The sequence below is a fragment of the Macaca nemestrina genome, chromosome 2 (assembly GCF_043159975.1).
Source record: "Macaca nemestrina isolate mMacNem1 chromosome 2, mMacNem.hap1, whole genome shotgun sequence".
NCBI lineage: Eukaryota > Metazoa > Chordata > Mammalia > Primates > Cercopithecidae > Macaca > Macaca nemestrina.
Window position 1 is genome coordinate 189,659,810 of NC_092126.1, and position 72,089 is coordinate 189,731,898.

The window sequence follows — 72,089 nt, forward strand, 5'->3', positions numbered from 1 at the left end:
CTCCTCCCTCGCCCCTCCCCACAATAGGACCCGGTGTGTGATGTTCCCCTTCCTGTGTCCAAGTGATCTCATTGTTCAGTTCCCATCTATGAGTGAGAACATGCGGTATTTGGTTTTCTGTTCTTGCGATAGTTTGCTGAGAATGATGGTTTCCAGCTGCATTCATGTCCCTACAAAGGACACAAACTCATCCTTTTTTTATGGCTGCATAGTATTCCATGGTGTATATGTGCCACATTTTCTTAATCCAGTCTATCATTGATTGACATTTGGGTTGGTTTCAAGTCTTTGCTATTGTGAATAGTGCTGCAATAAACATATGTGTACATGTGTCTTGATAGCAGCATGATATATAATCCTTTGGGTATATCCCCAGTAATAGGATGGCTGGGTCAAATGGTACTTCTAGTTCCAGATCCTTGAGGCATTGCGACAATGTCTTCCACAATGGTTGAACTAGTTCACAGTCCCACCAACAGTGTAAAAGTGTTCCTATTTCTCCACATCCTCTCCAGCACCTGTTGTTTGCTAATTTTTTTTTTTTTTTTTTTTTTTTTTGAGACGGAGTCTGGCTCTGTTGCTGGGGCTGGAGTGCAGTGGCGCGATCTCAGCTCACTGCAAGCTCCGCCTGCCGGGTTCTCGCCATTCTCCTGCCTCAGCCTCCCAAGTAGCTAGGACTACAGGCGCCGCCACCTCGCAGGGCTAGTTTTTTTTGTATTTTTTTTAGTAGAGACAGTATTTTAAAGAAAGCCTAGGTAATACCATTCAGAACCTATTATTTTTAAAGGTTCTACTAAAAGTAGACATAAAAGTAGCACAACCTTAGAAGTTTCCATAAATATTGTAATTTATTTCAATGTTAGCCAGGATGGTCTCAATCTCCCGACCTCGTGATCTGCCCGTCTCGGTCTCCCAAAGTGCTGGGATTACTGGCTTGAGCCACCGTGCCCGGCCTGTTTCCTGATTTTTTAATGATTGCCATTCTAACTGGTGTGAGATGGTATCTCATTGTGGTTTTGATTTGCATTTCTCTGATGACCAGTGATGATGAGCATTTTTTCATGTGTCTGTTGGCCGTATGAATGTCTTCTTTTGAGAACTGTCTGTTCATATCCTTTGCCCACTTTTTGATAGGGTCGTTTCTTTTTTTCTTGTAAATTTGATTGAGTTTTTTATAGGTTCTGGATGTTAGCCCTTTGTCAGATGAGTAGATTTTAAAAATTTTCTCCCATTCTGTAGGTTGCCTGTTCACTCTGATGGTAGTTTCTTTTGCTGTGCAGAAGCTCTTGAGTTTAATTAGATCCCATTTGTCAATTTTGGCTTTTGTTGCCATTGCTTTTGGTGTTTTAGACATGAAGTCCTTGCCCATGCCTGTGTCCTGAATGGTATAGACTTAAATATTAGACCTAAAACCATAAAAACTCTAGAAGAAAGCCTAGGTAATACCATTCAGAACCTATTATTCTTAAAGGCTTTGTTTGCAAAATACATGATGGGTAAAAGCAAAGTACGCTGTCAAAATATACTGTGTGTTTATACAGAGCTCAGTAAACTATTTTATATAGTAGTAAAAAGTAAAACCAGTTATGTCTCATCTTCCTTTGTAATGTAAGGCACTGCAAATTTCTAAGACTCAAAAGACTATAATAAATGTGCTCCAAGGAAAAAATATCTCTAAAAATTTACATATGTATTTTCACCAGAAACATTTACATTAGATTCATTGTATTGGAGCAACCATTCTAAGTTTTCTTGCAAAATAAATGTTCTATAATGTACCTAGAAGGTTCAAGAATTAAATGTGATTTGTAAATTCAGTGTATTTTACAAGGCCAAAGACTTCTCATTTGAGTTAGAAATATTATTTTCACTTGAAGGTTTTAATACAGATTAAACTAAAGACAGAAATTATAAAAAAACTTAAGAAATTTTATTCAGTTAAAATAATGCAAAAAACTAATTTGCTGAAGCCTTTCTACCATCCAATAAATAAATTGCTACGAGAGAGCTTTTGCTTAGAACACAATGTAGACTTCCATATCTAACAGTCCTTATTAGTTAGAATGAAATAAAGCATTGTTTTTAGGACATTGTTCCAGTGTAATCATCATTTAAGGAACTTACTGGAGTTTGGAACGAGGAAATATTTGAACAAAGCCTCAAATTTCTTACCTAACATAAAAGTTACAAGACATAAAAGTAGCACAACCTTAGAAGTTTCCATAAATATTGTAATTTATTTCAAACACCAAATTTTGTGCCTGCAAGATAAATTTTGTCTAAATGTAAGACTCAGGAGGAATAATATTTTATAACAAATGATATGGGTGTTAATTAGCAAAATTCTCTAAATATTGAAATGAATTTCTCTAATATCCCAGAAAGTCCGAATACATTTATTTACATTTTGCTGTTTCTAAATGCTTCATTTTAAATTATTCTTTGACTCTCCACTACTAGACATCACAGTGGAAGAAATAATAAACTTTGAAATCGTAGGTTTTGTTTATAAGTGACCACAAGAAAGAGTAGAAAGAACGTAAAACCAGGAGTAAGCAGATCTAAGTTCTACTCCCAGTTTTTCTCCTGTTCATTGCATAATTTGGAACAATTCATGTCACCCTTTTGGGTCTCAATTTCCTTTTCACAAAATGAAGGATTGAGAACAGTAACCTCTAATACCCTTTCTTGCTGTAAAATTGGTTAAAGCTTGTAGTATAGTTTGAAATCAGGTAGCACGATGCCTCCAGCTTTGTTCTTTTTGCTTAGGATTGTCTTGGCAATGTGGGCTCTTTTTTGGTTCCATATGAACTTTAAAGTAGTTTTTTTCTAATTCTGTGAAGAAAGTCATAGGTAGCTTGATGGGGATGGCATTGAATCTATAAATTACCTTGGGCAGTATGGCCATTTTCACGATATTGATTCTTCCTATCCATGAGCATGGAATGTTCTTCCATTTGTTTGTGTCCTCTTTTAGTTTGTTGAGCAGTGGTTTGTAGTTCTCCTTGAAGAGGTCCTTCACATCCCTTGTAAGTTGGATTCCTAGGTATTTTATTCTCTTTGTAGCAATTGTGAATGGGAGTTCATTCATGAACTCTCTCTCTGTTTATCTGTTATTGGTGTATAGGAATGTTTGTGATTTTTGCACATTGATTTTGTATCCTGAGATTTTGCTGAAGTTGCTTACAAGTTTAAGGACATTCTGGGCTGAGATGATGGGGTTTTCTGAATATACAATCATGTCATCTGCAAACAGGGACAATCTGACTTCCTCTTTTCCTAATTGAATACCATTTATTTCTTTCTCCTTCCTGATTGCCCTGGCCAGAATTTCCAACACTATGTTGAATAGGAGTGGTGAGAGAGGGCATCCCTGTCTTGTGCCAGTTTTCAAAGGGAATGCTTCCAGTTTTTGCCCATTCAGTATGATATTGACTACAAGTTTCCAGTAACCAAAACAGCACGGTACTGTTATCAAAACAGAGATATAGACCAATGGAACAAAACAGAAGCCTCACAAATAACACCACACATCTGCAACCATCTGATATTTGACAAACCTGACAAAAACAAGAAATGGGGAAAGGATTCCCTATTTAACAAATTGTGCTGGAAAACTGGCTAGACATATGTAGAAAGATGAAACTGGATCCCTTCCTTACACTTTATACAAAATTAGTGCAAGATGGATTAAAGAGTTAAACATTAGACCTAAAACCATAAAAAACCTAGAAGAAAACCTAGGCAATACTATTCAGGTCATAGGCGTGGACAAGGACTTCATGACTAAAACACCAAAAGCAATGGCAACAAAAGCCAAAATTGACGAATGGGATCTAATTAAACTAAAGAGCTTTTGCACAGCAAAAGAAACTACCATCAGAGTGAACAGGCAACCTACAGAATGGGAAAAAATTTTTGCAATCTATCCATCTGGCAAAGGGCTAATATCCAGAATCTACAAAGAACTCAAACAAATTTACACACAAAAAATCAAACAACCCCATCAAAAAGTGGGCAAAGGATATGAACAGACACTTCTCAAAAGAAGACATTTATGCAGCCAATAGAAACATGAAAAAATGCTCATCATCACTGGTCATCAGAGAAATACAAATCAAAACCACAATGAGATACCATCTCACACCAGTTAGAATTGCGAACATTGAAAAGTCAGGAAACAACAGATGCTGGAGAGGATGTGGAGAAATAGGAACACTTTAACACTGTTGATGGGACTGTAAACTAGTTCAACCATTGTGGAAGACATTGTCGCAATGCCTCAAGGATCTGGAACTAGAAGTACCATTTGACCCAGTGATCCCATTACTGGGTATATACCCAAAGGATTATAAATCATGCTGCTATAAAGACACATGCACACATATGTTTATCACTGCACTATTCACAATAGCAAAGACTTGAAACCAACCCAAATGTCAATCAATGATAGACTGGATTAAGAATACGTGGCACATATACACCATGGAATAATTATGCAGCCATAAAAAAGGATGAGTTCATTTCCTTTGCCGGGACATGGATGAAGCTGGAAACCATCATTCTCAGCAAACTATCACAAGGACAGAAAACCAAACACCGCATGATCTCACTCATAGGTGGGAATTGAACAATGAGAACACTTGGACACAGGGTGGGGAACATCACACACCGGGCCTGTCATAGGATGGGGAGCTGGGGGAGGGATAGCATTGGGAGAAATACCTAATTTAAATGATGAATTAATGGGTGCAGCAGACCAACATGGCACATGGATACATATGTAACAAACCTGCACGTTGTGCACATGTACCCTAGAACATAAAGTATAATAATTTAAAAAATTGGTTAAACCATACTCATCACTATTACCTTTGTCTCCAAGGATCACTGATGAATTCCATATGAAATTAAAGCATAGATTTATTAAGTAGTTTAAAAACGTATTGTGCTGAGTATTGGTGAAGAGAAAATAAAGGATGGAAGTAAACTGATTGATTCTTTTCATGACCCAAAACTTGAAGTTCTATGGAGATCACCAGAAAAATTCCTCGGGCACACCCAATTTTCCCATTTTCAGTGGAAAAGCAGGTGTGACAGTCTTATGTCAACCCAATTCACCTACGCAAGTTTGCTGGCTCTTCCTGAATCCTCTCTTCTTTTTTGTTTAGTATGTCCCCTTAACTTTCTCATTCCATTAGGTGGTGGTACGGGATTCATTACTGCCTCGCTCTGTCATCTTGGTTGTCACCTGATTTCGAAGTGCTTTCTCCTAAATGTATAGAATGTTAACTCTGTGTATGTCCTAACTATGATGTGAGTGGCAGAGAGTAGATAAAACATACCAAATTCTTGGAGACTAGGTTTTAGTATCATTATTGAGGTAGCATTATTTGGTAGGTCATCCAGCTTAAACAGAGAGTTGACTACTGCAGATTTTTCCATGTGTTAGCAACCTACTTAGAATGATTGAGATGACACTTATGTTTGACTGACTCTTAGAGTCTGACCTTAGGGACTGTTTGGAAAAGAGTTTGTTTAATTGAAATTTCTGTGTTATGATTTCCCATGTCAAAGCAACTAAGTTTACATTCATTGGTAGTTGTTGAGTTTATAAAAAACAAAATGTTTGAGTCCTTAAGAATACATGTGACTGTGAACATCAGTCTGCCAAAAAAACTCTGAGCAGCATGAAACACAGACCTTGACTTGTGCAGGAAAAACTGCCAGACAGAAAGAGAAATATTTAAAATATCAGGGTTTTATGCATTGGTTCTTTTTGCCTTAAGGGAAAGAAGCGGATGTAAAGACATCTGGAAAGCTTTCATAAAGTGAGATTTTACTTATCTACCTCTGGGTAGATAGTTTTAATTTCCAAACTCTTTAACCGTAAGGGGAATACATTTGCTCATCACTCTGTGGAGTATTGTGGGAAAGAGAGAGGGCAAGACCTATTACAAATAACAGACCAATGTGACTGTGTCTTCCACATGCTGAAATTAAAGACTTTTTTTTTAACTGGAGAATGTAAGGGTACCTAAGAGACTTATTTATGTAGTAGTACTTAAGCCCTTTGTCCATTCTGTAGTGTGAATTGGAGAACATTTTCTGTTTTTCCATCTGCATCTGTTTGCTGTGATAGATCATTGACATTACTTCAATACAAATAAATAATATATGTTTTAAAAATACAACAGGGAAAATAAAGGATTGCAGTGGGACTTGCAATTAGGACATGTGGTATAAGAGTTCCTCTTCCTTTTAACTCTTCCCTGTTTTTTTTTTTTTTTTGTATCTGAGTATTTCACTTTTGTGCTGATTTGAGAATTTGTGCTTGTTTTTGTGTGTGTGTGTATGACTCTTGTTTGATTGATAATACTAAGCTTTACAATTTGTGCAACTGAATTACAGATTCATTTGTAGAAATGTGTGTGCTGAGAACTACTGGACTAGACCACAGGTTTTCAAAACACTGGTATAAGAAATAAAGATCAGAAAGTGTGAGAAAAAAATTTCTTTGATGAATAGACATTGTAAGAAAGAAGCTTCATTTGTTGAGTCCACACCTTGCATGCTGGCTCCTATGTTCATGGGGAGAATTCCTGACAAAACTGGAAAAAATCAGAAAATATGTTTATGGAATTTTAGTAAGATAGACTTTGGAGTGCTTTTGAAGATAAGAGTTATTTAGGAATAATATAGACTGCAAAAAAAAAAAAAATCTGAAGGTGAACTTTAACTTAGTACGAGTGGCCTGGAAATGATAGTGTATTATAAACCGTATTCTGGAAATATGTATCTGAAGCAAATTTCCTACTTTCCAAGCCCTTACAAATTTCAGTCATTCTACCTAGAATTATGACTAGTTGTTCCCTAATTATATGCAAAAAATAAAATAGAATTCAGAACTGCTAAGCCTTATAACTTGAGTTTCTAAAATGATCTGGGCTGTTTTAATAGAATGTTAGAATATTTATTGCCATGAATAAGCATCTGTTGGTTTGACCTCTCTACTGTTGATCAAATTCCTTATTTTCTTTGGGAAAACCTTCTCTCTCTCTTCTTGGCTATTAGTTTTCTTAAGTTATTGAGCATTTTAGTTGTAGAGGAGGAGGAGAAACTTCAAAGATATTTCTCTGCCAGGATATCAACAACTTAAAAGAATCTACATTGTTTAGAAATTTCTTGATAGATTGGTCTCAAGAAATCCTGAGTTTACAGAATTGTTTCAAGTTGAAACTGCTATTGTGAAAATGGTTTGCATATCTTAATTAATTTCTTTTGATTTTAATTTTCAGTAGAATGAACTTTATACAATTAAGTTATGACTCGTTTACTATGAACTGCAGTGCTTTGTAGTATCTATTCCTCATGGAGGAACAATTTACAGAAGGCCTATATGTTGTGATTTGCTGTAATGGTATCTTTTTCTCTAATATGGGACTAGCAATAACAGTTTTAAGAAGTAGATAGGAATATGCAACAGGAAAGTCTTTAGGTACCACACCTGCTTTGGCTGATTATCTGCTCCCGCCTCCTTACAGGTAACTTAGACTTACTTTGTGTGGATGGCAGAAAAGCAGAAGATAGAAATAGTTCTCTCTGAGAATCAAAAAGGAAAACAGTGTCTGACATATAGGAGCTCTTTCAGTTTCTCCTTTGGAGGCCAAGAGAGAAAAGGAAGAAAGAACATAGGAGGAAAGAGAAAATACACGAGATCTCTTATTTTACCAACATAGGTGACTTTTGTTTCCATACTCCTTAATTGTAATAAGAATTATCTTAGTTAATTATGTTCTCTATTGTTGGAGAAGAAAAGGTCATTCACGTCTAGTTTTATATGTATAAGACAATTTACATATTCTTTTCTCTTCTGTCCCTAAACTTAAGCATAATTTTGAATTTTATATGTAATTTTTGCTTTATCTTAAAAAGAAGCAAATAATACATATGAAATAAATTGCTCTTTATTTTAACTGGCATTCTCAATTTTGTTCTAAATTAGCCAACACATTAATGATATATTTTTTAATATCTTATTCCTTGGAAACTTACAAATTACTTGTGGAAAGGTTTTCAGAATTATAGACAAAGTTATTTCGTGGCATACTGAAATAAATTTTGAAAATAGAAAAAATCTTTGTTATAAGTCATTTGCAACTCTATATAAAGATTGAAAAATACTGTCTTATAGATAGATGTGGTGACAATAGAAGAGATGACATAGAATAGCATAAATCTATCTAGTCATTTAAAGGAGATAGTTTCATTGATTCTAGGTAGATCTGTTCTGTTAAATTGTTTTTTCTTTCCTTATAAATGTTGTAGATTATGTTTGCTTAGTTTCTAGAAAGGACAATAATGGCTGCATATCTTACTTAGATTGTTTATGCTTTGGAAGCCACATTTTGAAGAGGGGTGATTATCTCTTTCGTAAAAACAGTCTTGTTTGTTCTCCCTGCAGCAATCAGTTGATATCACTAGGGGTCAGTCTACATGAACAGATGTCCATATATATGATGGTTTTAAGACAGTGTTATCTCATTTCATGCAGTGTTTTTTTCATTTGGGGATATGGACACTTACATAGTAATATACAGCTTCTTGCAGCTTGAATTTTCTAACTATACACTTGACAGGACATTTCTATGTCGTCAAGGATTTCTGTATGTCGCTCAACTGTTCTTTTCCCTTAGCTGCCTGGTTCCTTTCTGTCTGATGTCAACTCAGAGCCTTCATCTAATTTAATATGCAGGAACAAAAGAATGGCTGACAACAACGACAGGATCGTGGTCAGGGTATTCTCAAAGCCTTTGTGAATGGACTGAAGGTGACAACTGCTCCCAGGATGACTGGATTTGGGGTATGTCTGACACGTGGGAGTTATAGAGGAGGGTGACATTGCAACTATGATGCCTTATCTAACTGCCGGTTTCTATTATTTTCTTTCATGTTCCCTCTGCCTCCTGGAAGACCCGGAAGTCTGTCTTCACCACTGCACCGTAAGTTTTTCTTGGGTAGGTATGGCGTCTTAACCGTCCTTATTTGTCCAGTACTTAGCACAACGTTTGGCATATAGTCGGCAGTGATCATATTTTCTTAACTGAACTGAACTTGGTAAATGCTAATATGCCAGAATGACCTACTACATAGTTACTTTTATCGGCAGAGAAATGTTACACATTAATGGATATGCCCATGTAACAATGGCCAAAAATAGAATGACCCACTCTACTTTTCCTTTTTAAGGATAGAAAAGAATGTACATAGTTTATGAGTAATTAGAATAATTTGGAGCTCATATGTAGCAAATAATTGTTCTAAGAAGAATGCCTTCTAATCATTATTAGTATTTTTTGGCTTATAAGCAACAGAAATTTATTTCTTACAGTTCTAGAGGCTGGAAATTCCAAGATCAGTTTGCCAGCATCTCTGGGTTCTGGTGAGGGCCTTCCTTCTTCATAGACAGAAGTGTATCACTGCAGCCTCACATGAATGCCTTCTAATTTTTAGGCAAAACATAGAGAAATATTCTCATGTCTTAAACTAGAAAAGACATTCTTGTTAGTTTAGAAACAATATGTAGTTTTCTGAATAAAATCTTTTCTGTTTGTTCTGATTAATGTTATGTTTAACACTACGTTGGCCATATTAGAAAACTAGTTTAAAATCATAGAATCTAGCTTGAGGAATTGGAAGAACTTATTATTTATTTAGCTCACATCATTGTGTTTGTAGAAAACCTTTTCGCTTTTCAACAGAATGAGCACAGGAGTTTTTTGAAGGCTCATGGCTTTAGTAATTATACTAAATTATATCTTACATGCATAAATTATTATATATATAAAATATACTGCACTAAATCATACACTGTATTAGACTATGATCAAAGATGAGGTTCAATTTGTGACCACTGGGAGTCACTGTGTAGCTGTCACAGCTAGGAAGGCCCCCACACCATCCACACAAGCTTGCTGGGCTACTGGGGAGATAACACGCTCATCTCTCTCTTCCAACCTCTGGCATTTATCCATTTGCCAACTGGTAGTTATTAAATGCCCACAGAGAGCTGGGTGCTGTGTTAAATGAGGAAACACAGTGAGAACAAGCTGCCTATGTAGCCAGCCACACCCCCCAGCAAAGCTCTTTCAAAGTCCTTTATGATTTAGTTTTGATATTTTGGTACATTTATTTATGAAAAATTGTCTTTCCTACTAGACATCTTTAAGAGATACATATGTGTTTTTATTTTATCTTGTAATTGTTTATCATATTGGCCGGTATATAATAAATCCTTAAGACACATTTGTTGAGTGACTAGACGCTATGCCAGTTATTTTCTCTAGTCCTTGCATTTGGTTGCTATTTCTTCTTAATTGCATTACTGCTTAGTTATAGCAACTTACCCTGCATCCTCATCCTCTAATGTTGTTGTAATATGAAATAGAAATAGGTGAACAATTTTCTTTCATGTCAGTTATTTTTTCTCCTTTGTTCTGCCATAACAATTTAGCGGTCTTGTTTATATCACATCAAAAACGAATGACATCAGTTATCAATGACAACAATAACAGCCTCACGTCTGTAAGTGGGGACTAGAATTGAACCATATAGACAAACATGTGTGTGGTATTTGAAAACAGCATTAGTTATTAGAAAGAGAAATAAGTTCTTAAGAGCGAAATTTGCATTTTAGTTTCATATCTTTCACCAGTGAATTACTTCAATATAAAGGATTGTGTTACTTCTCACTGCTTCCCTTTCTCCATTTATAAAATTCATTTAATGCCTATTAAATGCCAGTTAGGGATCAGCCTATGACCTAGGTGTTGCGGAGAGTACAGAGATAATTTAGCAGAGCATAATGCCTTATGGGGCTAACTGTACAGTTGGAAAAGAAATATATAAAACAAACTGAACTTTTAAGGCAGCATTTAAGTGCCATATAAGTGGAAGAGACCGTAGAAATTTAGATATGTGGGTGATTCCATTTAGCTTAGATCTCATGATTGCCTTCAGAAGAAATCGATTTTTCTTTTGGCTTTAAAGTATCAAGACACTCCGTTCGCTGGAATGGAGAGCAGGGGGCATTTTGGGGAGAAGTGTTCAGGGATGCTTGGCAATAATGAGTACACCTTATGTCTGAAGAGAAGAACATGTATAGGAGAGAGTAGAGAAAACTCTTAAAGAAGTGATGAGTTTATTTAATAAAAATCTTGAATATATTTTTAATCATGAGTTTAGGGACCATAATGAATTACGCTTGAAATTGGGTTTTGAAGGTCACTCTTCATTTGCTATCCTACTCCTCTTGCTGGAACAATTGGATGTTCTTAGTAGGAACCACATCCAGAGTTACTGTGTCCCGTAGCTTTTTCCTGACATTTGTTACTGCTAATGATCCAAATCTAAACATTGCCAGAGGTCTCGATTTTCTTGCAAAAGGGTTGCATTTCATCCAAAGAGCTGCTGCCTTTCAGTGGGCAGCTCTGGAACCTTTGAGGCCTGAAAATAACCCACTGTTTGGGCACCTAACTTGTTACAAAGAGAGTGAAGAGCTCCAAGTCTTATCCTGGATTTTCAGCTTCCCCTTTGGCTTCTATTAAAAAAATACTCTCCAGGAAAACTTTTTGCCAGACTAAGCACCACAGATGCTGAGCTTGTATGATAAAACACTGGGGTGCTTGAGAATAAACTGATGGCAGGAAAAGTTGCTTGTTGAATTAGTTAATTTAGATTTACATCTCTATTTTAACTATTAACTAGCAATGTGCACTGTAGGTAAAAATACAATTCTACTCCTTTTCTATTTACATTCTTCTTGCCTTCCCTCCTTCATACTATGTTTAAGGACTTCCAATTCTGGGGAACAACACTTAATTCCCGTAACTGAGAATCAACATTTGTTCCCATAACTGCAGAAAGACTTCTGTTCCTGTTAATGCCAATGGATTTTCAGTCCCATTAAGGGAAATAGCTCTTTATTTTCATTAATGTAGAATGAGAAGGCTGGAAGCTCACAGGTAATAAAGACCAGACAAACAGATTCAAAGAAAAAAACCATAAAGAAAACAATTGATTCATGGTAATGATTTTTTGCTTGTCCAAAAAGTCTCTATAATTATTTTTTTCTCCCATGGAAATGATACTGAAGAAACTTATAGAAAGTGTGTGTGTGTGTGTGTGTGTGTGTGTGTGTGTGTGTGTCTGATTTTAGGCTATTTATTTTATGGATTACTTTACATACTCTGTTCGCTTGTTTAAAAAGCACATTGTTAAGGCTACAAAAGGAGATCAATCACAATTTTTAATGAACAGCTGTAAGGTAAATAGAGTGTACAAAAACATATTACTTTTTTCATTCAAAGGACTGATAAGAAACTGCTAATCTTATGTGTATCTCAGGCTTGTGGTATAATTGGGGAAAAAAATCTCGACAGGTATATATTATTTAATTCAATAGGTATTTGTATAGATGTTGTTTCTATTTATTTTGGAAAAATAATATCAGTAAGTAAATTGTAATAAATTGGTCCCTAAGTAATTTCATGTGAATGTATTTAAAAAATTATTATGTAATTGTACCAAAATAGTTTCTTATAAAAGAGATAGCAGGATTTTTTTTTGATTAATTAACTTTTTAAATATTACAAATAACCTTTACATGTATAAAACACAAATGATATTTAGTAAGTCTGGATTTTTCATGTATCAGATTCTCTTAAAATTGGTCAAATAGGCAAATTTCTTCTATTTGGTATGAGGAATCTCTTCTATTTGTTTTGAGGCGCCTATAGCTTTTCTTTAAAATGATGCCCAAATCATACTTTTTGTTGAGCTTTGCGTATTGAACTACAAGAACAGAGTAGATACACAAGTCATTAAAACAAATTAAAATTAAACAGTTTGGTCAGTCATGAGCTGAATATTTTTTTAAAACACAATTATTTGCAAGAATCTTCACTTCAAATATAAGTTGTGGATGGTGTGAGGCGGAAACTCTGTAAAATATAGCAACGATACACAATACAAAAAACAAACCGGCCGGGCGCGGTGACTCACGCCTGTAATCCCAGCACTTTCGGAGGCCGAGGCGGGCGGATCACGAGGTCAGGAGTTTGAGAGCAGCCTGGCCAACATGGAGAAACCCGTCTCTACCAAAAATACAAAAATTAGCTGGGTGTGGTGGCGCGCGCCTGTAATCCCAGTTACTCGGGAGACTGAGGCAGGAGAATCGTTCCAACCCGAGAAGTTGAGGTTGCAGTGAGCTGATTGCACTCCAGGCTGGGCAACACGGTGAGACTCCGTCTCAAAAAATAATAAAATAAAATAAAATAAAATAAAATAAAAATCAAATGACCAAATGTGACAAATCTGTGAAGTTATTGAACTAAAGTATAAAAAAAGGATGAAGAAAATACCTAAGGTATTTTACTTTCTATTCTCCAAAATCCCTCACTGGTTGGGCGCAGTGGCTCACGCCTGTAATCCCGCACTTTGGGAGGTCGAGGAGGGTGGATCACCTGAAGTCAGGAGACCAGCCTGGCCAACATGGTGAAACTCCATCTCTACTGAAAATACAAAAGTTAGCTAGGCGTGGTGGCACGTGCCTGGAATCCCAGCTACTATCCCAGCTACTTAGGAGGCTGAGACAGGAGAATCCCTTAAACTAAGGAGGTGGAGGTTGCAGTGAGCCGAGATCGCACCAGTGCATTCTAGCCTGGGTGACAGAGCGAGACTCTGTTAAAAAAAAAAAAAAAAAAAAAAAAAAAAAGAATCCCTTACTGAACATGCATTATACTTTATCTTTGTATTTCAAATCTACCTCTGCCTGCACACCCATCTCTCATCAGGGTCTAGCACTGGCTAGGCAATAAATCTTATTGTGTGAAAGAAAGGAATAATTCAATGAGCAAAACAGTGGTATAAGCGTAAACTGAGCTCATATATTGCCATTTGGTCTGGAGCAGAAGAAAAATCATTTTACAAATAAACAGTCATTTGTCTCCAAATATTCCTTAGATAAATAGAGAGTGATAATTTTCAGGTTATATCCCACTGAGAGCATAAATAAATTTCTCTTTAAAAAATACATTTTTTTTCTCCCAAGTAGTGAATAACATATACCTTAGGAAAAAAACAAAACAAAACTAGAAAATAAAGTTAAAAAGAGCTTTAGAAATTATTGTACTGGTCAATTATAATAATGATAAATAATAAGAAACAGAGTTAAAAGAAGCTTATAAATTATTGTACTGGTCATTAATAATAATAATTAATAATAATAATGACCAGTACATTTTCTTCAACATATAGATGCGGAAACTGAGCTACACAGAGAAGTAAACACATCTGTCAACTTTTTTCTTTTATTCTGGAAAACATTTTCCACATGCACAAAAGTAGTGTGTAGCATAGAACTCTGCTGTTCAATGTGGTAATCATGAGCCATGTGCGACTACAAACCACTTCAAATTTGGCTATTGACGCATGTCAAAATGATAATATTTTGGATATATTGAGTTAAATAAAAATAATTTAAAAATGGATTTTGCTTATTTATTTTTACCTTTTAAAACTGCTTGCTAAGAGATTTGAAATTACACATATGGCTCACCTTATATATTTTTGGACAGTGCTGGCAGTCCATAAACCCTGTGGAATAGTAGGTACCAATGCCCACTTCAGCAGTCATCATTCGTGGGTCACCTTGTTTCATTTATACTCTGTGTGCTTTAGCACTGCCCATAGTCACGCAGATAATTAGTCCCAGATTTGGCATGAACACCTGGTTCTTGGCTGTTCTTCTTTTTACTATTATTAATTGAAGCATTGTGTGTGTGTGTGTGTGTGTGTGCGCGCCAGTTTTACGTCTTCTAATTATTTAACCCTATATTTCTTAGTTTTACTGATTTTAACAGTTTAATAATGTATTTATTTATGTTTAATATATTCATTTTCTATGCTGATGTTTATTTTAATTTTATTGATAAAAATTTTTAGATCAAATTCTCCAATTTACTTTACTAAGTACCGTGGATTCATTTGTAGGTAGTTGCTCATACTTGCAAAATCCTGATCATCTGAAGATACCAAGGGGTTAGTGCCTTCTTGGCTGTATTTTTATTTATAGTTTTCATGAAAAGTTCCATTATCCTCTTAAAGTAGATGTTAAAAAAGGATGTGTCCAATAATCAATAAACATATCTATTGAATATTTACCATGTAAGACACACATGCATGTGCGCGCGCGCGCGCACACACACACACACACACACACTACATCATACATCATTTCGGGAGTTAGTAATCTTGGAGTGGGAAGAGCGAGGAGGAAGCACAGTTTTGTAGACATGCTGGACCTGAAGTGTCAGGGAGATACCCAAGTAGAAATGTCTGGAGATTAGCAGGAGCTGAGCTGCTGGGGAAAACATTTCCTGTCTGCACGTTCTCTTCAGTGATGACTTCTTGAATAGAAGAGGAGGAAATTTTGTTGAAACTATTAATTATGGTATTTCAGAGAAAACTTACAATTACATCTCTGCACATATTTTTATGTACCTTTGTTATAGTTATTTCAAAGCAAACATACTTGTGTATTATGAGGGGATATAAATCATTAGTAGAATCAATTTAATTCATTTTTAACTTAATTACAAATTCGATTTAGCACATTTGCATCTTAGGAACGGAAAAGGGCTTTATCACAGATAATCCAGGAGTTCTGAGTTTTTCTGTGTACCTAGGTCAAGACTTAGAAAAGTTATGTGATGTTTTGCTGGTACTCCTAACAAATGTACCTACCCTTAGGAGTGATGTGGGTGGAAGAAATGCTGCCTGTGTGTTGGCTGTCTTCTGGGTGCCCTACAGATCCACATCTACCATTCTCTGGTCCTGGGAAGCTGATCTGTAGAAACCATGCCACCTGGTTCCTTTGCCCTCTTTCTGCCCTCTGATTTGGTAGAATAGTGGGAAGTATTAGCAGGAGCTGGGAAGTAGGGAGTGAATTCAGGGTGTCTATTCCCTTGTTCTTTTCCTGTAAGATTTGCTGAGGGTGACTGCTGTTTACCCAGCCCCTCTGTCTCTGGCTTTTGGCCATCAGTCACTCCTCTGCAGACCTAGGGCTGCTAACTAACACCTTCCCCCTTAAATGGCCAGAGGTACTACCTTATCCCTAGTGGGTTTTCCATTCTTGCCCATATATTTGTAAAACCCTTTTATTAAACTCCCCTCAAGCTATCCCAATTTGAATGTGCCATTTGCTTCCTGGGGAATCCTCAAAGTGTATGAGGATTTCCAAACTTGACTTTATATGTTAGAAATCCACTTTGACCCTGCACACCTCAGTGTGCTTTCTTCGAAAGTTGAGTTTCTACTTGGAAAATTAATTGGCAGGTGGCTGGAGATTCTGGGACACTGAGCAAAGGCTAATTAGAACAAGGATTTTCTCACATTTCTTTCCACTTAAAGAATAAAATGTTATGTTTCACTGAATAAAATATACAAGTGATATTCCAGAATATACTTGAAGACTAAACAGTTTTTCAAGGTATACTTGCGATTAAACAAAGGAATGAGGTGGCAGCTGCAGCCCTGAAGTCCATACATTTGGACCTGACTTTAAATCGACGCCACAGACGCATTTGGCCTCACATTGCTAGCAACACACTAAGTCCTAGTGCACTTAAGAGCTTCAGGTTTTTAATAAGCGTTTTCTTCAAAGCGGTGGCTTGATTTGCTCTGTGATTTTTGTCAAGTGCATATCATATCAAAGGATAAGTGTTTGCCAAAGCCTTTCTTCAGCCACAAAAAGGGAAGTTTTGTTTGAAGAAAGTCAAGCTGGCTGCAGTGACCAGCTCCCACTGGGAAGATGAAAGGAATGATTGGATTTCCTGTTACTCTTTTGTTGTTGTTTGTATCCCTCACATATTTTAATCAACATGAAAGAACATGTTGCACCGTGAGAGCAGTGCAATTTGAGAAAGCCATTTAGAGGCCGCCAAATACATTTGCAACTAATAAAGTTGTATTTGTCTATGGTGTCAAAGACCAGATTTATAAGAGATGATTAATAAGGGCCGGAATGCCAGACATGGAGAGATAATCAGGAGATTATTCTGAAGATGGATTTCTCCACTGCAGATTTTTGATATGCATTATGTACATTTCAAGAAACAAGATAGACTGTAAAGGGTAATTTTGGTCCAATGACAATGAAGGATTGAGACATAATTATGGTGTAAACTGCATACATTTTCTATATACAAGTACACATGGTCTAATAAATCAAGAATAGTAATTTCAAATTGAGAATTAAGATTTTTTTATTAATGATCTGTATTTAATATATGAAAATATTCATCTTAATTTATTGTTGTACATTATTTTCTTATTAAATTTCATATATCTATACATAATAGGCCCTCAATATGTGTTTGTTCAAGGAATGAATGACTAGATAGTTCAAGAATATGCATTTTAAAATTTTTAAATCATTAAAAATTCTGTTACATAATGATGCTTGTGCCCTGAAGAAAGGAAAAAATAAAAAAAGAAAACATACCATTATCATTGTATTTATTATAATCTACAATTTCCATTAAGGAAATTAACACCATTGGATATTCTTATTCGAATGAAGTAAGTCTCAATTTTCTCAGGGCAAGTGCTTGAGACAAGAAAGAAGTAGAGCATCGCACCTGCTCTCTCAAAAGGCTGAGCTCTGCATTTCTTCATGAGGGCAGAAAGGTGGAGAACACTACCCCTACTCTGCATTATTTTTGTTTGAGTTTCATATCTTTATAGTATTGTAAGTCTCTTTTTGTCTTACATTTTTTCTTCTTCCTATTTTTAAAAGTTATTCAAGAAGGTTAAGTTCACCATATTCTTCAGTGTATAGGATATTCTAGGCACTGGTCTGAACAAAGTCCTGTTCCTATCTTAGTCATTGATGGATTTCCTTTATTCCCATTGTTCACCACCTTTCTCCACAAAAGACACCATACTGTATATCCTTCTGCTCTTATGTTCTTGCAAAATGTATATTGCTGTTTCACGTATGTCTATTTTTAATTTATGAAAATAGTAATGGAATAGATCTTGTTCTTTGTCTTGTTCTTACCGTTTTTCACTCATAAGTATGTTCTTGCTCTTTTTCCTTGTGACTATGAGCAATATAGTCCATTGCTTCTAGCTAACAGCGCACTGTAATGGGTCTTTACCATGTGATAACTACACAGTTCCTTGATGTTATCACTGCATTACAACTTCGTCTTCTGATGTCTAGGCCATCCACCTTTCTACCTGTGGTTCCTGAGGGTTCTCATGATCCCACAAGCCTGCCAATGCTTGGTGTTATCTAGCTTTTAATTTTGGTCATTATGAACATAAAATGATGTCTCATTGCTTCAGTACGCATCTTTCTGATTAAGTCTGAGCAACAATTTATGTGCTAACTGGCATTTTAGACCATCTCCTCTGTAACTTGACAGAACATATACTTTGCCCAGTTTTCAACTGGGATTTATATTTTTACCTTTTTGATTGTCTCAGGATAGTCTATGTGTTAGACCTCTGATAGTTTTAGTGAAAAATTTCAATCTTCCATTTTCTCTGATCTTTACTTATGAGGTCCTTCCTTGAACAAAATCCTTAAGTCTAGTATGAGAAGTTGGAGAAGTTGTGTCTTGTGTATGTGTATGTTGTTTTGGGGTTTAAGAAGGTATTTCCCACCTATCTGTCCCCAAGTTATTCTTCTGTATTTTCTGTTATTGACTTCATTCATAACTTTATATTACACATTTGAATCCTTAATATATTTAGTCTACATTTACATGTGATGTGGATGGAAGTCCTGTTTTATTTTTTTCTATATAATGCCAATTTTCCCAACTCTTTTGTTAAATCATTTGCCATTTGCCCATTGGTGGTTGTGCTGGCACCTTTATCATGTATTTCTGCTCATGGGTTTTTATCTGAGCTCTCCATTTTGTTATATTAGACCATTATCTATTCTTGTGCCAATAATATACTGTCAATGCATTACTTTGTTTAACCAGGGCTTTATAGTATAGTATGAACTAATATCTGGTATGTCAAGTTTATCTTTTTAAAACATACGCACTTTGCTATTTGTAGACCTTTGTTTTTCCATATAAATTTTAGTGTAAATGTATTCAAAAATTACTACCGTATTAGGATTGTACCAAATTTATAGATTAATTTAATTTAGACAACTTTTAAGTTGTGTCACCCAAGGGCATGGCATATCACTTCAGATATTCAGCTCATCTGTGCCCTACCTTAGAGTTTTGAAATTCCTCAGAGCTTTGAGCATTGTATTTGAAATAATTTCTAGAAATTTATAGTGTGAAAGTAATGTCACATTTCTATCATATTTTAAAATTGTTGTTGCTTGTAAAAAAAAGATTCTATTGAATTTTGCAATTTGATTTATGTCAGGAAACCTTGGTCAACGTCTTCATAGTTCTAATAGTTTAGCCTATTGATTTCATTTATTGTCCTGTGTAATGACCAATTCACCAGAATGTGGCTGTTTATCAGAATTTATTTCCAGCTGATTACAGACGTACTCTTTTTTTCTTTCCTTTGGTTCAGCCTTCTAGATTGTAAATGTTATCAAGGTATTTGATAATGCTGAGTTTATAAAATTTTTACAACAACCACTTTTATTTATCTTCTTATTTTACTACTTTCTTCAAGATTGTTTTCACAGTGGCTTTATGGTTGCAAATTATCTGAGGCTTTATAAGCCCAAGGGGATTTGGCATTCCTTAATATCTAAATCAGAAGATGGCTGGATGTATAATTTTTGCAATAACATTATTTTCTTAAAATACAGTCAAACCTTGCTATAGAGAAGTCTAAGGTCAACTGATTTCTCTCATTTTGTAGATGATCTAGCGGCCTTTCCTTTTGGTAAACTTTGGAATTCTTATCTTTGCTATTCTTAAATACCACAATAATGTGTCTAAAAGTGAAGTTTTCTATTATCTGATTTATTTGTCACTCTGAAGCCTTTTAATCTGGCATCTTTCACCTTTTTATAATTTTAGAAAAAATTATCTTCAATGTTTCTTCCTTCCTTTTGTACCTTCTATATTTTAGAGATTCCTATCATCTCGATACTGACACTAGAACCTCCATATCTCCTTAATTTACACATAATATCATTTTAAATTTTTTATATCTTCTGGAAGGTTGCCTAAATATGATTTCCTGCTTAATAATTTGCTCTTAAATTATGTGTATTATGCTGTTTATTCAATCTTTTTTCTTTCTGTATTGTCATTTTGTACCTAATGTTTGATTCATTCTTCAAATTCTTATTCCTATTTAATATTGGTAGCATCTTTCTTCATATATTTAATTATATTATCATATGTAATTTAATTTTTTTATTCTTCTGTTTATTAGCCTATGGGGTTATCAGCCACTCTGCTGATAATGTATATTAGAAAACACTAAGGGTCAAACTTTAGTTTGTGTCTCTCTTGGTAAATTTTGGGAATAGAAGGGAATGAAGCTCAGGGTGGAGAGTTTCAGGTACTAGAACCACTGTTGTTAACCCTTACTTATCATCAACATATGAGGACCATTGATGATAAGAGCACTAGCTTATTATCAGACCACTCTTTTGGTCAGGGACCGACTTTTAAATCCTTGGAAAGAAAGAGAGAAGGCAGCTTCCTTAGTTTGTAATCCACCAGCCGTGGGGGAAAGACGGCATTAAGAAATGAATACTGAAGGGCAGAATATCAGCTTGGGTATATTGGAATCCACTTCTTACACTGACAGGATTTTTGCAATAACCTGAAATTATTTTAATAGATATTGGTGGCCTAAATTGTTGTGAGCATATAGCTTCTGTGGTCAAGTGGCAAGTGATGATTTTCTCAAGTTAACACAGGAGAAAGAAAATGAAACAATATAGATGTTTTCCTGAGTATAATGAATAGATAAAAACAATCTATAGTCTCTCTGGTGGTTTTTTATTTTTTCAGGTTTCTGTTGTGATTGGTTGGTTGTGCTTGTACTTCTGATGCATTCATTTTTTGTTGTTGTTGTAATTTCAGTAGTTTTTCAGCAGAAATCTTTGCATAGCTTTTCTTCCCACTGTTTGTCCTTTCGTCTTTCCCTCCCTCCGTCCCTCCCTCACTTCCTTTCTTCCTTCCTTCCTTCTCTCCTCCCTTCCTTCCTTTCTTCCTTCCCTCCTTCCATATCCCTCTCTCTTTCTCTTCCCCCATGACATCTCTTCTCTTCCCTTTCTCTCCTTTCCTTCTCTCCTCTATATTTTCTTTTCCTTCTCTTTTCTTCCCTTCCCTTTCCTTCTGGTCCCTAAACCCTTGACAAGGGAAGGAATAAGGTTAGAGGAAATAAGAATTAGATTTAGCAGCAGCACAAAATTGTTCTTTTACTCCTTCTCTTCTTTCTGAAGCCCAGCCCTACAATTTTCTAATATGTGCAAAATCTTGGATCGAGATTTGAAATGTCTCCAATAAACCACTCAGTTCTCCTCTACTGAAGGTGTTTGCCCAAGGAGAGTAGCTATCATTGACACTGGTGATGTTCCAGAAATTTACTTATTCGTTGGCTCTTTCTTAACAAAATCTTTGTGATTTTGTTAAGAAAAATCTTAGGAAAAATCTTCGTGATTTTGCCTATTTTGTAGTTATTCTGTTATCATTTTCTTCACCACTTCCTGGGTTTAATTGGTTCCATATACACATGGCTTATGATCCCAGAGTTTTCAGACCTCTAGAGTTTTCAGTTGCAATTGCTTAAAGTATAATTATTCTAAGAGATACCCAAGAATTGATCAAATATTCTTGGGAGACGCTCCGTTCTGTCTATTTTCTTCATAAAATCTAGAATTCTTAAGAACTTGTTGGCCTTTATTATATTTTTAATGACAGCTTCCACCATTTATTTATTTATTTATTTATTTTTTGTGACTGAGTCTTGCTCTGTTGACAAGTCTAGAGTACAATGGTGCAATCTCAGCTCACTGTAGCCTCCAACTCCCAGGTTCAAGTGATTCTCCTGCCTCAGCCTCCTGAGTCACTGGGATTATAGGCACCCGTTATCATACCCAGCTAATTTTTGTATTTTTGTAGAGACGGGGTTTCACCATGTTGGCCAGGCTAGTCTTGAACTCATAACCTCAGGTGATCCGCAACAGGTGTGAACTACTGCACCCAGCCCAGCTTCCATCCTTGTTAGACAAGGACAGTTAACAATGGAGAAGGAAGGAAGTAGAGATAAACTTTTCCTAGTTCTTTTTGATTTTTTATATTTTTAAATTTCCCTCAGTGAACTAGTTTAATAATAAAATACATGGGAAAAGGGGTTTAAAATGAGTAAGGATTAAAAAGTACTGAAATATTAAGACAATGTCCAAGACCTTAGGACCCATTAGTAAACTGTCATCATTCTGTTTTTCTCCAAGTTCCATGGATGATAATTTCCACATCTGGAAGCAAAATCTCTTTAGAAGTCATTTTGTAAATATAACCTATATGTATTTCTTTCTAATAATTTACACTTTAAAATATTTTACATATAAGATGAAAATACATTTTGTAATATCTGATTCTTGAACAAAGATTTCATCATATTTATATAATGGCAGAAGTTTTGACCTTCTACCCTTGGATCAACACATGGAATTGTTTGTTAAACATCAACTAATAAAGCGTGTTGCCCGGACGTCAAGTTTTATTTTTTTTCTTGCAGCAATAATTGAAATCAATGAAAACGGAGACATCTTCCGTGAACCTTACACAGAGAAGGAGAGGTGCGGTTTTCCCTTGGACCTTTGGCATGAAAACTGCCATGCAAAGTACTAGAGATTTAACGTATCAAGATTTGTTTTTTTTTGGCTAATACACATTTTTATCTATTGAGCTCCCAAACTCAACGCAGTTGGTCCTCTCCATAAAACTGAAATGGTTCTGTGATGAGGAAGATAAGTGGTAACTATTTAAAGCAAATGCCTACTTTGGTATAGACACATACAACACTTTCATTTGCACATAGATTGCTAATGTTTTACTCTGAAACCTTGTATTTCTTCACACATTTGGTTAACCATATGCCTTTGATGGCAATCCAATTTAAAGCATGGCTTCTTATGGGGAATGAGAAGTATAATTAAGCTAAAATTTTAGACTAGGTCGGTAATGCATTTTGATTTCTCACGAGGTTCTAATCCAGTTTACAAAATGTTTCCAGATGTACAATCTAGTTCCAGATAAATTTTTATGGATGTACAGAAATCGTAATCCTAAATTATGAAAATATAATATTTACAGTCTTTGTTATGGAAGCTCCATTTGGAACATCATCTTGAAATTATTAAGATCATAGAAAGTTGTACAGAGCAATTTAAGATTTGTAATTTCATATTTGTGCTCAAAATGAGTGATTGTAAACTTTGAATATCCTTATAGATTAATCTTAGAGATTTAAGATATTCACATTTAGTCTATTTAATATTTTATTTAATTTTCTCTTGATTTAATTTTCTATTGTACCTTGAGAGATGAGTTATGCTGTTAGGGTCAGAACTAGGGGAGAGAGCTGGTACAATATATTTATAATTTTAGGCAAGGTATGTTTGTTTCAAATTATCTGATTCTGAATGTTTCCCAGAAAAATGTGTTCATTTATTTAACAGTGTATCAGATATTATGCTGGAGATTAGGAATATAAAGATGAATAAAAGAATATTCTGAAAGAGTTTGCAGTGTGATAGAATAGTAAGAAGCACGAATACATCTTTAGGGATGAACAGGATGTAACAAAGTGATCATTGAGGGGACAACTCTCTAGGCGAAAGTCTCAGTGCTAGCAATTACGTGAGTGTGGTAACAGCATAAGGAATTTCAAGTAGTTCTCTTTCCAGTGAGTAAAGTTTAATGTCAGTAGTGCAACAGATAAACCTGGAAAAGTAGTCAGCAAAAAGTGCAGCAGGGCTTTTCCTACTTGCCTGTAAGAAGTTTGAAGTTTTCCTATAACGGGAAGCAAGTCAAATGCCTTTAAGAGACTGTAGTGATTTGGGCCAGATAGAGCATTGTTTAGATTATAAAAATACTACAGCTTTGACTAAAGCTGAGAATATCCATAAACGATACCATGGGAATGTCCCCAAGAAAAGTGTGTGCTTATGATCATCAAAATGCATACAAAAGAATGTTTATTACAGCTTTATTCACAATAGTTTCAAATGGAAACAATTTAAATCTCTATCAACATAAAAGTGGATAAATATATGATGGTATATTCATACAATAGAATACATCAATGGAAAAGAACACACTCGACTAAATCCATGGAAACTACTACATAGATGCAACTACAAGGATGAATCTCAAAGACACAATTTTGAGCAAAATGAGCCGGACAAAAGAGAGCATGTAATTAAAACCATTTTTATAAAGCACATGAAGAATCAAAATGCATGTTTTTGAGAGAAGTTAGGTTAGCTTTGGGGAGAATGTTGCTGTGAGGGGCTGTGAGAGCCTACTGAGATGCTTACAATTTTCAGTACTGCATCAATAATTACATGGAGATATATATATATGTATATGAATTACATGAATATACATATATTAATTACATATATACATACATATGAATTACATGAACATTATATATATATATATATCTCCATGTAATTATTGATGCAATACTGAAAATTGTAAGCATCTCAGTAGGCTCTCACAGCCCCTCACAGTCAACATTCTCCCCAAATATATATACTTGCACATACATGTATTTATATAATCCATATATATATATCATGTGGCCATATGTATGCACAAAATGAATATATATATTTATGTAATCCGTATATGTATTTATGTAATCCATCTCTATATCCATGTAATTATTGATGTAATACTGAAAATTTTAAGCATCTCAGTAGGCTCTCATGGCTCCTCACAGTCAATATACTCCCCAAATATATATATTTGCACATACATGTATTTATGTATTCCATATATATATATCCATGTAGCCATATATATATATGCACAAAATTCATAAAATTATGGAGCTATACATTTACATATGTATTTTACATCTTAATACAAATGAAAAATTCGAGTCAGTGGAAATTACTGGAAGAACTGGGAAACTGGTGTTTTCATTTCTCTTGTATTTTGTGTTTTTGTGCATATGTGCCATAATAAAATCATTGAGCTTTAATTCAAAAGAACTGGATTTAAAACAGCTCAGTTTACTCGCTGTGAGAGTTTATGCAAATAATTTAGCCTCTTGACGCTTCATTTTTGTCACCACGTAGCTGTTATGTATTATACCTCATCTCTTTTAACCACTAGCTACTCTGAAGTCTATATGTAAGTGTATAATGTTCACCATCAGTCAGTGTCTCTAACTATTTTCTTTGACTGAATCTGTTCAGTAGTAGATTTCTCAGAAGGAGCTCAAAGAAACATTGTTTCTTAAATTTCTGCATTTTGAGAACAGATACATTTATGTTTGAAAGTCAATTTTGTTGAATATACAATCCTCAGTTCAAATTTTCTTTGGTTGAGTAGCGTAAATATGGTACTCCCTTTCTTCTGCCATAAAGCATTGCACCAAAAAGTCTGAAAAGAACCAGAATATCTTTCGTTTGCTTATTTCACCTTAATATCCACAGACTTTTTTCTTTTTCTTTAAAGTCTAGTAATTTTCCTAGAATATGTCTTGGTGTCTCAGGTATAAGGTATATTCAGTATGAGGTATGTAATTTCAAATTTATTTTTAAAGTTTCTGAAAATTTTTCTTAGGACTCAGTCTTTAGTATTTGTCTTATATCCTTGGTTTGTTTTCTTCAGGATTTCGTATTATTTGCTCCTTGAATTTTCTTTACCTTCAGTAATCATCACTTTCTTTAATCCTATTTATCTCTCTTCATTTCTTTTGATCTTCTACTTAAAACAAGGCATTATCTATTATGTTTATTTCTCTTGTATTCTTTTAAGTTTGGTCTTTGTTTCTAAATAATTGTTTTATTTTGAATTATTTCCAAAGTTCTGCCTCATTGCTTATTTTTTATAGTTCAGATTTTTGTTGTTTTTTATGTTGTATATAAATGTATGCTTTGTGAATAGCAAATTACAGTTTACCTTTTTCAATTTTGATTGCAGTTTATATTACATTTTGTATTATCATTTCCTGGTGTCCATTTTAGGAAGATGGAACCATTGTATCAGCTTTATTCTAAGAAGCTTGAAGTATTCTCCTGTTCATTGCCATCAACTTTTTATGCAAACAATAAGTATTATTTCTGCAACTGGTATAAATCTGATTTATAGTATGTTTTAAATGGAAGAATAAAGTAAGTATAATATAATCAAGAAAAAAATTCCCAGTAGTTAAAACAGTTATACTTCTAAATTCAATTATTTTTTTCTATTGTATGTTTCTATTGTTTTGTTCTATTGTTTACTTTGTTAAGTATATCTAAAATATAAATACTATCTTTTTCATTTGAAAGATGTCGAGTGTTAGAAAAAAAGAACAAAGTGTTTTGTGGCCCTCACTGATCCATTTAGACTTCGCCTGAGCTAGCAAATAAAATATTAAAAATAAAAAGCACACTCCGCATTATTCCTTTCCCTCCTGTGTCCCTCAACCTTCCAGAGGGTAGCACACATTTTCTTTGGTCTTATCTATGCAAATTGACCACCTGGCCTCTCATGCAAATTAGTCGTGTTTTCTAAAAGGAAAAGAATTGTAGGAATGTGTTCTTTAGTGCCAATGCCAACTGACTTTTCTAGAACATTTAAAAATGGCTAATTCAGTTCTCATGGTTTATTCTTAAAAGTTGCCCTGATAAAATCCCAGCTTATAAGATTCTACTGTCAAACAGCAATAGAAATCCATAGGATGTCAGGCCTAAACTCCAGATAAATATCTTTCTTTAACAAAGGGTTTTATGAAAACTAAATGAGACAGGGTATTTGAAAGGGTTTTGTTAAAGAAAAGAATTATATAAATATGAGGTATTACCATCATTCTTTACTGTTATGAATTTTAACTTCCATTTAAAATCTGTTTCTTGTTCTACTTGGCATTTGCTTGGATACATATGTGGTTACTTTCACTTAATAGAATCCCTTCCCCTAAAATGAGACTCATAATGGGTTCTTATTAAAATGGTATAAATGTCAGTGTAACATTCAGAAGGGGGAAATTAGTCCTAATAACTGCAGCAGAGTTCAGCACTCAATCAATTTACATATCTTGAGTTAATTTCTCTTAAATACACTGTCGTTACAAGTTCCATATAAGCCTGGATGAGGTATGTTAGAATTCTATTAATGTAGTAGGGCTATTTATTTCTTAAATACATCATGGATCAGTCTTTCGCTTCTGCAAGCCTAAACTTCTTTCTGTTTTCTGTGGCAGCACATGGTTGAGAAGAATAATCTAGTCAGGTTACAGGGTGTAATATGCCTCTCTTATCCATCAGATAATGGATGTGTGTGTGTGTGTGTGTGTGTGTGTGTGTGTCCATTATGGGTCAAAACACAAAATTAAGGATAAATATCCATGTATAAATATCCATCATATTGCCTCTGCCAGGAATGCATTTATCAAGGGAATCTAATTAATCAAATGCAGTGCATCACTATCTTGTCAAGCTTGCCTCTGGTAGGAAGGCGTATGCTTGAATTCAAGCTGGGAAAAAATGATGAAAACTATTTTCTGACCTGAAACCAGTTCTGATGGACTTCGTAGAGGGAGACATGTTATAGAAAGATGTGAGAAATCTTTTCTCATTAAAGGGGATACTGATTACTAATCAGTAAGCATCTCCAGGAATAGGCAGAAGAATATGGTGCATGGAAGGTTTTCAAGGGAAGTTTTGGAGGTCATATCTGACGGGTCAATTTTACTAAGATTAGGCAAAATGGTTTGTCTGCTTGAGAGAAGGGAAATAAAAAGCTCTGTCTTTTCTGCATCCTTTTATGGCACAAGAAACTGACTCTTTTCTATATTTTGGGGAAAGTTTATCTCTTTTTGTAAGAGGAGAGAAAGCTTGTAGATACTTCTCAGGTTTTGTGTATACAGTTCAGTGTTTGGTATAAAAATTATAAAATAATGATGATGATGATGATGACAATGATGATGGCTACCATTTGTTAGTGCTTTCCGTGTTTTAGACAATGTTCTAAGTGCCTTCTGTGGATTAACTCATTTAAATATCAGTAATCCTGTAGTGAGGCTACTGAGACATGGGAATCTTTAGCAACTTGCAAAAGGCTACACAGAAATGGAGAAAGCAGGATTTAGCCTTAGGCCAGTCTAGCTACGAGGATCCTACTCTTAACTACTAGCCTGATGCTTCTAGTCAACACACCGTGACTGATGATGACATCCAGAATTATGCCCAGAATTACAGGAAAAATAAGTTCTTGACTATGCTCTCGGCACTGGCAGTTTGGACCCCAGCTACAAAAAAAAAAAAAAAAAAAAATACATGTATAAAAAGTCATTCTTTTTAAAAATTACCTTTATAACACAAGCATTTGATGGATACCTATTCTGCGTAAGGATGTTTGCTAGGTAACGTGACGATACAAAGAAATATCAGATACCCAAGGAAATGAATTCCTCTGATATAAAAGATGAGAAGAAAACATGTTTTCTTTCAAGGAGTGGGCAGATAATTTTCTTTATTCCATGTCTGATGTCAAAATCAAGATCATAAATACTCTTAGTTTTAAAGATTAACAGGAAATTTTAATCGAACACGGGTTTCATGGGCAATAGTTCTCTGGAACACATTCAAATTCTCTCCATGTTCTCATTTAGTATATTCTTTTTTCCTTTATCATCCATACACCTGAACTTCCATGCCATTCAGAAGTGTGAGCGTGGGTAATTAAACATAAAGTTAAATATTTGTGCTTAGATCAATTACTTTCTGATGGAAAGCTATTATTTTTATAATCCTATTCTAGTTACCATTTAGTGAACCATAAATATTAAATAATATCCCCTATTTGGTGGATGACTATTTATAGCATTTTTGTATTTCTTTAATTCCCCTCTTTCCTTTCTCTCTTCGTTCCTTTTTTCCTTCCTTCCTTCCTTCCTTCCTTCCTTCCTTCCTTCCTTCCTTCCTTCCTTCCTCCCTCCCTTCCTTCTTTCCCTTTTTCCTTTTCCCCCTTTCTTCTCTCCTTCTCCTTGTTTTCTTCCTTTTTTCCCTTTCTTGCCTCCTTCTCTGTTTCTTTCTCTCTCTCTGTTTCCCCCTTCTTTCCCCTCTCTCTTTTCCTCTTTTTCTTTTAGGAAATTCAACAATCTGATAGACTTATCTATCATCAGGTTAAGAATGATGGACTCATTGAACTGTTGGCTTCATACACAGGTACTCATTAATCAAATGAAGTTTTGCCTTACAAAGTCTAATCAAACATATACAATGACATTTGGTGACATAGAATTTGTACTTTAAAATTCATGCATCATATTTTAAAAAGCTGATGTTTAATTAGAATGTAATAGCAAAATGACACTTCAGAAATTTAAAACTAATACAGTGTTTAAAAATTTGTATTTTAAATATTATTTTGGAATATATATAATTTTAGCAGATGTATAAAAAGTGAAATAATTTTCTAATGTTGAAGTTTCATTAAAATAATTAACACAAATATTTTCATAAGAATGCCTATGAGGACAGATAATTTCTATGATCTGAAATATTCTTTAAATTATATTTGTAAAATATTTCTGATCATTATATAGTAATAAGAATCAGTTATAAGACTTGTTTGATATAAAAACAGCAACAAACTGAATTATCTCACTTGGATGTTTGCCAATAGCAGACACTGAAAATTTGAATCCTTTTCCTCATGTTGTTCTGACTGTAAACTTTAAATGAACCCACATATATTAACTATATTGATATTTTTAAATGAGATGCCCCTACTAGTATTACATCCATATGTGCTGGCTGTAATTGGGAAAAATTAGATTTAATATTTACAAGAAGTCAGGCCGAAAAACAGCTGTTCCCAAGGCCCATGTCCCCTTTGGGCCTTTATATTCAAATGTCGCAGAACACATATTCCTGCTAACCATTCCCAAAAGATGAAGTACTGGCAGCAATTCTAGAAAAGATCCAGATTACAAAAGTTTTATAATTTTATGGATATGGATTATCTAAAGCATAACAGCCTTTAATTACTCACATTCTTACTGGCACATTTATATCTTCAAAATAGGCACCCACAGAACAATTTAAATGATCACATATTTGTATGTAATGCAGAAATATACAGCACCCACGAAGTTCAACAGAACTGCCGTGGGACTCCATCCTGCTTGTAGTATTACTTTTTCTAATATTTCTGGAATGGTATGAATGATTCATTATAGATACACATTTTGTACAACTCATTTGGCAAAGCAATAGACTAAGAGTTATCCCACTCTAATGATAATTTCTACAAAGGATTTTCCTAAATAAATAATACTCTGTATTTAGTATATTAATATTTGATTGAAAAATAGAAATTTCCCAAATAACAACTATGAATTGAAAGCATGCCTATCTTAATTAATTGCAAATTAAGAAAAAAAGTGCATGAATTTTTTCTCAGTTGAAGGTTTGATAGTGAGAACTGTGTTATTTTATATTGCCTCTGCTTAATGGAGAGGGCAAGTTTGTCCAGTGGGGTAAAAAGTGCATAGATGAACAATAAAAACTTTGGGAATCATATGTAGATTTTTTCCCCCTTATTCTGGATTTCTCCCTACTCCACATGCTAGCTAACACACATTTGCTTTCAATATGCTGATCACTATCAATAATTGTATAAGGGTCTGAGATTTGACTCTGCTTGTAAGCTAATGATTTAACCTGCTATTATATCAATTCTGGCAGAAAACATGAGGGTATTGTGTCAGGACAAAGGACGTTTTATTCATAGCGCAGCAAGCAGTATGATATATGCACCAGTACCCCTTTTCCCCCAGTTCTCATAATGCTGAGATGCATAAGGGCTCAGATTTAGGTTTATTACATGCACAGAATATAGCTGAGGAGCCTTAAGCTTAGAGACCCCTGATATTTTATAATGAGCTATAAGCAGAGCTGTGCAATCTTTGCCCTGTAGGGAGAGCGTATACTGGAGTGTTTGTGAATACTATCTCAGAGGGAGACACACTATATCTACTAAGGCCGCTTGTTTTACAGACATCCTTGAAAATAGTCCAGAACAAAATTAGTTGGTGTGCTTGCTCACAAAATGTGTAGCCCTGAGAGATATCTATGTAGAATTATCTCCAAATGGTTACATCTCTTGCTTCCATGTTGTCTTTGCTATGGCAGATATTTCCAAGAGTACAACACTCTAGTTAATCTGACTGAAAGAAACTGAGACCAGATCCGTTTAGTTTGTCTCATACAGCATTCAGTTGAGGTTATTCCCAGCAAGACTCCAAGGAGGAGGACCAACATGCACTATTTACCTCCAGCATTCATTCGTCAGCCATTATGGTATCCCTTAGAAAGTCAAATGGTTTCTTTTTAAGTTTCTGTATTGACCATTTCACTTGGCTTGAGACATTAAGCGAGGTGCAGAAAGACGTACTAAAAATTGCCCACCTTCCACCATGTCCTGCAGGAACAAAGTCTAGGAAACTCCTCTCATTTATATCAACCCAAGGCAGTGAGTTCAGGCTGATTTGCATGCCCTCCTGGGTTGAGGTGAGCTCCCTTAAACACTTGATGGCCTCTTATGATCACCACTAAAGACAAGACATCCATGCTTTGGGTAGGGAAGCATCTTAATGCCTGCCTTCCACATGAAATAGAATCCTGATCGTGCCGCTGGAAAGACAGTGTTGTTTACAACTGATGGTGCTCCTCATGTAGAATCTACATGAGTCTTGGGGCACAGGTTTAAAGCATTTTCAATGTAGTCTCTTGGCTACACTCTAGGCTTTAGGGTTCCAAGTTCAGTTTAAATAATTAAGTGTATGCCTTATTTTAGAGGAACCACTAGTTTTCCCATGCTTGGTGGCATTCTTCTGCCCCACTGAATTGCTGGGAAAACATCTGCTGGTATTTTGGGAGTTACAACCAACCAATTCTATTTCTGATAGACATTTTGAGAAAATTAAGAGAAGTGGAAGCCAAATCATGGTCAAATCATTTGGAGAGGGATAACTGACATATAAAGTTAAGTTCTGAAGCTCTACACTGGGATATTTTCTTCATGTGAAAGGCTCTACAGAAGAAAAAAACGATTGTTCATTTTCCCTCCTTCCCATTCTCCTTGAAATATGTGTTCCATCCTCATATGCCAAGTTTGTTGTTTTCCCTTCATCACCACAAAATCAGTGTGCACATTCCAGTAGCCATAACTACATCTTTTTTTCCAATCATCTCCTACTCAAAGTCTTTCATTTTGTCCAAAAGGATCAGGTGCAAAAGAGTCAAGGACATTTTTATAAAACTCTCAGGCCCCCATATGTACCCCAGTTTGTCCTGTATGGGCTACTGTGGGAACTCAGTAAGCAGTATAGTACCAATAGTCATTATCCTGATGCTCTAAGACCATGTCAAGCCAGCAAGAGATCCAGGTAGCTGGATCTGAATTATGTTTGAATCTTCTTTTGGATGGGAAGCCAAGTCTCTGTCTTGATATCAGAGAGACAGATAACCAAGCCAACCTGGGGTTTTCTTTAGAAAAACAAAGTAGTATCATGACCAGGATTGGTCAGGAAAGAATCTTAAATTTTCAAAGTAGGTCTAGCTGCCCCTTACTCTTTTTTATCATTATCACCCAGGAAGTAACTGAGAGGGGATTATTACTGTCTGGGATGACCTCATTTAGTGACCAAACTACCTGACTAACGTGTGTGGATCAGAAAGGGTGAATAAGTTAAAAACAGATAATGTTTTGAGTTGATTTTAGAGAAAGTTATTCCAAAACTAAGTGATACCAGATGCTTAGTCATGGCAGGGAGTATTCATGGCATTGAGTATCTTGACTCCTAACCAATCCTTGAATGCTTTTTGCAATAAAAGGCACATCATTGAGTGCAGATGATCTGGAAAGAGAGGTCTGGCCTTTGCCCTTGGTCCCTTAGAGGTAATCTTCAAGTCCATGGAATGTCCTGCCTAATAAAAGTGTCTTTGTTTAGCTGGGGGCTTTGAGCCACAGTTCGACTTAGGGTGGGGACTTTGGGTCATGTGGTATTTGTCAACCTCCTGAGGGGCTGAAGACTGAGGTCAGCCATGTGGGTGGCCAATCAGGTTTATGAGATCAAGCCCCAATAAAAACTCTGAACACCAAGGCTTGGTGGATGAGTTTCCCTGGTGAACAATGTCCCGTGCACATTGTAACAATTATTCTGAAAGAGCGACACTGTCCATACATCCATAGGGAAAGGACAACTGGAAGCTCCGTATTGGGAACTTTCTTGGATTCTAGGTTATGGACTTCTTCTCTTGGCTGATTTGAATGTGTATCATTTTCCTGTAATAAACCATACTGTGAATATAATATTTTTCACATGTTAGAATGTGAAATTTAGTTAGATATGAATCATTCTAGTGAATTATTGCACCTAAGGGTTGGTAGTAGAAGTGAGGGAAGTTCACAGGCTTAACGTCATAATCACTCACTAGTTTCAAAAGCCAGAATGCTGTAGCCAGATCACACTGGAAGAACACGTCTGTAACATAAAAATCTGTTAACAGTGGTGAGGCAGCGCTGACAGCTCTGAGAGAAAGTTGAATCTCCAGAAGTGGGTGAGAGGAATGTCCCGTGCAATACGTCTTACCATAAGACAGTCAATTTGTTAGCAAGAGTCACAAATGCATTGGTAGCTTCTGCATTATAAATACAGAATCTTTCACTTGTGTGAAACCTGTGATGGTGGATGCATTTCTATGATGGTGAACGATCATGGGTGCAGGCAGAAATTGTGGCAATCTGGATAACGCATCTTGATCAGCAATCTGATTTCAGTCAGACTTGTCAGATAATGGGCCTTTATCATGGGCATCTATCTGAGCAACTTAGGCAATTTGATAAGTAGCTGTTGTTTGTTTCTACAGACTTGTTTGTAGTCCTCAAGAATGATGTCATTAATCTGCCAGCTTGTAGTTTTCCCAATGGCAGAACAAATAGGCCACAAGAAACCACAGAGTCAGTAGAAGTATAAATATAAATTAAGTGTCAAGATTTCTCAAGGAAAGTACTGGCCAGGGCTATAAGAATGACCTTGAATTCTCCCCACTAAACAGAGTCAACATGTCCAGCTTTGATTATGTAGAGCTGGTACTGAGGTTGAGCAGCTTCTGCAGACCTGTGGATATCACTTGACTCAGTTTAGTAGAGTGAACCAAACCCATCAGTGAATCAGGACTAGGCTTTTACAGAATACTTTGTGAGTAAAGGGCCTGATGAGTCAGTGGCTTTGCTGCAGGAAGTAGAGGGAGTTGCCACTTTTTAATGTAATGCTGAGATATTACTGGAGCCCGGCCTATTGCTTTCTTGACTTTGCCATTTCCACTTGATAGATGAGGCTTGTTGGCCATTTCTGACCTTTCTACTTATTGAGTACAAGTTGACCCATCTCAAAATGGAAATATCAGGTCAGAGAATCATAAAGCTTCTGCGAGTTAGGGCACTGATTTGGGGCAAGTTCTCAGTGGCAAGCTGATAGCTGCATTTGACAGAAAAAAAATCCTAGTAGCTGTACCAAAGGGACAATGAGCCCAGAATCATGAAGCGTTCCTCTGTGTGAAGGCTGCTTTCCTCTGCCTCAGTCTATAATACACAAAATGTTCAGTCCCAGAGATTCATACTCAAAGAGGACACTAGTGTTGTGGGGCTGCAAAGGTGGAGAGGGTTCTGTAGCTGGACGGACAGGTTCCAGTACGACTTGTGGTTTGAGCCCCACCCAGAGGATGCTGACTTATAGATTAGCTGACGTAAGTAAGTAAAATGCTCACGTCAGGAAATACTATCTCCTTTTTGTTCATGGGGAATCCAAAAAGATAGTTTGATGTCCAAAGGCATTGAGCATTGTGAGTCTACCTAAATAATCTCAAGAAAGTACTAGGTTTGAAGGATCCCACATACTTTTGTCAGGATTTAGCAGTCACTCCTGCTGAAGTGGTGTGATAACATTGCAGTAAGGGTTATTGGGATGGGGTTTCTAACTTTCCAACCATCAGGACATCCTTTATAGAGTAAAAGCTTTGGACGTTACTTTATAGGCATGCATGCTAATTTCTGACCCAACCACTGGCAGAAAATTGCAAGGGAGTTTGTCCCACTACTTGTGACTCTTTCTTGATTGGAAGAAGCCCCTATGGTGCTTATGGGATGCAGAAGTACAAACACAGAATACATCAATCCTACCATACGTTCAGATGTAGAGAGTCAACAATCGTCCATTGAATTGACCCAAAAGATTCCATCTTCGAAGTCAGATTAGTTTTCTTCCTTCACTGTAAACCCTGTCTAAACAGCAGCAGTTGAATTTTGCCATCTCCTTTCTTTACAGGACTGTAGAGCAGTGACTTGGGTGCTTATGTCCAACAAAGCCATAAAGTTTGAGTCTCTCCTGTCCTTGAAACTTTTCGGTGTACTTATACAAGCACATATGATTTTGGATACTTCTTGAGGACAGGAAAACTTTATCCTACTCCTAATTATCTTTCTCTACAAAGTGACTGAATTTAAAGTAAAGATGGGCGGAGAGATGGAGCACACAAAAGGATAATATTAACCCACATCACTAGGCATGGCACATTTACCTTTGGTTGTAAATGGGCTGAAACTGATTTCAGTTGAGCCCATAGCTTAACTAAAAAATACTTCAATGTTTTGATCTACTCAATAACTATATCAGGTGGCATGATCATCATTATTGACAACATCTATTTCAGTTCTGGGAACTCCTTGACTCAGCCACAGCCACATTGTCTTTCATCTAGAGCTATGATGCTTGCTGCACCAGTGCCACGATTACATTCTTACTTCTCCCTGCCTGGAGGCCAATGACAACCACATCACTATTGGGGTAGCTCGATTCAATCTTAGTTCCCAACAGTCACTCAGCCTCTAGACATTCATGAATGGTTAGACAGTAGGGGGCACGTAGCAGGAAATATGACCCTCATATTCACAATGGTGCCCCTTTCCCCTCTCCCATCCCTCCCCCAGCAAAATCTCACAGAGGTGACTTATGTCGCATGTAAAGAACACCACGCTTGGAGAACCTGGACCTTTTATGATGGGCTGAAAGCAAATCTGACCAACTTTTGCTGTGGAAGAAGGCATATGTTTTAATGCTGGACAATGAACAAATCCACCTTTTTCTCTAAAGAGATATGCTATCTCCCAAGGCTTCTCTATGTAAACATACTTGAAAAAGTGGTTTGGAACAAAAGGGCAGTAAACACCTCCATTTTCAAAATGTGCAGACCTGCTAAAGACTCGTGGAGAATAGTCTTCTAACAACCACTTCTTACAATTAATAACCTTTTCTTTTTATATTCTTAACACAAAATTAGTCCATTCAGTTTTATTCAATAAAAATATGGATTGTAGTAGCGCTGTTACGTAGAAGAATGTGAAAACAGTGGGCTTACCAGACGTGAGCATATGAGTACAGAGTAATGGGTCTGGGGCAACTGAGGTTATAAGTGGTTGGGGCACACTAGTCTACTAGTAAGGCATTGTTCTATGGAATGCCGCTGGGCACCTACAATGTGTTGAACACTGTTTTTGTTTGGGGGCATACAAAAGCTAGAAAGCCGGCACAGAACGTAATTATAAGGCCTTTTAACAAGAATGCAGATATGGAAGTATTTCAGATAAGGGACTAACTCTGAAGAGAGTAAGGAACATATGTCTTTACTTTGGTCTTGAAAATAGAGTGTAAGTTTTCCAAGGATAATCCAGTTGAGAGGGGTAGAAAATTACATGAATAAGAAATGTGAGTAAAGGCAAACATCGACAGGGTACTTCTGGAAATATCTGGTAGCTTCACTGAAATAAAGTACAGATGAGAGAATGTCATAGGAGGTACAACTGGGTAGGTGAGTGTGGCCAGCCCAAGACAAGCCCCACACCAAGTATCATAACTTATGCTATGAAGTTTGGGCTTTATCTCTACGTTTAAGGGAAAATTTGAAAGATTCATGTGTAACAGTATGGCATAATCCATTTGCATATGGTAAAACTTCTTGATTATTATAAAATAAACATGTCAGAGAAGAAAATATTGAAGTTAGAGAGACAGTTAAAAGGAAAATAAAATTATACTTGTGAAATATACTAGAGGGCAGGATCAAGGTAATAGAAAGGAGTGGAATATATTAGAGACTTTAGAGGTAATCTTTTGAAACCGAATGGGAAAGTGTCTGTATAAGAGGAGCAGGTAAAACATCAACAATGACACTCATGTTTTAAAATTTGTTCACTGGAAAATGGCCAACCAATTTCACATTGATGATGATGTCACTTTTATGGTGGTAGATATTTTTTTTTACAAAGTATCTAAAAATTAACTTATCAAATATTGCAAGGTAAAGAATGCCCTTGAATTGATGTTATGACCTTCCACTTTCCCATTCTGCTTTATGCACTTGTAAATATTGTAGAAATTATATAGATTATATAAAACTATTCTCTATACCCAATATTATACATATTTAAAATAATATCCTGCAAAATGAAATTATTTTTGGACTTTTTTTCTTGCATATAACTATTGTAACTTTATTTGAATCAACTGAAAGAAGAATAAAGCTATTTACTATAAATTATAAGATTTTTAAAATATAGACGAAGTACTCTGATAACCACCAAAAAACCATAGCTTTGTTTAATAAATCTGAAACCACATATTTATCAAATAATTATGAAAATTGCAGCTTTGTTAAACAATTTTGAGATCAAATATCTTCATTCCTATACACAGAGACTATTAATATTGCCATGATAGTCTCAATGCAGTAGATAAGAAAGAAAAACTTTATATACAGTAATCACTGACTTCATGCAGAGATAAAAAAAAATACAAAGAATCCTTGCAAATAATTAAACGTCCTAATTCTGGAGAGTCTTTGATTAATATATTGGAAAGCAAGGCACCTTCAGAGTCTTGGAAGGTGGCACTGTGATAATACCACAGCTGATCTTTCATTGTTCTAACTGAAGATTAATTATCTCCTTTCCTCCTATAATATCCGTTTAGTGCCTTATAAATTGGATCCACCTATTAGCACTATTCATTTATTTCCTGTGAAGATGGTATAAGCTTTATGTACTTGAGTGTTAGATTTAGTATTACCTTTCATTTCCTTCTTCGCTAAATACACGTTCTTCTAAATAGCTTTATTGTAATATCACTTCACATGCCTGCCCCACCACACTGAAGAGACACAAATGCAGTATACACACTCATACATTAATACAAAAGATCGTTTCTTTCTTTTCTTCGTTGCTTCATATTTGTTATATTTTTCAAGGTTGGAAAAAGTATCCCAAAATGTGAGAAAGATGATTATAACTTTCATAATTTGTTGTTAGCTCATGTGATTTCTCACTAACACATGTTAATAGGGAGAGACAAATAAACTGGGCTTCAGTAACAACCAATCTTACAAATTTAGGCAGGTCTAGGGCACTCGATTAGGCGAGGCATCATGTTTTATAAGGTACAATATTCTTGTTCTACTTCCATGTTGAAAAGTCATAGAATTAGGCTGGTGTGATAGGGCAGTAAGCAATGTAGTCAAACAAGTGCCTCTTATATTTCTAAGTCATTTTACCTAATTGTTGTCCACTCCACAAGGAGACTGGGAAAGTGGGGGTGGCAAGAATGAATCAGAGTCCTAGCCCCGTGGCCAAATAATTGCACCACTCATTGGTATGATTCTGGACCCAGATGGACTGCCCACAATACAGGCAAGAAAGTGACCAGGACAAAGGAAGACGTTGGATTATTTAGTAGTATCTTTATGACCTCTATTAAAATGAACATTTGTCCAATCTTCACATGGCAGAGCTGTATTCTGAGCTTAAAATATAATAGAAATAACAATAATGTAAGAGATCACAGAAGAAAAGCAATAAACAGAATTCATTATAAATAGCCAAAATCTGTTTTAGGCTTCTTTTTGAGTTCACCAAGCTTCTAAGGAATAATGAACTATGCAGTGGTGTGTTAAAGCAGGTGTGCCTGGGAGTTAGCCTAAGTGGGTTTAAGTATCACCTCTAATATTACTAGCTGTTTAACTTGGGTAAATCATTTACATTCTTTGTACTTTATTACTTCATCTACAAAATGAGTTAGAGAATAACTTACTTTATAAAGGAATCACATGAGCTAAAAAATATAGTGCTTAGAATAGCATCCTCTCAACCCATGGTGCTCATTTAATAAATGTTATTTAATGTTAGTAGTGTCACCATAAAATGAAATTTTATATTCACTAATTCTACATGTGGAGTCTTAGATCAACATTACTGAGAGTACCATCATGACCAATGAAATGGAAAATACTCTTTAACTTGGTAATGAAAAAAAAAAATGTAACCCCTAGAGCCTGTGAATAATTTGCTAATGGCTTCTTCTAGTGTTGCAAGCCACAAAACTTTCTGTTTAAAAATAAAAAGATAAGAAAATAAATCTGTGTAAATTCTCAAACATTTGTTCATATCCTGCTTGTCCTAAAGATCTTGAGCTCCAGTTCCCCTTCCATATGAAACTAGTGGGCTTGTTGTCCTAAAGATTATTGCTGACCATGTAGTTTGTATGTTCCGTATTGAAGCAGTTTGTTGAGTTGATTTTCTTTCTCCCTGTATTCTTGTTATTCACTTGTAGAGAAATACATACTTTCAGAATTATTTCCCACTCTGGTTATAGGTTTCTGTTCTCTCTTTGAGTACTTTCTCTGATTTGGCAGCAAGAAATATTGAGGTCTTACAGGGCAGGGGTATTGTCTATTTTTATAGTGTTATTCTCTTGTGAGGCTGTTATTCAATTTAAAGAATAAATTGCATTCTGTGTGAAATGCCTCAAGGCAAGGTTGACCAGATGACCCAGGTTTGTAGACTTCTATTTTTTAAAAATACACTTTTGGTTACTGTCCTTTTGGAATGGAAATATGTTCCATGTTTCTAGTCTGCAGTGGTTCATCTTAATATTTTCAGTTCCAGATCATAGAAATGCGGAGATATAGAAAACCCATACTCACATTTTCTAATATTTTCTCATGTTGCTAAGGCTTTTGAAAAAATTTTGGAGTCAAAGCTGAAAGCTGATCTGGTTACGCTGACATTTTTATTATGGCATTTACTTTTTAGAACAATTTACACTCTTAAAGGAAAGAATAAGGGTTTTTAAAAACAATTTTTGTAAAAACTAAGAAGTTAGGTAATTTGAAAACCTGATATATGAATTTAGGAATATTTTTATATTAAATACAAATATCTTCATTACCCAGCCCAGAAGAAAATCTGGCAGTGAAGAGGACTTTCAATCTTTCAAAGTGTTAAGAAAATTTTAGCATCTTTATATAGATGATTTGCCCATGATTTGAAAATGCTAGAGACAGTTTTCCTTCCTGGGAAGTCACTGAAAAATCTTCTGCAATTATTTTTGCATCTAACCCCTTACTGAAATGTTACTGATAACCCACTGAGACTCATGGTGTCAATTAAAAACTGACCAAAAGACTGAGAATACAACCAGGTTTATGTGTTTGGCGACTTGGTGAGTTATTACATCTGCTTTCCTTTTTATAGAATACAAAAATTTTGTTTATGTTGTATAAAATATTTTTGGAGTAAAGTAATTTCAGGAAGGTCATGAACTTAGCAAAATTTCCAGTTAATTAATTGCATATCTGACTCTTTCCTTTTTAAATTTGTATTAAACTGCTTATGTCTCCATTTGAGAATTGTACATTGAAGGAACATATTTCAGGATACTATTTACATTTAAATAAGGTTTGAAGTACTTGGCATAGAAGTAGAGTTTTTCAAATAAGAATGCATCCTACTGTGAAAAGGAGGATTTTGCTAGTTTCTAAAATTTAGAAAATAGTTATCTTAAACTACTTACTCTCAAAGGGACAATTTCACATGCTCATACAATCATGGGGGTAAACAATCCTGCCATTTCAGTTCATTAACCAAATTACTTTGAATAAATGAAGCAATGTTTTGCTGGAAAATGGACACAGTCTGATACCAGAGTTTGAAAGACTGTTTTCTTACTATAACACACATCATTTTCAAGCTTTAACAAATCATTTTAATGACAATGTAATTAGCTTTCAATGGAGAGAATTTGCAGATAGTGCTGAAATTCTAGTTTTATTTTAAAGAATAGACTTCTAGTGATGCCAAGTATAAGAATATTTCTTTAATTGATGCAAAGTAGAGAATTAAACTGATCATCTAGATTCTATTTTTAAAAACTATAAAAACATTGACCTTTAAATGATTAGTTTTATGAACTTTTTGTTACCAATTCATATAGAAAACCTAATAACTAATTCATTCCCAGTGAAGTGGGAATTGAATAAATGGACATTAATAGTTATAAATGTATAAAAATTTCACCAGGGAAGATTCATTCAGTCTTCATCAGATAGAAATATATCTCAATTAGCTATAACATTGAAGTGGGGAGAGAAGTCACAAGACAAAGAGAGTAAAATGCCTGGGAATGAAAATTACAAACTTTGTCACAAAATTATTAACTTCCTGGTCTTCAGTTTCAGCAATGAGGGAGTATCACATTACTTTGTTTTTAGGAGAGGCCAGTAATATAAAACACTGACCCAGATTCTCATTCTATAAAACTCTGTGGGAGAATTGTACTCCACTGGTAAAATTCAGTCTGTAGAAACATAACCACAATTATTAGATACTTTTCTGTAAGCTAAATTAATTCCCTGGTTGTTTACATAGAAAAAAAAGTTCTTTGAAACTATTCAAGAGAAAAATAGACTGAAGAGAAATCTCTATAGTGATAACTTCTACTTCCTTCACATCATTGTTGATACAATCTTTCCCTTTCTCGGAATAGTTTCTACTATGCTCGTTTTGATTCTGAAAATGAAATTCCCATGCACTGGCAAAGGCCAATCATTTAGCCCGGGAAGACTGTAAATTTAGATTCAGTAAGGCGTCTCTTTCCTTGTTACAGTTTTACATACAGAGAAGCTAAACCACAGCCATCTATGCTCTCTTTGAGAAACAAATATATCAGCCTATTGGATTTCAATTTGTTGAAATTAGAAACTCCAAACTTAATTTTGAAAGCCCTATGGTTTTACTTACTCAATAACTTTGGAAATTTCTTCTTTCACACTTTTATTTAAATGTTATAAATTCTGTCTGAGCAGTGATTTTGTCAGTTTGAGAAAGTGAAAAGAATATAGTGGTGGTAATTGGAAGATTTGGTTCTAATCCTAGTTTTGCCACTAGCTGACTTTTCTACATTTTTCAATGCACTTCAGTTCCTTGGGCTTAATTATCTTCCTTAGTTGAATAAGAAGGTTGGATAAAATGATTTTTTTGTTTTTGGCTTCCACCTCCTCGGCTTGCACCTGCTGTGATTCTCTCCAATACTAAGGCTACTTGTTTTGAGAGGCTTTAAGTTTTAAGCAGAGCTCCTTATTATTATTTATTATATTTATTGTAATTTATTACTATTTATTATATAGTTTATTTTTCATTCAGTTCCTGATTGTTGTGCACTTTGTGATATACAGACGAAGTTCATATTTCTTATATTTAAGTTACAGAAGCAGAAATCTGACTATGTTAATATACTTAACAAATATGTATTGATGCCTATCAGGCTCCAGGCAGTCTATTAATAGGCTTAGGATACATCGTTAAATAAAATAAGCAAAATTCACCGCTTATATTTTACTGAAGAGAGAGAGAGACAAGAAAGAAACAAACCACCATGCTAATAAACAACAAAAAAAATATGAAACAAAAACCCCCATAATCCTATGTTAGAAATTCAGGTATGTTATGAGAAAAAGAAAGAACAAGTAGAGGAATCACTGCAATGTGTCTTATTGAACAGGGCAGACTAGGGTTCATCAAGAAAGAAAAGTTAGGAAAAAAAACTTGAAGGAAATGACAGAGTAAAAAAGTCAAGGTCCAGGGAAGAACATTTCCAGCAGTTGTAACAACTAAGTTCAGATTCTAATACGGGGATGGGTGTGTTGTAAGTTGGTATAATTGGGGCTAGGTGAGCAAAAATAAATAAATAAATAAAAAGAAGTAAAAAGTGTGAATGACTGATTTTTTTAAAAGGTTGGAATAATTTAAGCTTTCTTTCTCCATACCCTTTATAGTACTGACTACCAAAATACCCACTCTGGGTTGTGCTGTGTGACTTGCTTTGGACAATACAGCAGCAAAATAGATTCAAATGGTGGCTAGTAAAAGTCCCTTTCTTTTGGAACTCTGACTCTGCCATGGAGCAAGCCCTCGCTAAGCTGTGGGACAAGAGCTGAGTCATTCAGCGGAGGCCTTCCTAGGCTAGACAGCCCTGGTTGACCTACCAGCTGACAGCAGATGCTGCACAGCTGACCCCTGGATTCATGAGAACTAATAAAGTGTGGTTTAAAAATAGTTTAGAGGTGGTTTGTTTTGCAGGAGTAACTAATAAGAAGTTATGCCAGTGACGTAGTGGAAATTGAGGGTAAATCCTGTGGGACCCTATTAGGCATTGTAAACATTTTGGCTTTTACTCTAGGTAAAATGAGAAGCCATTGACAAGTTTCAAGTAGCGTATGAAACAATCTTTTATTTCAAAATGCCTACTCTAGTTGCTGTATGTATACTTCTTCATTCCAATTCTTTCTTCCCTCGCCCTTTCTTATTCGGAACTTCAGAGCGCAGAACAGCGATTGGTACCTAATGTGGGACGTTCGCCCCAATTCAAAACGAGAAATATTTCTGTTAATTTAACTTGAATTTAGCCGTTTTTTCCTGTGGATAGAAAATTTTGTTCTGACTTTTCATTTTTCTTCCAAGGAGTTATTTATATTCCCTTTTGCTCGAGGATGATTTCTTTATGTCAAATACGACCTTCTCATCTAATTTTCATGTTTAAGAGCGCTATCAGCTTTCTATGGGAGTGATAGTCTCATGCATATTATGAGAAAAGAGCACAGGGAGGTAGAACCTAGGACATCTTTCTAATATTGTGGAATCCAGAATCCCTAGGAATAATGATGAAATGGCTTCTAATAGTCTCAAATTTTGTGTACTTCTAATAATCTAAGAAACAATTTTCCCATGGCACTTAATTTTTCTCACGAAGTTTAATATGGTATGCAAAGTAATATTTCTTGGACACTTTTAGCAACAAATATCCACAGCATTTGTTCTAGAGCTCCTGATCTTCCTTGTCACCGCTATAAGACAAAGACCTCATGGCTTCAAAGAATTTTTTTGGTTTGAAAAGAGTTATTTAAGGAACATTTTTAGCATAGGGTTAGTCTTTTCTAAGTGTAAATAAAATTGTACCTCTATATTAATTCCCTAAGTTATTGAAATAATAATTACATAATTATGTATAATTTAGAAATAATTACATCTAAATTCTATATTAATAATTTGTTTAATCTCTTAATAGCCTCCCTCTCTGTTATTCTCCTCCTCTCTTGTTCTTGTGACCTAGCTATCAGGTTATCATTTACCTAAGAAATAAAAAAATTCTACAGAGCCTTAATTCTTAGAAAATCAGTGTAACAAATTGAGATAGCACTGAGGTGAATATCAGAGAACCTGGACTTGAATCCTGGTTCAATCATATAGTAGGGGACCTTGAGCAAGTTATCAATTAATTTCTTTCTCCTTTATAATAGACATTTAAAACTGTTGTTGACTTTTTTGTAAATATTAGTTAATAAAATGCAAATTTGTCTTTGTAAAATAAAACTTTTGTATTTTATTAATATTTACAACCACCATTCAAAGAAAACATCATTTGCAGCTAAGCTATATTTCTAGATATAAGAAAATCCCAATTATAAGATAATTATGTATTTCCTTAAAGAGAAGATAAAAAGTTTATCTGATCAATATTAAAAAATAAACTATTAAGGTTGTTGATGAAATAGTCAAGTGTCTAGTGTAGACAGTCTGGGCATTAAGATACCCTATTAAAGAGGCTAATCAAATCAAATTTTAATTTTCTCACATTGAATAAGACCAGAAATTGACAGCTGAGAGCTGGTATACTCTGACCTCAGAGGCCCACATTCCTTATATTTTTCTGCTCTGCCATACTTTCTGTGAGGCATTCATTCTCAATGTTATCATTTTGTATTTCAAAAGATAGTTCTTCCCTCTTCCTCCCACTCTCCATACGAGTAGCTTCTGCACTTCTGGCATGAAGAAGAGCACAACAAAATGACAAAATTCTGTGCCAATAGATTCTGCACAGTTTTAAAGGTCTTTCCTGGAGTTCGTACTCAGAAATTCCTGATGAAATCTCATTGGCCATAAATAGAAGAGAGCTGGGAGATATAATTGTTTTAGTTGGGCTTATGCCTGTTTTTTACAAAATACAGGTTCTCTTGGTAAGAAGAAAAATGAAAAGAAAAATAAACATTAGATAGTACAATGATTAACTTACGTGTTGACTTGGTTAGGCTATGGAGCCCAGTTTTTTGGTCAAACACAGGTGTGGATGTTGCTGTGAAGGTATTTTTTTTTTAGAAGTGATTGACATTTAAATCAGTAAAATTTGACTAATCTAAATTACCCTCCATTACATGGGTTGACCTCATCCAATCAGTTGAAGGTCTTATGAGAAATACTGAGTTTCCCTAAAGAGGAAGAAATTCTGCCCCTGAACTTCCTTGGCACTCAAGACTGCAACATCAACTCCTCACTAGGTCTCCATACTGCTGGTCTGCTCTGCAGATTTTGGATAGAACTTATTGATTGTCTCTGGAGAACTCTGACTAATACAAATTTTGGTACTGAGATTGGTTTTAGGAAAACTAAATCTTAAGGATGAGTTTTCTGAATTGGTTCTTGGGTTTCTAGAATCAATTCTCTCACTCAATTAGATTTAAAGGCACTATTTCTAGCAGGAAAGACACTGATAGCCATGGTGTGATGTGTCAATAGAAATATGCAAAATATCATCATTGGATATGCCTGTTTAAATACTCATAAAAGGCAGGTTTTTGGGTGACTATGTATTTGATACCTTAGAAGATTTTTGTCAAACTAATAAGTAAAATGAAATTGGCTGGTTGTTCCTAATTGTACTGAAAAAAGTGGATACACAAAAGTATGAGCTCAAAGGGTTGAATTTCCAGCTAAAGCACTGCATAAATTACCTGAAAGGTTATATTGTCTGCTTCAAAAGAAAACCTTATCTTCTGTAATCCTAAACGAGAAAGTGCTGAAAATCAGACCCAGATTCTCATTCTATTAGTGGCTGAATTATAACACAAATTTAATTCCCAATCTCATAAGGTATCTACTGGTAAATGGAGGGCATTGATTGGGAAGGAATAAGATCTTGAAAAGTGAAATGTGGTCATACTGTATTATAAAATTCTGATGAGGATGAGGACATTAAGCTTCTAAATTCTGCTGGGTCGTCTTTACCAGTAGAGGTAGCTATTCCCCTCTGCCCCATCTGGGGAGATTAACACTAATTTGCTTGAACAAACTGTAATGATCTTCTCTGAGACAGTTGCCTTATAAGATACTGCTGATTTACCTCCAGACACAGTTCCAGAACCCTGCTTTGCTTCTAGTCTGTAACTAAACTCAAGTTACAGAAGGCCCTGAAAGGTGAAGTATTTATGTGGTCTGCATATTTGTGTTCCCCCCAAATTAAATAAGTTAAAATTAATCACCAATGTGGTGGTGGTAGAAGGTGGGGTCTTTGGGAGGTGGTTAGGTCCTGAGGTTGGAGGCATCATGAATGAGATTAGTGCTCTAATTAATGGGCTCCAGATCTGCCTTTCTCCCTCTACCACGTGAGGATATAGTTAGAAGATGCTGTTCTATGAACCTGCAAGTAGGCCCTCAGCAGACACTGAATCTGCTGATGCTCTTATCCTGGACTTTACAGCCTCCAGAACTGTGAGAAATAATTTTCAATTGTTTATAAGATACCTAATCTAAACTATTTTCTTATGGCAACCAAAATGGACTAAGGCAGATATAAGTTGTGATTGTGAGGAGGTGTGCTGCACTCTAAACAAAATTATATGATTTAAAAATTTATCCAGTCAGAAATATGGAAAGTATGTATGGGAATGAATATTAAGAGTGTGGGATATTGGTAGAAAATACATAAAGTTGAAACAAGCCAAATTTATTGATTTAAGCCAACTAAACAAAGATTATTGATTTAATATTGCACCTTGGGGGGTTGGAAAAGTTGCTAACAGTTTGGTTAGTTGGTTAGCTGAAACATGAACAAAAGGTGACCTACACTAATTAGTTAACGTTCCAGAACTGCCTTCATATACAGTAGAAAAAAGAATCCAAAGCCTTGGGAAAATAGGAATAGAAGAGTGAATTTATCATGCAAGACCTCCTCACCCACCATAGGAAGAGTCCAGAGGACATACATATTGACACAAACATGAGAAATAAATTTGTGAGGGGAACTTCAGCCTCACTGAAGAGCTCCATGATCACTCTTCTTTGCAGGCCAGAAATTATAGTGTGAACTGCTGACATTAAATTGGGAAACTAAAATTCAATAAAAATTATTAGATCTCACTGTGTCAGAGGCCAAGTGGTGATACTTAGTCATTAAAATAAAGGTAGATGTGGTTATTATAATGGGCACTAGAGTCAAAGCGGTACCTAAAGTAGTCTGATTCACAGAGATCTATAATATTGGCTAGTTGATCACTTTCCTAGAAGTGAAATAAATTGGAAGTCTACTAAATTCGTACTTGGTCTGTATAAGCACTATAGGAAAGTGAACAAAAGTTTAACTTGAATCATAAAAACAGACAGTCATGTCCCCTCAATCAATTCTCAGAATTGAGTCAGTTTATAAAGCCCGAATTCTTGAAGTGAAGGGAAGTGGGATAACTTTGAGGAAGCACCCAGCTACACTGCCAATAATTCTTCCAGCCTTCCCCAACAGGGATGTAAGCCTTTTATCATACGGGGTGACTGTGTATCAGGGAAAAGAGAACAATCAGGATTTTCAGAGATTACTGGACACTGACTCTGAATGGATACAATTTCCAGGAGACATCAAATGCTATGGTGATTTATCAGTCAGAGTAGGAGTTTATGAAGGTGATGTTTTGCCTCATGTCCATTTCACAGTGGGGTTCAGTGAGTCTCCAAAACCATCCTGCGGCTATTTCCCCAGTTCCACAATGCATAATTGACATAGATATAATCAACAACTGGCAAAATCCACACGTCGCTTCCTTGACCTATAAGGTGACATCTTTTATGGTGGGAAAGGCCAACTGAAAGCCACTAGAACTTCCTCTTCCTAAGAAGATAGTAAATCGAAAGCAAAATCACAGAGATTAGTGCCACCATGAGAAACTTGAAAAATTCAGGAGTGGTGACTCTCACTGTATCCCCAACCAACTTGCCTAAACAGAAAATAGATAGATTTTGGAGAATGACAGTGGATTGCTCTAAGCTTAACACAGCAGTGACTCCAGTTGCAGCTACTGTACCAGATATGGTTTCATTGCTTGAGAAAATTAACACATCCTCTGGTATCTGATATGTAGCTACTGATTTGGCAAATAATTTTTTCTCCATCTCTGTTAATAAAAACCACCAGAGGCCATTTGCTTTCAGTTGGAAAGGCCAGTAATACACCTTTACTGTCCTACCTCAGAGTATACCCATTTCCCAGCCCTAGGCTGTTAATTTAGTTTTCAGAGAACTTGATTGCTTTTATCTCCACAAGACATCATACTGGTCCATTACAGTGATGACATTATACTGATTAGAACTAGTAAGTAAGAAGTAGTAACTACTCGAAACGTATTGGTAAGACATTTGCATGTCAGAGGATGAAAAAGAAATCCAACAAAAATTCAGGGGAATTCTGCCTCAGTGAAATTTCTAGGGATCCAGTAGTATGAGACATGTAAAGATATTCTTTCTAAGATGAGGAATAAGTTGGGCAACAGGCCTCTCCTATAACCAGGAAAGAGGCACAATGCCTAGTGAGCTGCTTTGGATTTTGGAGGCAATGTTTTCCTCACCCGGGTGTGCTTCTCTAGATGACTTACCAAGTTATCAGAAAGCTGTTAGAGTTGAGTGGGGCCCAGAACAGAAGAGGTGTCTGTAACAGGTCCACAGTGCAGTGCCATCTGCTCTGCCACTTAGACCATATTATCCAGCATGTTCTTGATGCATAAAGTATCAGTGGCAGATAAAAATTTTGTTTGAAGCATTCATCAGGCCCCTGTAAGTGAATTACAGTGCAAACACTTCAGATTTGGGAGCAAAATTCTGCTATCCTCTGTGGATAACTACTCTCCTTTTGAGAAACAGCTTTTGGTTTGCTACTGGGCCTTAGTAGAGACTGATTACTTAAATATGGGCCATCAAGTTACCATGCAATTTATGCTGCCCTCATGAATGGGCCCACCAAGCCATAAAGTTGAGTGTGCACAGTAGCACTCCATCATCGAATGCAAGAAATGTGTGAGATTGGGCTCAAGCAGGTCCCAAAGGCATAAGCTGCCTAAAGAAACAGACCAAATGCTCATGGTCCCCACTCCTGCTACGCTGCCTTCTCTTTCCCAGCCTCTACCTATGGCCTCATAGGGAGTTCCCTGTGATCAGCTGACACAGGAAGAGAACACTGGGGCCTGGATTTCAGATGGTTCTGGATGATGTTCAGTACCACCTGAAAGGAGACAGATGCAGCACTAAAGTCCCTTTCTGGAACATCCATGAAGGATGATTAAAAAAAAAAAAAAATTCCAGTGAGCAGAAATTTAAGCAGTGTGCCTGGTTATTCATTTTGCTTGGAAAGAGAAATGGCAAGGTATGTGATTGTACATGAATTCAATGATTCAGATGGATGGTTAAAAACTTGAAAGTAACATAATCAGAAAATTGATGACAGGGAGGTCTGGGGAAAGGATATGTGGATATACCTCTCTGAATAGGAGAAAAACATAAAAATATTTGTGTCCCATGTGAATGCTCGCTAAAGTATGACCTCAGCAAAGGAGGATTTTAATAATCAAGTGCAATTAAGTATGGTTTAAGGATATGTGTGTGGTTGCCAAGTTGACAAGGGTTAGACTCTGATGGTTAATTTTGTGTGTTAACTTAGGTTATGATGCCCAGTAGTTTGGTCAAATGCCAGTCGGGATGTTGATATAAAGGTATCTTTAAAATGTGGTTAACATTTAAATCAGTAGACTTTGAGTAATCCAGATCACCCTGCACAATAAGTGATTGGCTTCATCCATCAGTTGGAGACCTTAAGAAGAAAGACCGAAGTCCTTCAAAGAGGAAGAAATTCTGCCTCTGGGCTGCCTTAGGACTCAAGACTGCAACATCAACTCTTCCCTGGGTCTCCATGCCACTGGCCTGCCCTGCAGATTTTAGACTTGACAGTGAGTCCAAATCTCAGGTGAGCCAATTCTTTAAGGTTAATCTACCTATACATACACACACTATTGGTTTCATTTCTCTGGAGAGTTCTGAATAATACAATGTCTGCCACAATAAAGAATTGAAATTTTTACTTTACATACTTCAGCAGTATTTGGTTTTTATGTTTTGCCATTATAATTAGAAATTTTATATTTTATATTTTTCAACGATAATGCACTTAAAATTCAAGATAATATCACTTTTTTTTTTTTTTTTTTTTTTTTTTTTTTGAGGTGGAGTCTTCACTCTGTCGCCCAGGCTGGAGTGCCGTGGCACCATCTCGGCTCACTGCAAGCTCCGCCTCCCAGGTTCTGGCCATTCTCCTGCCTCAGCCTCCGAGTAGCTGGGACTACAGGCGCCCGCCACCGCGCCCGGCTAATTTTTTGTATTTTAGTAGAGACGGGGTTTCACCGTGTTAGCCAGGATGGTCTCGATCTCCTGACCTCGTGATCCGCCCGCCTCGGCCTCCCAAAGTGCAGGGATTACAGGCGTGAGCCACCGCGCCCGGCCAATAATATCACTTTTTTAGAAGAAGAAATTAAGTCTCTTGATTGGCTCAGTGAATTATTTTTCAAAATGATATAAACATTAAATGTCAAGTTCAGGACTGACACTAATGATCTGGAGTTACAACTATCACAGTGGCTTTCCAAGGGGCAGTTTTCACTTACACTATTAGGTGTGACTCGGGCAAGATTACTGATTTTCTATAAAGTGGGCATAATAATTGTATCTAAAGCAAAGGGTAATTTCACAGTTGATTGAGATTTGTATACTGAGGACTTTGGACAGTGTCTGAATGTACCATATATATATATATATATATTTTTTTTTTTTTTTGAGACGGAATCTCGCTCTGTCGCCCAGGCTGGAGTGCAGTGGCCGGATCTCAGCTCATTGCAAGCTCCGCCTCCCGGGTTCCAGCCATTCTCCTGCTTCAGCCTCCCGAGTAGCTGGGACTACAGGCGCCCGCCACCACGCCCAGCTAATTTTTTTTTTTTGTATTTTTAGTAGATATGGGGTTTCACCGTGTTAGCCAGGATGGTCTCGATCTCCTGTACCATATATTTAATAAATGATATTAATGCCTCCTACTTAAATGTAACTATTTTTTCTATTATGTCCATGATTTTTATTAAAAAATAATCTTTATTTTACCAAAAGTTATACTAATTTTTTGATGGAATTCATTTTTTTGCTTTTCAAAAAGAGTCTTTTAAGTGATTAGTATTAATTGAGAAATCTTTTAAAGTAAAATCTAGAAGGGCTATTGTAAAATTTAATTATGTAATATTTGCAGACATGGCAAGATTTTGTCTGGACACCTTGAGTTTAGGATGGGCCATGGGGAGAGAGAATCAGTGAAGGTTGTGTGCCAAGCATAAATTCATGCTTCCAAATGGTCTAAGAATGCCTTTAGTCTTTTTTTTAATGCTCCATTTTTTAATATTTAGAAAGCATTTTGGGAGTGTTTTCATCAGTAACTTTCCCCAAAGACCCCTTTGGAAAATGATTGACATTTGGCAGACATCCTTTATTGTGTCAAGGCTTTATTATGATCCCTTTAGTTTCAGGAATAGAAAAAAATTCAAAGTATGTACTTGTGTACTATTCCTAAAGGTAATAATGAGAGGATTAAATACAATCAGTTTTCTGGAGTCAATCACAGCCATAAATATGCTATTGAACATATGTTGGAACAGCCTCTAAGGTTTCAGGGAATGAAGAATGAGCTAAAGATTGTTTTTACTCCAAAATCTCTTCTATTCAACAGCAAAAAGCATTTGGAAGATGTTAAAAATTGTACATTCAGATTCAGTAGCCACGAGTATCATTGAAGTTTTGGCTGCTGAAATCCGACTTGAATACTGTCACATATGTGTAATGATATATTTTCTCAAAATCAGAGTTTCAGAATACAGTAATGCTAGAAACAACTTTATGATTTCTGATAACCCTTTCCTTTACAAGTTTTGCTGGTTGGTAGCTTGGTTATCACTTTTCAGAACAAAATAGAACCCCTTTCATATATCTAACTTCTAAAAGTACCTGACCGTGTTTACTGGAAGTATTGAACCTACCAGCAGCATTAATACTGTTGTTCTCTGTCCCTTCCTTATACATCTTTTAAAATTTTATTTCCAGAACTCTGCACTTGATGACTTCCTTCCTAATCTACTGATTCCTCATTCTCAGTTGCCTTTGCTGGTTCCTTCTTTTTTGCCTGAGCCATTAAAAGATTGGCATGGCCCAAAGTTCAGATTTTAGATTTTGTGTGCGTGTGTGTATGTGTATGTGTGTGTGTACGTGTGTGTGTCTGTGTGTGTGTCTGTGTGTGTTACAGACCCATGGTCATCTCCTCCAGTCTCATAACTTTAAATATTATTTAAAAGCTGATGACTTCCCAATTTTTAACACCCTTGGTCAGACTGTGCTCTCAAACCACAGACTCATATTTAATTGTCTACTTAACATCTCCATTTCACTGTCTAATAGACATCCACAATGCAGCATGTTTAAAACATTGTAAAATTTCAAATATTCTGTCCTTATACTGCTCCTTTACTTCCTGCTTCCTGAAAATCTGCTTTACTTCCATGCTTGTAGTCGTTTAGGCAGAAACCTTTGGAACAGTAATTATCTTTTTTCTTTTTCTTACATTGTATATCCATTCTGTTTAGGAAATGATGATGACTCTATCTTTAAAACATATCCACTGCTGTTCTTTCCCTTTTCAGAATCACCACAATCTCTTGCCTGGATACTTGACTATCCTTCTAAAATATGTGATAAAATGGCCGACGTGGTCTCTCGTGGTCTGCCTTTTACCCCTCCCCCACCTGGCTCTTCCTGCCATTTTTCATAAGCTCAGTCGGCTTCAGCACATTGGCTTCCTTGATGTGTGAACATTACCAGATATGTTCCTGTTTTAAGATTTTTGCTCTATCTATTCTGAAATGTTCATCTTCCAGATATCTATTTGGCTAAACTCATCTCCCTGTTTAAATCTCACCATTTCAATGAGGCTTGCCCTCATCATAATTAATATTAAGTCCTGCCTCTCCCTTCTATCCTTCCCTGCTGCCTCCCATTCCTGACACCGGCCTTCTGATCTTCTTTACCATGCTTGATTATTTTCATTTTTTTTCCATAGAATCATTCACTTTTAATGCCTTTCCCCAACTAGAATATAAGTTTCTTGGTTATCTGTGATTCTGTTCACTAATGTATCTAGCACCTAGAATAGTGCTTGGCACTTAGTAGACATTCGAACCAATTTTCATTAGAAAGAATAAACAAATGAACATGAGAAGACCAGAAAGTATGCATATTCTGGCCAAAATCTTACCTGCAAGCAACAAAAACCAAGTAGGCAGAGGGGGTTTGAATGGTACAGTACAGACTGAGTTTCTTAAAAGAAAGGAAAAAATGAAGAAGACAGTAGTTTGAAAGAAAAGAGGTATTTTTTTCTTTGCAAATCAACCACGTCATTTATTATCGCTTATACATTTAACTTTTTTTATGCAACTGTGTTTAAATTTTTCAGATTATTTATCATGGAGAACAAAATTATGTGCTTTTGTACGAAAGGGAAGAAGAAACAATAACGGGCCTAGGGAAACAATAGGACCACATAGAACTAATGCCTACATTGCTGTGATCTGAGGAGTGACCAAAACCCCAAAGCTAAGAGGACTTCAAAGATAACAACTTCAAAGCACCTGAGTTTTCAAACTGGATATAATGTCTGGGGTGATCTGGCAGATTTTGAAAGGATAACATTCTGCCTGAGTTATGATAAGACTTCATAAAGATTTATGTGTTTCTTGAAGTTTATGATTTGTATATTTCCTTCATCTTTCCTTTCACTTGTTGTTATAAATTGCAGCTGTTATTGTATGCATTTTTAAAGGAATGTGTGTTATATATTTTCCTGCTACAGGCTGTTTGGATGCCTTCAATCCATGAAATGTGTTCAGATCTTGAAAAATTAATAACAGGAAGAGATTCTTTAGAAAATAGAAAAACATTAAATTATAGCATGTGGTGTTAGTATCATTGAGCATCAGGAAATGATAGTTCAATGTTAAAAATCGTTATAAGACTGAATTTTATTCTTAGTATAATACGTTTCTCTGACTGAAGTGGACCTGGGAATTAAAAAAAAAAATGAGGGAATTGAACAAACATCCAGAAGTAAATCTCTTAAAATCAGAGAGGGGAAAATCCCAAGCAAGTGAACATTGACAAAAATAAAATAAAATTTAAAAATTGCTAAATTTCTTTGAGAATTTGATATAACCTCTATGTCATGAGTAATGTCATCAAATGTATCTTATAGGTTAACCTAAGGCAAATTGCTTAACTAAATTTCTTTAAAGATTAAATAGTTTTGACTCATGTTAAAATATCTACTTTTGATGTAAATAAATGATTCAATTTATTCTTGTTACATATAATGAAAGCCAGTACATTTTGTTTTTGAATCAGTATAAAGCATTATGAAGCAATCTTAAGCATTTAGCACAATTGTTAGTTTTCGAAAAGTTGTACTTGGAGTGAGAACATGAATGTAGAGAGCTGGAGAAGGAACTAGAATTATGTCTGCTACTTTTCTGACCTGGATTATCTTATATCCACAGTATCACTATGGGGTAATGGGGATAGATAAAGTTGTTATAAGATTATTTCCATAAAAAAATTAGAATCCTTGAAAAAAAGCCATTCCAAAAAGTGAAATTCTTAACATTTGTATGCAATTGTCCATTCTTACTTACAAAAAATAAATTTAATATAAAATTTTCTGTCTGAAGTATTCATTCCTTTGCAATTTTAATTATGTATCTCTTAAATCAACTATAAAACATGAATGTGCATGAAGTCCACTTTAAATTAACACTCAAAAATATCTAGCCTTTAATAAAATATCTAAATATGCAAATGCAGAAAAATATCTTTCATTGTTCTACAAACAATATGAAATTATGTATAATGTATAGCACATGTAGGGAAAAAGCTAAATTTTTATTTTATTATTTAAACTTGGTATTATTTTTTGTTTTCCTAACGCATAATAATATCACAGTTACAAAATATTTTCATTGTGAAAGAACTAAGACCATGGCGTGCTGTCTAAAGTGATTTATGATCTTCCAATGCTTAGAGTAATGTCAAGTTTCAGTTTTGGATCCCACTCTTAGAACGTGTCAAACAATTTTAAAAATACTCTAACAGTTGACTACACCTGTTTCCACTTTGCAAATCCTTTCAAGTTCATGGCACTTTGATAGAAAGGGAAATATTTAACTTGTGCTTTTCTTTTTCAATCTAAAAATTGAATTTTTTTCCTTAATGTAGTTTTCTGTATGATGTATTAACATTAGTAGGAAAATAAATTGCTAAAATTAACAACGTTCTTTTATTTGATCACTTGCAAAGAGATTTTGAGAGTTCTACTTGGGTTATTTTTAAAGAAATAATTAGGCCAAAATGTGGCAAAATTCTACTAAATTATATTGTGATATTCTAATAAATCAGATCTAACACTTAATCAAAATACTTTGGGTATACATCTATCAATTTGATATATACTAAATATATACATATTCTCCATTTAAATATTTAGCGGTGTTAATGGTTACACCAAAAGTAAGACATACTTGTCATGTAGTTATTACTTCGCATTTTGACCAGCCTACTTATTTTTGGTATCTTTAAGCAGAATGAGTCACTCGTCATCTTGAGACTTTCATACGGCCTAATTGTCATTGGTGGTCCCGTTTCTTTGTTTAGTTACTCAAAGTGGCCTGCAATTATGGAAACAAAGCCATCTTATTATTATTTCCCCCATTCTTAGTACATGCATTTGATTAATTCTAGATTATATTCATGATGATTCAGGGAAATACATGTAAACTGTGAAAACAACCATGATAACATAAATTTTCCTAGGAAGAAACTGTGAAGCTTATTGCAGATAAAAAATGTTTCATGGGTGCTGCAGGTAAATTTGATAATCTTTACTTACAAGAATATCAGTTTAGTCTTTATCAATTTGATTTTATGGATCCTGACTCTCTCAGCTTTCAGACACACTCTGGTTTGGTGAGGCACTTTGAGAAATTATCTTTTTCAATGCATTATGGAATTTCAGTAAAGGGTTTAACAGTGTCTTAATCCAAACAACTTAATAAGATAAATTTGAAAAAAAAAATGTTTTGCATCCAAGAAATACCCCTTGACAGAAATGTTATCATAAAGGCAATAATTGGATGAGAAATTTCAAAACATATTATAAATATGCTCAAGAAGGTTTCTAAGGGTATAATCTAGTGTGTTATTTAGGTGCCTTATTAAAGCTATAAAGTGATTTTTAAAAAGTGAATACACATTTTAGTTTCAATAACCCATTTAAAAAATGCTTCCATAGCCCATTAAAAAACATACTTGAGAATAAGAATCGTAATTCTTATTAGGAAGAACATCATCTTAAGAGAAACTTCAGTATTCCCATGATGGATCACTTAGATTCTACTCACCAAGAATGACTTCTGTCCTAGATCTTACTGAGCCGTGTTTATACTGAGAGTTTAGGCTCTCAGTGAAATCTGCAGGCTCAAGCTGCAGTTGTTTATGCTGTACAGAGTCACATAGTGAACAAAATAGGGGGATGTAAAATTATATTTTCTTACTTATAGAAAATAAGTCAGCCTTTAAAACTCTGGAGTATTTTTGAAAGGGAGTGAAACCCTCATACTCTATAGTGGGTCTAGTGAGAAATCAATAATGGTTCCCAGGAAAATGTAAGATATACAATGTTCCCAATGATGATGGTCTTTCTTGTATCTACCAGTTAGCCCCAAAGAAAATAGTATGTATATGATGGTGCTGTTTTTGAGGGTTGAGGATCATCTTTGGGAGACATCTAAGATACTTCCAGGTATATGATAGGCTTCTGAACAATGATACCCTTAAAATGACAGATAGGCTATCTCAGGAATCCCAAGATTTTTGGTCAAATTTGTAACCATATTATTATAGCTAGATTTTTTGCAGCATCCCATTTATTCTCAGCAGCAGCATAATACTCAATCGCTTTTTCTGTTTGAGTTCATGGCTCCATTATAATAACTTCATAAGACATGTAGATGATTGAGAATAATGTTTATTTCAAACATTCAACACTAGTTCTTCTTTTTGTTTTTCCTCCTAATTATCTTGGATTGCAATGGCTTCTTAACTTTCCCAAATGACATATACCACAAAGCATTCCACCCTAATTAACCCTTTGGTGATATAGAAAATATCTAGATATATACTCTAATATTCTATAATATTCAGCAAGAGAATCTATTCAAGATTGAAAGTTCAAAAGGAAAAAATACTCTCAGTCCAAGTAGGAAAACTTAAGATCACCTACTAGAGGATGTAAACTGCCATGATAGAGAAACAAACTCTGGGATAAATAGATGGTGTCAATTCTTTTCTAGAGGATGTACACTGCCATGATAGAGAAATGAGCTCTGGGATAAAGAGATGATGTCAATTTTTTCTCTCCTAGGATTAGCTGACTACTTTTGTATCTTTTTTTTGCTCAGGAATACTTAGGAAAATAATTTTATAAGAAAAGTTACTTTAACCATATTTTTAAAATCTTTCAATACTGTTTCTTTTAAATTAATGCAGAGCACTGTATTTAATCCCTACCTGTTTATTTTTGCCATGGCTTTCATACTGATTTTCATGTCCTATTGTCATGCTTATGGAATTATCAATTAAATCATTTAAAAATGCCATAATTTGTCAGTTCTTTTTTTTTTTTTTTTTTTTTAGTTATAAGGAACATAAATAGCACAAGTATTAGAAAAATTAAGAAAATAAAATCTGTTTTAAGAAATCATTTAGTACCATAGAATTGAGCATACAGTATGATTATGCCACAGACTATATTCACATGCATATTCAAATTAATTCTTTTCTGAACTGCACTCTTGTAAGCCACATTCGATAGTCTATATGGGATAAGTACATAATACAATTGTATGCTTTAAAAATGTGTTATAGTTCAATTTTCTCACTGATTCCAAGTGATCTTTCTGCAAAAACTTCAAATAAGTTTTTTAAGAAAACTTTCCTTATAATGACATTTCTTGAAAGTATTATTTGTCTACCTTGTCCTGCTATTCATTCTTCAAAATATCAAGACATCATATCTAATTTCATTTGATATTCTTTATGTCATTTGTAATTACAGCACAGTATTATCAGCGTGAGTACCCACTATTTGTTTCCTCACATATTTTTTTGCTTGTCTCACTTCTTCTGATTTAAGTAATCATGTTCACAACTTTTCTGATCTCGTCTCTTGGAGTCCTTCTTCATATTTTGTCATTCCCTTCACTCCCTTCCTTTTCTTAACTTCATGTCTATGATGTCTTGTGTGTTACTTCTTTGGCTCTATTGAACCACCTTAAATTATGCTTGAAGTCATTAATTTTGTAAGATGCCGGTAGGCCTAAGAGAGTGGCTTTTCTTTGTCACTAACGTGTTAAAACAAACAAACAAAAAAGATGGTTTTAGTTCGCTAGGGCTACCATAGCAAAGACTCTGTGGCTTAAACCACAGACATTTATTTTCTCACAGTTCCAGAGGCTAGAAGTGCAAGATCAAGTTGTCAGTAGGGTTGTTTCTTCTGAAGCCTCTCTGCTTGGCTTGCAGATGGCAGTTTTCCTTCTGTGTCTTCACAGGGCTTTCCCTCTGTATATCTGTGTGCTAATCCCCTCTTTTCATAAGGATACGAGTCACATTAGATTAGGGTTCATGCATATGGCCTCATTTTACCTTAATTACATCCTTAAAGCTCCTACTTCCAAATGAAGTCACATTCTGACGCACTGGGGTTAGGACTTCAATATAAGAATTGGAGGAGGAACACAACCCATAACAATGACATAGCAGAAAACTTCTTTTTGCAATTGTTCATTTCTCTGAATAACTTCTAATTGAAACCCAGTGTCCTTGTGAGCTTGCCCTCTGGCTGCCCAAGGGATCTTTCTACCACCTCATTTATGTACGCCATTTCAGAATATGTACTGTGTTTAGAACTTTACCAAAAGTACACACACTTTCGTCAAAAATTACTCATCTTGTTATATGTTTCTCATATTCCTAATCTATGGAAAAAAGCCAAAAAAAAGGTCTAATCTTCCAAATGAAATTATAAAGGCTAAAATGATAAGCTGTTACACATTCTGTTTAATGTATTTCCATTTATACAAGAATCCTCTGAAAATGCAACATATTTAATAATAGAAACTAGAAAAATGGCAGATATTTCTGGTGCAGGATAAAGCTTCTGAGGACATACGTGAGATTAGATGAGTTTTGGATACCTTGAAGTTATGTCACATGTGTGTTCTCTTATTATGTATTTCTGTGTCATTGTCTCTACAGTCATTTAAGATGATCTTCATTATTTATTTAAAAAATCTCATTTGCTTGTTGTTTCACAAGTATTTTGTAAAAAACATGAACTTTTAGTTGAAACTTCAGTGAGCCTATATTCTTGATGGCTGTAGAATGACAGTGAACAGTTTCATTAAAAATATATTTATCATTGAGCTAAATTAAATAAAATCACCATTGAATAAGCACCTATCATGTGCAAAACAATATGCTTGTGCCATGTGAGTCTAAATGATCATGTTAATTGGGTAAAAAGAGACTTCATGGTATGCCTCAGAGTCATGAGTTTTCTACCAAAATCCTTTGGACTGTATTTTCCAAATGAAAGAAGACATGGAATGGAAAGCACATGGCTTTCCAGGCATGAGAGTTAGTATGGAAGAGGCATTTTTAGCTCCAAATGTTGAAATTTTTGGAATATTTTAATGCTTGATGAGAATTACCTGAAATCTGGCACATATGGTAAGCATCATATCTACCCAAGTACTTTTCCTTTCCATCTTCGCCCTGTGTAATTTTCAAAATGTGTGGGGTTAAGGTGAGAATTACATAAGCATCTGGACCTTGCTCTCCCTATAGATGGAACAAAAGGTGTGAAATAGGGAACACTTCTGTATGCTAGTGTGTTTACAAATCACTTTGGGTTTTCCCCATGACTCATGCACAAAGTGATTGAAGGGTGATGATGTTTACAAATTAGTATTTCCTTTTCTGTGAAGCTTCAGGCTTGAGGCTTCAGTATCTTCAGCAAGAAAGTCCAACAGCTGCTGCCTTGCTGATGAGCTACAGGACTCAGAGACAGGCAGATATAAAGAGATGTAAAGACAAGGGCAGATGGCCAGAGTAGATGAATGAATGCTGACTTATCCTTCATGGTGCAATCCCCAGGCCTCGTTGGTAGCAAGTTCTTATAACACCTCTTTTGCACCAAATACATCATTTCAAATTGTTTTCCATGAGAAGCATCCCTAAACAGAGTGCTCTCCCTTTAGTCAAAAGCTGATAATGTGTTTTTAAAAGTGAAATAGCCTCTGTTGGAGATTCGAATTGCTGTTTCAAAGCTGGAAAGTGCAGTATGTATTAAAATAACTTTGTTGATTTTCTTCACAAAGAAATTAGTAAGATTCCACTTAGGCAAATTGTTCAAATCCGACAGACAAAACAGTTGTGTCACAATGAAACAACAAAGCAAGTGAAAATTGAAAAAAAAAATTGGAAAAATTTCATTCCAGGTATCATGTACACTTATAAATCTATCAGCAGTTGATTTTTTTTTTTTTTTTTTTTTTTTTGAGTCAGAGTCTCACCCTGTTGCCCAGGCTAGAGTGCAATGGGCAGTGGTGTGATCTTGGCTCACTGCAACCTCCGCCTCCTGGGTTCAAGCGATTCTCCTGCCTCAGCCTCCCAAGTAGCTGGGATTACAAGTGCCCGCCACCACGCCTGGCTAATTTTTTCTATTTCTAGTAAAGACAAAGTTCTACCGTGTTAGCCAGAATGGTCTGTATCTTCCGACTTCATGATCCACCTGCCTGGGCGTCCCAAAGTTCTGGTATTTTTACATTGTGGGCACACAGAAATATCCCGTAAAACTTTGCCTACACCCATGTCTATACTATAAAAGGTACGATAATAATTGAAAGCAATAATCTAGATATTTTATCCATCGTAGTAGCATATGGATGCGACATTAATAGCTTGTACGTTACATAGCCGGATTTATATAATTCCATTTAGCCAGGAACATTGATTGTAAATTCAGTCTTTTAATTTGTCTTGGATATGAAACACTGTTATATATTATTTTTAAAACTCAAAAATAATTATGTTGTTGAGAAGCATTACATTATCTATTCTTAAAGAAAGTAGACAAGAACCTGGCTATCTTAAAAAAAGTCCTACCCTTTGGCAATGTAAAACTATAACACAGTTATCTCAGCTGCTACTTGGCGTTCAAACCAGACCCTTAAGCTGCCAGACATGTTTTTAATCCCACCCTCTCCTGTTTTTCCCAAGTAGTTTACAGTTACAGTGTGGCACCCATAAGCTGCATCTCTCAAGGGATCTCTCAAGGAAACATCCAACTGACAGCAGCAGGAACAGTCAATCCTGCATCAGTTCAGGTCTTTCTATGAAGATAGTACTCACAAGTCGATATGCATCCAGCCATCTAACTCAGCGGAATTCTCAAAGACGAATTTATATTTCATATTTGCTCCTCTAAGGCATTCCTCCAGGGCAGAAATGTTCCAAAATCAACAATCCAGAAAACTTAAAGCTTCACCAAGTTTGCAGCAATATGCATGGCAATAAATTGTGCTTTTTTCCCCCAACAGTAATGATGAAATGTTCATTTCAGTACTTTAAATGTTTTGCAAAGATTTCAAATTGTCAGTGTTAGCTACATGTAGATAGTGGCTTCCACCTATATAAATGGTGATGGCATGCTCTTTTATGTCCATTTAATCAAACTTTGTGTGTGTGTGTGTGTGTGTGTGTGTGTGTAGCAGTAAACACAAATGTCTGAGGCACAAAAACAATTGTAAATACCTGCTATGCTGTGTTGAATGATAAAATGACAAGCAACTTGTCTTTGAGATCTATATTAACGGACATTTTATAAGAAGGCAAAGTTAATGTGCCCCTGGAGCTACTATTTAAACGACTTTAACTTTATGGTCTTTTAATGTGGGACCCCTCAGCCTGGAAATGAGGTGGATTTTCCATCCTCTGACTCAAATCTGCTCAGCGGGGTAGCTTTCCTGCTATCCTCCCAGCAGCTGTTAGTAGCAAGAGAAACAGTGTACTGCAATAAAATTGATTGCTTCAACCTCCACTGTTCTATAGCTCTCAGACAGCTCCACTTTTGGTTGGGTCTCTTAACACCTGCTCCCCAAAGCACCAGATCTTATCTCCAATTGGTCTAAATGCAAATTCCAAAAAGAGAATGGCTGCTCAGAAAAACCAGAAGGCGGTTCTGTGAGAATTGTGAGGAATTGAGTGCCTGTTATTGCTGAGATCTTCGTGAAGATAACAGGAAAGGTCTGCCAAGGCAGGGGTTTTATTGTGATTAAGATCTTAGTTCTAAATCAAGACATGGCAACCTGTATCCCTAAATCATTCCTGTGTAGACACTGGGGATAAGGACAATGTGCATTAAGTGAATTTCCAGCAATATTGAGCCTTACAGATTCCCCGGGTCTTCCTGGAAGACACACATGTGGATAAGTAACACCTATTTGATATTTCCTTTCGGATTCCTGAGGATCAGTTGTCAGTCCTAAATGTTCATTCTCAGTATAAGACAGGAGCTGGTATTGTCATGACTTGGTAACACAAGGAAACAGTTCAGCCTTAGGTGTCAAGGGTGATTCCAGTGATGGCAATATTGTTAATCTTAATTTGAAATTGCCACAGTACTTCATTTGAGCAATTTTTAAATGTCACTATGACTTTAAACTAGGGTTTCTGGTTGTGCCTTATTCCAATTTAGTACTGAGATAATATTCAAATCAACTTTCAGGGAACTTTTCCTAATGACATGCTCTGAATTATTAATTCTATCATAACACATTCCATAACACATTCTATCATAACCCATTCTGTAACACATTCTATCATAACACATTCCATAACACATTCTATCATAACACATTGCTGTATGATGCTTGAAGACATGTAAGGAAGGGGATTTGCACAAACATTTTATTTTTGTGTTTGACTCACAATTTGGAGTATTACAAAATTTGGAAAACTAGGTAAATATAGTCATCATTTGTGACTATAAAAGTATTTTACCAATAACTTGGATATTTGAAACAACTTATCCCTCCCCATGCCCTTTTAGTAAAAAATAGTTTTCAGTTTTTCTTTTAAAAACCCTCCAAGTTTGAAGTTGAAACAACTTATCCTAGAAAAAATTATCATGCAATACGCAGTAGTTGACCAAGCCAAATAACATTAGTGAAATAAGTAGTGGAAGAAATATGTATCTATGTTAGAAAGAAACATGAAGTTTATTTTTTTCCTCTAAGAGTTATCTGCCCTAGCACATTACAAAACTTTTGCCACCCTGGAATAAACAAAAAAACCTATGAGGATTTAGATGGAAAAAATATAGAAAGCGGATTTGGCTGGGGTTGTTAATGTTACTCTTAGGATATTCTGTTTGGGAGTTCCTTGCACAGAACAGTGGGATTTCTGAGAAGACACTTTGACCATTGACAGAATTATGTCACTCCCAAGACTCTCCACTTTATGAAGCCATTATTTGCCTCCCAGTTTTTGCCTTAATAGTTACTCACAGGTTTGCTTGCTCCAGATAATTTGACATTAAATTTACTGAAATATTTACATTAAAAGGTCAATATGCTGATATATTCAAACATAGAATGTTAAGATACAGACCATTCTTTATGTACTTAAATATGATATCAAGACAGTTTCTGTAAAAAGACCACAGGTACAAAGAAATTCTGTGTCAAAGTCAGAACAAGAATATTCAGAAGTATGGAAATAAAAAAATACCTTATTTGTAAGTGAAAAGTTAGTTATCTGATTTCTGGAAATAGATATCCCTATTGTAGAATCTAATTGAAAAACCAAAAAATGAAATAAGAGAACTTGACTGATTTAAGTCTATCTAAGCAAAAATGAACTAGATTTATTATTCTAACCTGCCAATCTGGATGAGAAAGAAATCATAGGAGAGTGGATTGATGTAAAGATATTGGTGAGCTGAAATGGGCAGTGAGTTTGCGGGGGCATTGGGTTTGTCAAAAGAAAGGAGTTCTGTTTCTGATAATGTTTCCAGAATTTATCACATGTCAGTTCATGTTTACTTCTGGACATCAAAGGACGTGATCATTTGTCAAGGTCTGTAAGGGAAGGTATTCGTAATAGTTATTTATTGATGCAGAACAAATTATCCCCATACTTGGGAGTTTAAAACATCAAACATTATTCTCTCATATTTCTATGAGTAAAAAATTTGAAGGCAGCTTAGCTGGATGGTTCTGGCTGAGGGTCAAGCCATGATGTTGGCTGGAGTTACTGGCATCTTCAAAACTTCACTGGAGCTGTAGCTATAGGATCCACTTACTGGATGGTTCAATTATGTGACTTTAGCAGAAGGCATGGATTCCTTCATGATTTTTGAAAAGAAGCATCCTTTCCTGTCCACATGGACCACTACATGGAGTTGTTCAAGCAACATGAGTGTTCTGATGACATGGTATCTATTAATAGCTTTCACCATAGCAAGTGATCCCAGAGAGAGTGAAGAGACAGATGCAAGGCCCTGCATGACCTCCTATTGAAGGTTACACACCATCGCCTCTACATAGTCTATTTGATAGAAGCAAGCCACTACATCCACCCAACGTTCAAGCGGAGGGCAATGGAGCTCCATCTCTTAAAGGGAAGCATGTCAAAGAATTAGTAGATATATTTTAAAACTACCACTCTCATTTCATGTCATTTTACTGTATGAATATTTTTATATGATATTCTGTTGTATCTTGATGTATTTTTTTAACATCTTCAGGCATTGTTTTTATCTTCAGGCATTGTTCCTAAAGTTCAGACAAAATGCTACCTTCAAATGACCTGAAAAAGCACATTTTTTGTAGTGAAAGCTATCTTATCTAGGGAAATGAAATTCCTGATTAAAATATTAAAATGTCAAAGAAAGTTAACATTTAAAAACATTTCAAGTAATGTATCTGATTACTGGATGTATACACTGTGTAAACCAAGGAATACTGATTGTGAATGCTTAGAAAAATGTCAGTCTTCTGTAAAAAACTGTGGACGACGTATCTTCTATAGAACATCTAAGCAAATGTGCACATTAGTCTCTACATACTGTTGCTTGATAAACTGCATTAGATTGAATTAATTAGTTAATTTAAGTAATTACCTCTCAGACTCCATCCTCCCCTCTTATTCTTCTGAGGGAGGGAAAGAATGATCATCAATACCAAGTGTCAGTTGCAGCAACACAGCACACAGAGCTGGCTTCATGCTTAGGAGACAACGCTTCTCCCCTTTCCCATAGTTTCTGGTGCGCTACATGTTCAGAGAAACTTCTAGTAACAAAGCATAAAAGTGATCCCTGAAAGAATAGTCTTGATAAATGATATGGTTTGGCTCTGTCCTCCCTACAAATCTCATCTTGAATTGTAGTTCCTATAATTCCTACACGTCGTGAGAGGGACTGGGTGGAGATAACTGAATCATGGGGCTGGTTTCCTCTATCCTGTTCTCGTGATAGTGAGTAAATTCTCACAAGGTCCGATGATTTTACAAGGAACTTCCCCCTTCGCTCAGCTCTCGTTCTTCTTCTTGCCACCATGTGAAGAAGGATGCGCCGTGACTGTAAGTTTCCTGAGGCCTGCCCAGCCATGCTGAGCTGTGAGTTAATTAAACTCTTTCCTCTATAAATTACCCAGTCTCAGGTATGTCCTTATAGCAGCATAAGAACAGACTAATGCAATAAATTATATTTTAAAGTTGAAATCGATGTTTGAGTATAACTGCCTCAGAAAGGCGCATAACCTATTGTGCTAAGGGTGCAATCCTGCATAAAGTCACTCAGTGTACTAGTGTCCCAAAGCATTAAACTGAAGAATTTCACAAGTCTTTTCTCATTCATTTAAAGGATAGCAATTAACACTTTTCTTACATTTCTTGTTTCATTCTGATTCTTTCTTAAAGATAGTAGATTTTAACATCATTTGTTGACATTTAGCAATGAATGAAGTATGTCCTCCAGCATTTTAGGACTATTAACTGCTATTTAAATGATAATGCATTTAGAGGCATAATTAGTAAGCATTTTTTGCAATATTTTAATTTGGCATGTTAAGTTTTTTAAAATAACAAATTTCCATATGTAAATGGTTTCTATATGTGGCTGAATAATCAGCAATCTTACACAGGCCAGAATTTTGTTTCATTTTTTTTATAACTATGCAAGTATCAAAATTATATTTGATTAAAAAATTAACAGAAACGACTTGATTGCAGCAGTTTTTAAGATCACAAAATATATTTGTTGATTCAGTTTTTTGGAATGGGGAGAAAATTACAAAAGGAGAACAAAGAGAATGTTGGCAAAAATATGGAATTTTAAAATTTTTTTATTTTTAGAGATAAGATATCACTCAGGGCTGGGCGCAGTGACTCACGCCTGTAATCTTAGCACTCTGGGAGGCCGAGGCAGGCAGATCACCTGAGGTTGGGAGTTTGAGACCAGTCTGACCGACATGGAGAAACCCTGTCTCTACTAAAAATACAAAATTAGCTGGGCGTGGTGGTGCATGCCTGTAATCCCAGCTACTCGGGAGGCTGAGGTAGGAGAATAGCTTGAACCTGGGAGGTGGAGGTTGCAGGGAGCTGTGATGGCACCATTGCACTCCAACCTGGGCAACAGGAGTGAAACTCTGTCTAAAAATTAAATTAATAAATAAAATAAAATTACTCTGTCATTATACTATAATAATAATACTAATAAAAATAAAACTTGTACAATTATAGTTTGGGACTTCAAGGTGTCCCTCTCAGCTACTGATAAAAATATTAGACAGAAAATTTAGCAAAGATAAAGCAAATCCAAACACTTTTAAGAAAATAGGATCTAATTGACATATATAAAAATGTCCACCTGAAAACTGCAGAATATATACATATTTATTTCAAGCACCCATGGGACATTTGCCAAAATAACCTGGGCCATAAAACAAACCTCAACAAATTTAAAAGAACTGAAGTAATGTAGAGTTTGTGTTCTGTGACCAAAAATCCATAAGAGAAAGAAACCTGTAAAATCTCTAAACACATAAAAATTAAACTCCACATTTCTGAATACTTCCTGGATAAAATAAAAATTTAAAAATACACACATACAAATTAATAAAAACAAAAACACAATTTATCAAAATACGTAATGTGCAGCCAAGGCACTGCTGAGAGGAAAACTTATAGCCCTAAATTCCTACATCAGAAAAGGGAAAACTTCTCAAATCAATTACCTAACTTTCTACTCTAGAAATCAGAAAAAGAAGAACAAAATTAATACAAAGAAAGCAGAAGAAAGGAAATCTTAAAGATGAAAGCAAAAACCAATGAAATTTAAAACTGTAAAGAGCAGGGGAAACCAATGAAACAGAAAGCAGAATCTGTAAAACAATCAATAACATTAAAATCTCTAGCAAGACTCAGAAATATGAAGCAATAATAAATATCAGGAATAAAATATAGGATATAATTACAAATCTTGCAGCTATTAAAAGATTAACAAGGAAATGCTATGGATAACTTTACACTAATTTAGACAACTTAGAAGAAATTGAAGGAGATAACCAGCAATAAAAAGAACAAACTATTGATATATGCAACAGCTTGGATGAATCTTCAGAGAATTATGCTGAGTGAGAAAAGCCAATCTAAAAGATTATATACTTTATAATTCCATTTATATAACATTCTTGACATGACAAAATTTGCAAATGGAAGGCCCATTAGTGGTTGCCAGAAATGAGGGATAGTGGGTTGTAAGTGGGTGTGGTTCTAACAGAGCAACAGGAGGGATCCCGTCATGATGAAACTGTTCAGTTTCTTGATTATCTAGGAATGAAACTGTTCAGTTTCTTGACTATGGTGGCGGATACATGAATCTACACAGGTGACACAATGCACAGACTTAAATACCACACCCACAAATAAGTAAAGTATATTTGGAGAAATCTAAGATCAGCAGATTATATCGACATCAATAACATGGTTGTGCTATTATACTATAGTTTCAAAATGTTCCCATTAGGGAAAACTGGGAAAAGTGTACAGAGCACACTCGCAGTATTATTATTTACAATAGCATATCAAGGTATAATTTTCTCAAAATTTCCATAAAATGTACAGTTGCTGAAATTTTTAAATAGCCATTATCTTAAAAGGGCCATTTTACCTGTTTTTCTTCCTGATGAAAATCAGTCAAGATATTGCCAGGCATATTTTAAACCCTGTATACGTTTTCTAATACTACTTAATAGGTTGCACAATAAATATTCATTCTTTCACTTTTCTATTGCAGGACACAACATGTCATTCAAACTTACTATTTCCCAATAAAGCACCCATGTACATTTATTTAGACAGTTTTTTTTTAAACATGAGGAATCAGTCACACTTAATTTTTTACCTCTCAAAATATTCTTTCATCAGGAAATCATAAAAAGTGAGGTTTGTTTACCAAAGTGCCAGCTCAGTAGGAGCACAGATAACTTATGTAGGTGATGGTGGAGCCGAGAGAAAAAGAAATGCAGATTTCTTCCTGTATTGTAAATGTAAAATGTAGTCGGGTGCCAAACGTCTCTTTCCTCTCCTTTTTCCTAGACCCTGGAATCTGTGCTGACTGAGCCCATCTGGGAAGGCACAAAAACCAGATGGCCATTGTGAACGGCTGGGGAGGCCCCACGGCAGTGAGAACTAGTCCCAGAAAAGAAATCTCTTTGGGACACAATGAATACAGGCCTAATTTATATTTTAGGGCTTTAGAAGGAGATTAGGGTCAACAGTGGCATGATTTTAAACAGCAGTTGAGAAGGCTTTTTTTTTTTTTTTCATCTTTACACCAGAGAAGCTGAATTGTAAGTTTGAAGAGCTCCTGAAGTGTGAAAATATGCCCTCAAAGAAAGGGAGGCTGAATAATTGTATGGCTGTGCAGATTACAAACAGTATGTAAAAGGATTGTGGTTAAAGAGCTTCATCAAAGCAATGCCCTCTGCAATTGGGTATTGTCACAGGGATTATGACTTTAGGAGGGATATAACCAGCAGGGGATAAAGGAATGGCCTCCCTCCTGTTTTTTATGCCAAAGCATTTGAACAATTGATAACAAGGGATTAGAGACCAAAAACTGTATTGTGGCCTTGTTCTATTAAGATTGGTGTCAAGGTTGAAGAGACATGGTTCATGAACTTGGGAAGCCTTAGTGCACTTGTCATAGGACATCTACAGACCTCATGTGTCTCCAGTCCTAGCAAAATGCCATGATGACAAAAATTAGTCCTGGTCTAAGAGAAACAGCAAATCAGATACAGATATCCATCTGGCATTTCAGACTTGGATCTTAATCTCTTCTTCATCTTTTCTTTATTAGATGGCATATATTGGATTTACTTATTTCACTGAAGATCCCTTTTCCCATGGGAGATGTCTCGTAAACACTGACAAAGGATTCTGAAACAATCAACTGAAGCTCAATCAACACCAATCTAAATGAAAATTGCAATTAATATTTATCATATTTTTCCATGCCTAGTGACTTTAATTATCATTCAACCATATTTTGCTATTACAGTTGCCTCAGGTAGTCGGTTTGTGACTTAATCTATCATGACAATTAATTACTTATCCATTTATTAATTTGACAACAACACGTTGAGGACCTATATGTTCCAGGTGCAATGGGATGCAAAGATAAACAGTCTTCCTTCCTTAACTCATTGTCTAATAGATTGGATAGAAATATTAAAATTTCTACAAGGTGTTAAATGCAATAATAAAGATATATATAGATATAATAATACCACAAATGAAGGTGATTAAAGTGAGTTTGGGGGCCTTCATCGATTTCTTGCTGCTTTTCCTGAGCTACACAAGTTAAGTAGCAAATAGGGTAGAAAGGCATTCCAGGTAGAGGCGGCAGCTGAAAAGCAAATACAAGAAAATGAAAAACAGCATGGTGTGTGCAAGAAACTGCCTGCATTTCGTTGTTAGTAAGTAAAGTCTACATGAGGAGAGATAAAACTTGAGATGCAGGCAGGGTCTAGATTATGAAGGGCCTGGTTTATCTGATGAGGAGTTTGAGGCTCATTACATTGAAGGGGAACCTTCAAAATACTTTGGGATTATAGGTGTAAAATTAGATTTCCATTTATGTTAGACTTCTCTGGCAGCTTTTGGTCAGTGGATTTGAAAATTATGATATTTGAAGAAGGAAATCCAGTTAGACGGCTGTTTTAGCATTTTAGTTGAAAGATGAGGCTACTGAAAATAGGACACTATCAATGAGTACGGCAGACACACCCTAAGGAGACCCACAAAGAGTCACACCCATGTAATTTTTTCTCCCCTTGAGCGTGGACAGACGATCTAAACAGAAGAAATAAATAGAACATGGTAAAGGTGGTGAACTATCTTTCCTTTGGTTATGTATTTACATAAGGCTCATATTAGTAGACTGGGGTGAGAAACTCCCACGTACTGGCTTTGAACTAGTAATCTGACATATTGTAAGAGGTCCTGAGAGAAGCCCTTGAGGAAAAAAAAAACAACCTCCCAGTGTCCTCTAGCAGATGGGAAAGCCTTCTGGCTGACAGACAGCAAGAAAACGGGAACCTTAGACACAAAACTGCAAGAAACTAAATTTCGCCAACAACAGTGTAAACTTGGAAGTGGACCCTGAGCTCAGGAAAGGAACACAGCTTGGCCAACCCTTGATTGCAGCCTTGTGAGACCCTGAGCAGAGAACCCAGTGAAGCTGTGCCTGGGCTCCTGCCCACTGAAATTGTGAGGTAACAAATGTGTGGCATTTAAAAACTTGTTACTAAATGTGTGTTAATTTGCAAACACACAATAGAAAAAATATAAACAGATAAGAAGGAATGGATTCAGGAATGTTTTTGGAAAAAAATGTTCCAGACCTTGGTGATTGACTAGATGTGGAGAATGAGTGAGAGGGAGGAATCGGGAGCAGTGCAGCAGCTGGCGCCTATCTGTATCTCTTTAGCACGCACCTCCTCAGGGTCCAAGGCTACTTGTTGGAACCCCTGTAACCTTGTGTGACAGCCTCTGTTTATTCGTTTTTTTCCTGGCTGATGGAGAACACTTTGCTGGTATAAAGGGCAAATCAGA

The 72,089-nt window shown here is 35.5% G+C and overlaps 2 long non-coding RNA genes and 1 other non-coding gene across 4 annotated transcripts; 1 reads left to right on the top strand and 2 right to left on the bottom strand.

Moving 5' to 3' along the window:
* The first annotated feature begins 8,535 nt into the window (after positions 1-8,535).
* Positions 8,536-58,494, top strand: LOC105477417 (uncharacterized). Of its 2 annotated transcripts, XR_011620416.1 has the most exons (5): positions 8,536-8,666; positions 8,756-8,863; positions 8,974-9,017; positions 50,525-50,685; positions 54,256-58,494. It is a non-coding gene; the product is annotated as an uncharacterized lncRNA (long non-coding RNA). The 2 variants fall into 2 exon arrangements; XR_984647.3 differs by having other exon boundaries at positions 8,536-8,863.
* On the bottom strand, positions 43,865-53,483 carry LOC105477416 (uncharacterized). Its single transcript, XR_984646.3, has 3 exons — positions 53,368-53,483; positions 49,325-49,500; positions 43,865-43,976 (listed from the first exon to the last, which is right to left on the bottom strand). It is a non-coding gene; the product is annotated as an uncharacterized lncRNA (long non-coding RNA).
* A 7,594-nt stretch (positions 58,495-66,088) lies between the features above and the next one.
* Positions 66,089-66,301, bottom strand: LOC112425892 (small nucleolar RNA U3). Its single transcript, XR_003017077.2, has one exon. It is a non-coding gene; the product is annotated as a small nucleolar RNA U3 (small nucleolar RNA).
* Between the last annotated feature and the right edge of the window lie 5,788 nt (positions 66,302-72,089).